General features: G+C 33.1%; 1 protein-coding gene across 1 annotated transcript; it reads right to left on the bottom strand.

The window, feature by feature from the left end:
• Nucleotides 1–354: 354 nt before the first annotated feature.
• Nucleotides 355–42,496, bottom strand: LOC132749358 (uncharacterized). The gene is made up of 13 exons (XM_060739089.1): nt 42,426–42,496; nt 39,021–39,329; nt 34,486–34,539; nt 33,953–34,003; nt 32,384–32,557; nt 24,168–24,253; nt 23,886–23,965; nt 16,826–16,999; nt 9,368–9,573; nt 6,474–6,583; nt 2,730–2,861; nt 2,416–2,517; nt 355–417 (listed from the first exon to the last, which is right to left on the bottom strand). The coding sequence occupies exons 1-13, from the start codon at nt 42,445–42,447 to the stop codon at nt 355–357; spliced, it is 1,563 nt and encodes a 520-aa protein (XP_060595072.1). The 5' UTR covers nt 42,448–42,496.
• Between the last annotated feature and the right edge of the window lie 8,212 nt (nt 42,497–50,708).

Here is a 50,708-nt window from a genome sequence, read left to right as displayed (position 1 = left end):
TAAACTTGGATAAATTGATAAGACTTATAGGAAATTGTCTGTAATTAGTTATCTGTTTTACAGGCATTAGGTAAGCTAGAGTCCTTTATGAGATACCATATTTTCAGTGAGGATGCGTTAGTTTTTGTAGGTCTTGGTAGAGATATAATCTAGCTTCAATTTTGTGGTTTTTGAATTCTCTTTTCTCATCATTTATGGTTTTTTCTTTGCGCATTTTATTTACTTTTATCGGTTAAGGTAATATTATTTGTCTAGTGCATATATCTAAGTATAGAGAGTTAACTAAGAGGAATAAGAGGATTGTTCTAATAATTATAAAGTGCTTATATTCTCTTCAAACAAATAGTGTTAATCTCATACCGCTCTTATACTCTCTTGCACAAATAGCGCTTTATCAAATTTGATGTCATACAACTTCTGAAGTAAAACATGAAATAAGTAATATGTAAATGTTGTTTGTTTCTAATTATATAATCTATACATTAAGTTTACATAACTTATTAATAAATCACATGCTGTTTCGCTACAATATTTTGAGGACATAGATATCTCTATTATCTCTCCAGTTCATAGCTTAAGAATTATACATCTAAACTAAATAGTAATACCATCTAAGCTAAAAAGAAGCTGGTCGATACAATGTTATAGTTAGTTTCTACATATAACGCATCTCTATTCGCGTTAGACATTGTAATATGATTGGGCGTTCATGAATTAGTGTAAGTTTGGTTTAAAGTAGTGTATATATGTTTAGTTTAATTGGGTATGACAGATCTTACTACGACATTAGAGATGCTAAGTTCAAAGAGTCGACACGGATTACAAGCTTTATCTGTCGGTTAGGGAAGGAAGCTACATGTGCCTCATTACTGTAGGACATAATTTCATGCACAACGGGCAACCGGATAGTTAAGGCTAAAAATATGCAATTTTTCAAGTAAAATTAAACTAAGATCCAAAGGACCATAATGTGGGCTAACCTTTGCATATTTGACACAAAAGTAACTCACAAATAATGCTCTCGTTTAGTTAGAGCAAAGGTGCTACCAGTGTGGACTCACTGGTCAACTGCCTCCCCTGTGGAAATGGTCATAGTCAAATCATGTTCAAACCATATTTTTTAAAATGGCTGAACATGTCAAAAAGAACATGTTCTACCTATGTTTTGGGAATGTTATAACCACAAGTGTCTCTAAAAGGAATTCTTATACAGTGAAATTCTTGCACAATGCAGCTTTTGAATATGGACAAATGAAATTTTTGTACAAGTAGGAAGTAAAAAGGCATTTGCCTTAGTACAGTCATTTGAATAAATGGGAAGCATCTATAATCAACACAAAGAATTGCATATCAAAAAAAGTTCATCACACAGACCATACAATTGCAGTTTATCTGAAATCACTTAATTGCAAAATGTGTGTACATTGTAATTGGAAATGAGCTTTATATTACTGCCAAATTATTTTGAGTGTGATTAATTATATGAGTCTGCCTTTTCCTATATTGCACCATATGAATGAAAGAACAAGAATTGAATGAAATTGATAACTTTGTGGCAAAATAAGCAATTTCTCCTACAAAGACATCGAAAAGGATAAATAAGTATGAAAGAATTAATTTTTCAAAGTCTACGTTAAGCCATTCAGTACTTTACAATGTTGTTTTGATATAATGCAGATTTAAATAAAAGAGTTGTGAGTAAACAAATTGTACATTAATTTTTGACAACTATTTATACATGTTTTTAATTAAAATTGTGTTACAACAGCTTCATAATGATCATTTTCAAATATGATATGACATAAATGGACCACTTAAGAAATTTGGATAAAATGAACAAACATAAAATTCAAGATATCTGGAGTTGGCAAAACAGTGTCAAAATATTCCAGAATAAGTGGACACTTATGGTTATGATTTGAGTTTCAGGACCATGATATGGTTGTATTTTTGCTGTTAACTGTCAACATGATTTTCAACAACTGCTTTGATTATGAAACAGCAATGTTACTGACATAGTCAAAGTAACTTTTAGTTAAAACAAAACCATTTCAATGTCATCAATTTTAAGTTGGCAAATCATGGCCAAATCATTTTTGACAATGTTCAAAACATGGTCGACTTAGTTATGTCCGTGATTATTTTGACAGGGTTACAAGTTACAAGTATGTTTATAACAAAAGATAACAAAATTAGGAATTTCAGTGAAAAAATAGGGCATTTTTAGGAATTCCCTTTGAATTTTTCACTTTTTTAAGAATTTTAGCCAAACTGAAAAAATTAGGATTTTTTAGGAATTCTAGGGACACTGGACATCATGCATTAGTTTTGAACCACAGCATCAGCATCCCGCCAGAAAGTTACAGAAATGCATGACCATCATCTGAATGGTCACCTGAAATAAAGTTGACATACTGATGCACTGCTTTTCATGGTGACCATGCAGATTGCTATGTGGAGCACAGCAGCCTTGAGCATAGTAATGTGATGCTGATTCAGGCATACACATTCTCTTACCTGTAAAATACAAAAGGCCAAAAGCAGTACCAAAATATAAATCTCTTTGAATTCCTCGGCAATATATTTTTTAAAAAATATAGGAAAAATATTCAAAATATAGAATATAGGAAAAATAGGAGGTTTTTTTAAAATATAGGATTCCAACCCAAAATATAGGAGTTTGTAGGAATATAGGAATTGGTTGACAGCCTGTAATTATTATATATTACATGTAACTCCTCGAGGACATTTTTTGTGAAATCTTGAGCCTTCCAATCAGTCTGTGTGAGCAGTTGTGTTGCAATATCTTTCAGTTTTCCATATGCTGCATTATCGATATATTCATAGTTCCATACCTTTTCCTGTAAAGTATTAATAATACATAAATAAATCCCAAAATATTAAATTATGTTTTTATTGGCCATGGCTTAACAAAGTTATTGTTATACTGTTATATTTCACTGTTAAGTCTTATGTTGGACAGTTAATACCAGTATATAATACCAGATAATAAAAATAAGATTGCAATTGTGAAAAAAATGCTATGTCACCTCATTAATACAACACTAAATAGTAGGAACAGAAGTAGATTACTTTTCGTTTGTACAATTGAACATTGCCATATCGCAGGAATCTAGTAAATTTGGGGGTATTGGTCATATTTTAGCATTTATATGAAAGACAACAGCACATATGTTTTTATTGTCAGATACAAATGCATAAGTGTTATGATTGCTTCAAAATGAAATTATTCTTACTACATAAAGGTTTAGGTATAATATTAACCTTTTTCGCTGCTAGAGGGTTATTTATTTATTGATCACCTATTTGCCAGAAGATTTTCTAAGAAATTACTATTTTATTAATTAATATTAAAATGGTTATTTGTTATTAATATTATAATAATTATATATGTTTCCAAATCTGCTAGTATAATTATAATTATTGTCGATGGTATAATTATATATTTATTATGATAATTATTTTTATTATAATTATCATTATAATAGAAACGGCAAAAGCCGTGCGCATGGCAAATACGCCGAAAATAATATATGTTGTCCCTATGTCTGTGAAGGGGTAAATTGTATTACATAGCTGTATGAACTTTGAAATATAGTTTCAATTATTTTTCTTTAAATACTGTCTTTTGAATTAAAACGTAATAATTCATGATTTAAAATCGTCAAGGTTCAGAACTGTTCACAGTTAAAGGGAAATAGAGTGTAAGCAGCCTGATTGCTCAGGCATTTGAACTCAGTACTGTTTTTCGATGGTCCCGGTCCTGATTCATATTTTGTCGCCATGTAATATTTGGCAGCCAACGGGATACCGTGAATCAATAAAGCTCAGGGTTTAATTCAGATTGCTCTGTAACCCTGAGACATTCGCAAACGATTGCGGGAGAGTATGTCACGGTTCAGAACTATTAACAATTTAGGGGAGATGACGTGTAAGCAGTCGGATAGCTCAGTTAGTCGGGCTTTGATACGATATTCTGAGAGTCCCGGTTAGAGTCCCAGTCAGGCTGCAAATTTTTCACACCTGTTTAATCAATAATTATATACCGATCATTTCATAAATATACCTGCAAAGCCGACATCACTCTTATGCTAGAGGTCACAACCTCAAACTCATTTCATAAGATTCTCTGAAAGCAAACAATGACTCTCCTTTGCTACAGGAGATTACATTTAGACAAACTTCAAATAATTTTATTTAAAAAAACGCATAACATGTACATATGTACAAGAGGGCCATGATGGTTCTCATATCGCTCACCTGAATATTAATACTCTTAATGACAAGGGACAAGTGATATCGCAAACTATAAAAAAAACTAGATCTTAATCTTAAACAGATCTCCCACATGTCATATTTGTACTAAAAATAGAGCGCTTAGAGAACATTACTGGCTGCTTTTGCTAAGGGAAACAATATATACTTAAGAAGTTACTGGCTGCTTTAAAAATAATAAGTGGTTTCCCTGGAAGTGCTATAAAATTTAATGACGGATTCACTTGTTGCTACGAAAGTTTATATTTGCTATGGAAGTCACTAACTGCTATGTAAAAAATCAATGTTCGACTGGTTGCTTTGAAATTTACGGTTTGCTATGAAAAATCAATGTCTACTTGCTATGGAAAGCTAACAATTGCTTTGTGAGTTATTGCTAGCTAGGGAGATTAATTTGTTTTTACAAAAATTAGTGGTTGCTATTAGAGTCAAAAGTTGCTATTTGAAGTCACTTTTGCTATGGAAGTCATTGGTTGCTGGAGAATGTCATCGGTTGCTATGGAAGTCTATGATTGTTGTGGATATTCAGTGGTTGCTACGGAAAAGCAATGATTGATACTGAAAATCAATGGACAAAATTTGTCACTGGTTGCTTTGGAATGTCAATAATTGCTATTGAAAGTCATAACTGCAAATCAAGTCACTGGGAAGTCATTCGGTGCTTTAAATGTATATGCTAGCTATAGAAAGACAATGAATGCTATGGACAGTCACTGTGAGCTATAGAATCCACTGGTTGTTCTGAAAATATAGTGATTAATATGGAAAGATAATTGATGAAATATTAGTCACTGGTTGTTATCGAAAGTCAATGATTGCCATGGAAAAACACTAGTTGATATGGCAAGTCAATGGTTCTTACGGAACATAAATTGTTGCTCTTGAAAGTCATTGGGTGCTACCTCATTTTATGGTTACTATGGAAAGTAAACGGATGCTATTGAAGTGATTGGTGGCTATGGAAAGAAGATGTTTGCTATGGAAGTATGTGGTTGCTATGGTAGTTAAATGGTTGCCATGGAAATTAAATATTTTCAATTTTGGTCACTGGTTGCTGTGTAAAGTCAAGGGCTGTCATGGAAGTCACTTTTCTTATAAAAAACCATAGGTTGCTCAACAGTTGTTTCGTTCTTATAGAAAGACAATAGTTGTTATTTAAGTCACTGGCTGCTATGGAAGCCACTAATTGCTATTGAAAGTCACTGGCTGTTTAGAAGATGTATGGTTGCATTGGAATGTCAATGGCTGCTATTAGTCACTAGTTGTAATGTAACAACTGCTTACTATGGAAAGTCACTGGTTGCTTTGGAAGTCAGGGATTTCTATGGAAATGCATTAGTTGCTTTGGAAATGTATGGTTGTTTTAACCCATTACTTCATGAGCATTTTGTGAAAAATGGCTGTTTTCATTGAAAAGTCTCCCGTTTCAAGTTCAAATTGTTATACTACTATAAAAACTGCTTCAACACTAATCAAACTTGGCACAAATGTTGACTGGACCATTGCCCTTGCAACAACATGCTCAGGCTTAAATTTTCTGTTACCATGGCAACGAGGGGACATCTCAAAATTGCCAAAAATCACTATTTTGCGTTGATTTTTTCCATCAAAATTTATTTCAAAGTGCTGCAACTTCTCAATGGATTGAGATAGAGTCAAATGCTTTTCAGCGTTGGTTGCACGTTACCTTATGATCAATCTGGGGTCATTTACAGCCTCTCACAAGTCCAAAATTTTCTTGGCGATGAGGGGGACCCCGCCCCCGTTCAATCCCCCCCAAACAGAAGGGGGCACGTCCCCCTTCTGGCAACCCCCTGATGTATCTTTTGGTTAGGGGGCCGCGCCGAAAAAGAGGTCACTTTTTTTAACAACAACAAGTGTTTGGGGTCTAAATAAGGCATTTTTTCATCATTTGAGACAACAAAAAAGGGGGGAGGTGAAAAGGCGTTAAAAGGCGTGTATATGAAGTAATGGGTTAAAAGGTCAATGTTTTTTAGATATTTACTGTTAAATTTAAAGTTATTATTGCTATATTCTATTAAAATAAACCATTGCACATTATTTTAAAATAAAACTACAAACAAACAAAAACAAGAAAAAACTTTTTGAGTCTTTTATAATCATATAAAAATAATCTTAACAAACGACATTTCTACAAGGTATGACATGTTTCTTACATATATGTTATTTGTGACACCCTCAGCTTCGAAATCCTCAGCTGTCATGTTCTTCAAGAATTTCGTTTTGTTGCCTTCTGGTCCAAAATCGGTAATCATTTCTCTTACAACTGTTTGTTAAGAAGTAAATGAGACATTATTTCAAATTACTTACATTTCTTTTCACAAGTTGTTACATTGTTAAAAGGTTTCTGTAGTTTTTGTTCATTTTTAACAAAAACTGAAATGGTCATATGAGAACAATAAACTATAAATATACCTCAACTCATATGGTTGAGTTTTACATCATACCAACAAAGTATAGGTCACATGACGACTTACCAGCTTTACTGGCGGAGGAAGACCTCCATGGCCTCTCATTTACTATTTCAGGCTTGAACGGGTGCCCGAATTGAACCATTGATTTTTAGTAAGACATTTAGCAGAATAAATTACTCATTTAAAAGAATCGAAAGCCCTCATCGGGATTCAACCAACAGTAGGTGTTGGGCAAGTGGTTCAAAGTCAACCACCATGGACCACGAAAACCCTCAATGAAGTTTCATGTTAGAAAATTATATTGACTCATATTGTCAGTGTAAAAAATTATGGAGAGACTTGCATTTTGTATCACTGTACATCAGCATAGTTGAACATTTGATAATATTTTAAACAAGTTCACAAGTTAAATATGAATTATGAGGTACTACAGTACTACACTGTTTATTTCGGGAAATTATTAAACTAATCTATGAATTTATAATAGCACAAGGCAGTCTGAAGGACAGCTAAATCCCCTTCTGCAGTGAACATGAATGTGTATTACCAACCATGACCTTGATGTCGTGCCATGCATATGATAAGCACATAGTCTAACGATGGTGATTATTTTTGCCAAAAAATATGAAAAACAAGATCAACAAGTAACGGCGGCGTTCAATGAACGCAACCCCCATATGACCCAGCAACAAGAACCAATGGGAAGGAGCCCAGGCGGACCCCAAACAAAAACAGGACAGGGCAAAGACAGAGCACGACCAGGTTAATCATTACATAATAAATGATAAGTTATTTAAAATCTTCCATAAATTATAAAGTTATGGAGAACATATAACCTTGACCCAGGGGGTATTTAAAAGTTATGGAGGGGACATGAAATGTAGAATTTTATACATTTGACCTTAAGTGTGACCTCGACCTCGGGGGCAGCAACTCAATCATTGCGCTCTGCACATGTTCTGATGATGGTGATCAAGTGTGCCAAGTTATTTATTAAAACATTCGGTGGTTAAAAAGTTATGGAGCGGACACGTAATGTAGACTTTTATACATTTAACCTTGACCTTTTAAATAGCAACAAGATTATTGCGCTCTGCTCGTTGTCTCATTATGGTGATCACTTGTGCCAAGTTATTTAAAAAAACTTTTGAGCGGTTAAAAAGTTATGGAGCAGACACGAAATGTAGATTATACTTGTTGTTATATTTTTTCTGGTCCTTCGGGATCATTGATACCAGCACTATTAAGTGTTAGGAATTGAGAACCGCTCAAGCCAGTGCCAGGGGACGTGAGGGATCGTGCACTTATTCATTATCCCTCATGTACAGACTCAATCAAGCCGAGTCTGCAATTCGCTTGTTATTTTGTTGTGATTAATGCTTCCGAGTGATCACTTTGTTTCCGGATTTTTATTATTTAATTAAGACTTTAACGTTTGATCTTAAGTGTGACCATGACCTTCGGGGTAGCAACCCAACATCTTGCGCTGTGCACATCGTCTCATGACGGTGATAACTTGGCACAAGTTATTTCAAAAACTTTTCAGCTGTTTAAAAGTTATAGAGCGGACACATAATGTAGACTTTTTAACGTTTGACTTTTAAGTGTGAGCTTGACTTTCGGGGTAGCAACCCAACATTTTGCGCTGTGTTCATCGTCTCATGACGGTGATAACTTGGCACAAGTTATTTCAAAAACTTTTTAGCTGTTTAAAAGTTATGGAGCGGACACATAATGTAGACTTTTTAAAGTTTGACTTTTAAGTGTGAGCTTGACCTTGGGGGTAGTAACCCAATTATTTTGCTCTGCAAATTGTCTCATTATGGTGATCACTTGTCCTAAGTTATTCTAAAAAAAATTCAGCGGTTTAAAAGTTATGAAGCAGACACGAAAGTGTTACGAACGGACAGACAAAGGGACGAACTGACAGACGGAGGCCACTCCTATAATCCCCTTTTCGCTACGCGGAAAGTGATTGAAAGTCTCACTTTCAAGAGCAGATAATTAAACAAAGGGCCTAGAGGGCCCTGGATCGCTCACCTGAGAAATAGGTTAAACAGTTAATGTTAAGCCTTTTTTCACCCCAGAAGAAAAAGCGGAAATTAAAACATGGTGAAAAACACCGGATTTACAGTACATAAGAATAAAAAAATCAATGACCCCCGGGACAGGGCCAATTTTGACCCTTAGGGTAGATGATAGATTTTCATTAGAACATTTTCATGCCGAATATCTACGCTCTTACTCTTTTGGATTTTCAAAAGAAGTTTCTACTTTATATATATTTATTTAAGGACAAGAGGGCCATGAAGTCACTCACCTGTATAGAGACCCAGGGGCGGGCCAATTCAAACCAAGGCCAGGGTAAGTACATTACCTCTCCCTATTTATCATTAAACCTTATCCCCAAAAATGGTTTATTGTAGCAAAAATGTCAGAGGATCATTTAATTGATACTCGGCAAATATTAAAAACTTTTCGCTTTTTCGTTTGCCACAAGAATATTTTTTTTACAAAAAGGTTATAATACAGGAGAGCATGGGAGGTGGCTTTATACTAAGAAATAAACAGGCAAGGGACTATATGCAAACACTTAAGCTTACTATGTTTTACTAATTGCAGTTTCATACACTTACTGACACCAAAACTATAATAGTCCCAGCTCTCGTTTGCACCTTCTTTTCCTATATTAGGATGTGAATAATACAATCTTCCACCAGGTACAGTTGATACTAGTATATCATCCTCTTCTCTTGCCAAACCAAAACCAATAAGGCGGGCATTAAACATTCCATCCAACACAATATTTTTTGAGGCTATATCTTTGTGAAGAATTACAGCTCTGAAACACAACACTGACAAATCACAAGACAGGACAGTTTTTACTATAACATTATATAACTTGCAGAAGTAAACTTTAACAAATAATAAAACACATTGAAACACAATACCACTTGAGATGCATCAATGGGATCGCTGATATCTTGTACAAAATATTTCTATGCTTACATAATTTCTGGATATTTTCTTTATAAAATAAACATGACACAATAATAACTTATTCCATGTTTATGTATCAATAACATCATTGGAAATATTATCTTGATAAAATCAACAGGACACAAGAATAGCTTTCCTTCACAACAAATTCCATGTTTACATAATTTTTTAGTGTATTACAACCGTCCGTAAAATATTAGCTTCATTAAAACAAAAAGATACAATTTGCTTTCCTTATCTTTTTAACTATATTATAATAATGTAATTTCAATTTAAAACCTGCTAAATAAAACAAAAAGGGCATGACCGCTCTTATATCGCTCACCTTGTAATATAGGCTCTGAATTCATATTGTTTTTGTTTGTTTGTTTGTTTTGGGTTTTACGTCATATCGACATAGTATAGGTAATATCGCGACGTTCCAGCTTTACTGGTGGAGGAAAACTTCAGGTGCCCTTCCGTACATATTTTAGGCACGAACTGCAGCTGAGTAGAACCACCGAAGTTCCATAAGCTAGCTGGATAGCTTCCTCACATGAAAGAATCCAAAGTCCCTGTCGGGACTCGAACCCACAGCGGTGAGAGGCAAGTGATTTGAATTCATATTGTTAGCAATGTGAGAATTAAAAGCAGATGTAAGGTTTTACAATTAAAAACTGGTATCATAACATTCGTATCGGCGACTCAAATAATGCAAACGTTTATAAAATTTTCCATATATGCCTTTTGTCACATAGTCTTTGACCCAAGCCAAGATGACCCATATTCAAAGTAAAGCTATACTCATCAAAAAGATCAAGTATCATTTCAAGTACTTTGGGTTACAATAGCTACAGTGTTGACAAAGGTTTCCCATATTTGGCCTGTGTGGCCTAGTTGTTGATTCCCAGATGATCAATATTCACACTAGAGCTACAAAGCATCTAAATGTCATTTCTGACGAATTTCTATGATATTTAGATCAAAACAGTCGCCTCATAGAAGTAATACATGTATTACAAGTTTTGTTTCCATATTTGTATGTAGGCAACTCTCAACATTTTACTTATTCCAAAAGCAAACAAATATAAAGAAAAACAAACCTTTAAAAAAGAAAATTAAAGAAAAAAGAACAGGCGTTTAATAATCTAGTTCAGCTGATATCAAAGTTCAATTTTACTTCTTAAACTACACAAATAGTCCAAATGTCTTCACTATATTAAGCTATAGGAAAAAATGAGATATTGGCATTTATTCAACCTTAATGGTCATGGTCAATTAAAGCTCAAGGTCACATATTAATTATTCAATATGTTTGTGTTGCTACAAAACTTGTTTTGTCCAAATATAAATAAAAAATCTATACAAAAATAACATCATTATGACAATTTAACAAAAATTCAATAATATAATCTTAACGGATTAGGTCATTTATGGTTCAAGGTCAAGGTCAGTTCAATTGTTTCGAAGGACTTGTCAAAAGGTTGTTTTGTCCAAGTATGAAGATTATCCATTGATCACTTACCAAGTTACACCCAATTATAACAATAATGAGTGAAAATTCAATAACTTGATCTTCAAGATCAAGGTCATACATGAGCAAAGTCAATTTGAGTTTAATATACAACAAGGTTTTGACCTAAAAGATGTTGCTTCTAAATATGAAGGTACTCCATTAGTAAATAACGAAGAAATAGAAAGTAAAGAAAACAAGAGGGACCAGAGGGCCCTGGATCGCTCACCTAAGAAATAGGTTAAACGGTCAAAGTGGAGCCTCTTTTCACCCCAAAAGAAAAAGCGAAAAAACATGGCGAAAAACACCGGATTTACAGTACATAGAAGAGAAACCAATGACCCCCGGGGCGTGGCAAATTTTGACCATGAAGTTTAATTTCAACAAACATGGTAGATAGTCACCAGAACATGTTTCATGTCAAATATCTAAGCTCTTAATATTTTGGATTTTCAAAAGAATATTTTTCAAGTTTCTACTATATACATGTATATATAAGGAAAATCAATGGCCCCAAGGGCTTGGCCAATTTTGACCATAGAGCTTTTATTCAACAAACTTGGTGGACATTCATCAGAAAATTTTACATGATAACTATCTAAGCTCTAGCTCTTTTTGTTTATCACAAGAAGATTTCTTTTAGCTTTTACTATATACATTTAAGAGAAACCAATGACCCCCTGGGGCGGGGCCAATTTTGACCCTATGGCATTAATTTGAACAACTTGGTAGACATCAACTAGAAGATGTTTTATGCCAAATATCTAATCTATAGCACTTTTGGATTGTCACAAAAAAATTTTTTTTTATTAGTTTATATAGGGAAAATCAATGACCATGGCAACCAGAGTTCTTTATGGCATTTAATTTTTTGAACAACTTTAGTAAAGCTTCATGCAAGGAACATCTCTGCAAAGTTTCAACAAATTTGGCCAAGTGGCGTACGAAATGGTACTTTTGTGACTTTTCCATTTAATCTTTTTAGCCATTTTTAGGCACACAAGGCTTAACAAAAGACACAAAAGTAAAAACGGAATGAATAGGATCAAAGAGAAACAAGAATTTGTAACAGAGTTACCAACATCCCCCGCCTCGGGGAAATTTTAAAGACCCTTTCATTTAAGCGATAACAGTTTTACCGGATGTGACGTAAATTGGGGATAAAACTATGCAGGCCGCATAGAATGTAAGCTTATTGAAAAGTTAAATGCGTAAATACTGATCGTTCAATTATGATCATAATATGTAAAAAAATACGCATGCATACATAAATTCAATATCAAGACAATAGAAAAACATACAAAAACAAAGATTGAGATTAATTCTCGCTACATAGTGAAACAGCGAAATGTCAAAGTGAATATATTTATTAGATCTAGATTTTCTCTAATGCCAGGATACAAAGCTAGTAACTACATCAAATTTTAATATTTGATAAACACCCATACACACTGAAATTGCCTATTATAAATTTAAATGGTCATTTTTCTAGTTTTCTGTGTTATTTTACTGTCATTTAGAAAATTCTGGCGTATTTGTGACAAACATGCAATTAAGATTGCCAATAACTTTTAATGATTGTTTAACAAGCTTTAATAGAACAATAGCAGAATGCTTTCTGTCAATAGTGACATATTATACTTACTGATTCTTTTCCATTATGCCGTATAAAAAATATTTCAAAGAACCAGTGAATGATATAATTTTCAAAATATTCCGGAAAAAACATGTGGCAATGATTTTTATAATAGACGATAATAAGATAATTTTGATATAAAAAATCTATTCTTATGATTATAAAGATAAAGACATTTTCCCAGTAACTTATTTCATAGATAAATAGATGTGTATATATAAGTGCCACTGGGCCGTTTCAAATTAATTAACAAAATATGTTTTAAATACAAGCGGCACTTGGCTTTGATATCATAAATCACCAGAATGCATTTTTAGAGTTATAATAAAACACCAGATTATGTTACTTTTTTTAGTTGTCAAAATATTTATGATCCGAATTTTGTTATGGATCACCCTAGGGACTTTATTGGTCATGCCCTACTGAATTGATACTCGATCCAGAGTCCTACCAACTGGCACAGTCAAAAATACGTAAAATTATAATTCAGTTAATAACAAATTCCTGTGAACGTGTTTCACAACTTGTTTTTTTTGTGATTTTTTTTTAATATTTGATAAGCAGAGTACGAATTAGAAAGTATCAAGTTGAAAATATTACTTTACCAGCTTAAATATATTGGTGTGATGTACGATTTTTGAGAGTGCATTTTTTGCCGACACAAATAGTATACAGTCATGTACATTCAAGAATTTTTACTTTTAAAGCCTTTACTTTTTTTGAAATTACATAGATTCATATTGTTTAAAATGTTTTTAATAAACCACTATCTTGCAATTAATTATTACGCAGCCGTTTTTCGAAACTACAGAATCCTTACATTTTTGAAACTATACATAAATTTTGGTATTGTATATTAGCAGAGACATAGATACATTATCTATATCTCTGGTATTAGAAAGTTGGTATGATTAAACTGGCTGGTAAAATTTTCATTTTTAAGAAATTTACGAAAATGGTAATAATGATCAGTTACCCATCAATATGGTCTACCATTAAAACAAATCGTTAACATTATTAAGTAAACATGTGCATTCATTTCACCATCCTTTTTATGTAATATTTTATTCAATTACACAAACATTTGCAATTTCAATCTTACAAGAGAAAGGATTAAGATCTTTATATCCCTCTATTATTGTACGTAACCGTATCCCCCAATGACGTCATCTTAAATACGGTCTTAAATAAAAGGATCTAGATATGAAGCATACAATTGTGCTATTTCAAAAGATTGAGGTATGGATCTCAGGACTTTCAGTAAAAAATAATTATCAATGCTAGATCTGCAAATGCAACAATAAACTTCTGAAGAAAACAAAATGAAACATGGAATTCAAAAATCTATCATGTTTAGCTTTGACCTCTAAGTGTGACCTTGACCTTGGAGGTAGGGGTGCAGATGTTGTGCGTGACATATCGTCTTATTATTGCTACTTTTTGTGCCAAGTATTTTCAAATCCCTTGAACTATGAAGAAGTTATAGATCGGACACAAAATATACCATATAACAGACTATGTTAATATTTGACCTCTTAGTGTGACCTTGGAGGTAGGGACCCATGCTTTGCGCCTGACACATCGTCTTATTATTGTTATTATTTGTGCACAGTATTTTTAAAATCCCTTGATCTATGAAAAGGTAATGGACTGGACACAAAATATACCCTATAACAGACTATGTAAATCTTTGACCTCAAAAAGTGACCTTCACCTTGGAGGTAGGGATGCATGTGTTGTACTTAACATATCTTCTCATCATTGTGACTTTTTGTGCCTAGTTATTTCCAAATCCCAAAGAAATTCTAAATCGGACACAAAATATACCCTAAAACAGACTATGTTAACTTTTTACCTTTTAAGTGTGACCTTGACCTTAGAGGAAGGGATGCAGGTGTTGCGCATGACGCATCCTCTTATTATAGTGACTATTTGTGGCAAGTATTTACAAAATCTTTTGATCTATGAGCAACTTATGGACCGGACACAAAATATACCCTGTGACAGACTACATAAATCTTTGACCTCTGTGTGTGATCATGACCTTAGACGTAGGGACACATGTGCTACGCATGACATATCATCTTATCATTGTGACTATTTGTGCCATGTATTTTCAAATTATCTTGATCTATGAAGAAGTTATGGACGGAAAACAAAATATACCATAAAGCAGACTCTGTTAACCATTGACCTCTAAGTGTGACATTGACCTTGGAGGTAGAGGTCTTATTATTGTAATTTCTTGTGCCTAAGTTTTCAAAATTCCAAAGAAGTTCTAGGTCGGACACAAAATATACCCTAACACAGACTTTGTTAACTTTTGAACTCTAAGTCCTTGAACTTGGAGGTAGGGATACAGGTGTTGCGCATGACACATCGTGTTATTATTGAGACTATTTGTGGCAAGTATTTACAAAATCCATTGATCTATGAAACAGTTATGGACAGGACACAAAATATACTCTGTGACAGATTATGTCAATCTTTGACCTTGGATCTAGGTGACAAGTTACAGCAACAAAAGAAAATTTCAATAATTTGACCATTACGGTCAAAGTCATTTGTGCGTGTATGTCGTACGTTGTAATCAATTTAATATATCCGGTTGCTTTTATTAATCAGTAAATCATTGCCCGACCAGTATTCTGTACTTTGTTCCGATACTTTCAACATCTAATCTACCTTCAAACAAATTTTTGATCTGTTTATACAAGTGATATTTCTTGGTCAATCGTAATCCACTTTTAAATTAATATTTTTCAAACATTATATGGTTTTTCCTTATGCGTACTTTAACACCCTGGATGTATTTAATATAAATTCAGGTTTATTATACTTTTGTTATTTCTATTCATATTTCTTATTATACGAATCCATTTTATGTATTGTTAGCAGTCAGTTACGCGCCATTACACCTTCATATATATTGTTTTGTTGTTTACATTTTTAATATTTATATTTGCAACGTTTGAACATTGTTTTTTTTTTGTTGTTTAACTTGATAGATATCTATCTATATCTATATATCTGTGTGTGTGTTCACTTTATTTGATAACAACAATTGACTTAAACCCTATTTTATGACTATAAATTATTTTATCATCTCTCGAAACCCACATTTACTACAATTCATCAACTAATACAGGAGTTGAAAGGCCGGTGACATGGATGTCAATGTCTGTCAGTAAAAAGCTCTTGTGTACAATCCATTCAAAAAAAAACAAAAACAGGGCAGTTTGAAGGACATAAATGTGTACTTTTTCTTGACAATTTATCAACCACGACCTTGATGTTCTGTCATGCATATCATAAGCACATAGTCTCATGATGGGTGATTATTTGTGCCAAATTAAAATAAATCTTCCATAAAGTCAAAAAGTTATCGAGAAAATATAAACTTGACCTTGGGTGTAGCAACCTGGATGTTGAGGTCTGCAGATTGTGTCATGGTTGGAATCATTTGTGCCAAGGAATTTTAAAACCTTTGAACCTTTGACTTGTCAATAGGTTTTAGAGCGGACGTGACAAATAGATGTTTTTACATTGAACCTTTGAGTGTGACTTCAGATTTGTGACTTGATTGTTGTGCTCTGCCAATAGTGTCATAATGGTGATAATTTCTGCCAAGTTATCTTAAAAACATTGCAGCGTTAAAAGGTTATGGACACACATGAAACTTAAACTTTTTATCATTTTACCTGTTCGTGTGACCATGACCTTGGGGTACCAATTCAATTATTGCGCTATGCACATCGTCTTATAATGGTGATCACTTTTTTTCAAGCTATTCAAAAATATTTCAGAGGCTAAAAAATTATCAAGAGCACAATAACTATAGACTTTTATACATTTGACCTTTAAAGGTGAGCCAATATCCTGGTCAATACCCTGATGTTAAGCTCACTGGTTTTACACTTTTATTGTTAAAGAACGAAATACTTCAAGGACAGGCTAACTTGTTACCTGACATCAGGCACTGCAGTGTGGATGTACTGGATAGCTAATGCAACTTGGAGGAGAATTTTCACTCTTTTCTGCGCATTCAGTTTCAGGATTGACTTTTTCCTGTCATGTTTGAGGACTTCATCAAGACCACCGTTTTCACAAAGTGGAGAGACGAACCAAACCTCTCTTTTTCTGAAATATCAAAGTGTCATTTAAAGGGTTTTTTTAAAGTATTTAAGTGTATATTTACTTTGTAATATTAATGACTTAAAGTTTTAAACTAGGATTGTGTCAATAGGAGAACATTTCCCCATAAACAGCTTGGTAGCTGGATAACTTGAAAGTAAACCAGTTTAAAAACAATAGGGCGTAGATGGCCATATATTGCTCAACTGACCCATCGAACTCATCCGAGCAATTACATAGATAAGCATTCTGACAAAGTTTCATGACAGGTGAGTCAAAAATGTGTACACCAGAGTGTAAACAAGGATTTTCCTAGTTTTTGACACCAGGTGACCCATATTCAAACTTGACCTAGAAATCATCAGACCAATTTCCAGGATATTTGGAACAAAACAGTAGCCACTAGACTGTAAACAAAAATTTCTATTTTAAGCTCCTTGGACCAAGTTTTTCATCCGAGATTACCCATGTTAAAAGCATACCAAGCAAACCTAGACAAGCATCCTGACCAAGTTTGATGACAATTGAGTCAAAAATGTGACCACAAGAGTGTTACCAAGGTTTTTCAATACTTGGGCGGTGTGAGCTAGTTTTTGACCCCAGGTAACCCATATTTGAACTTGACCTAGAAATCATCAATACAAACTTTCAGACAAATTTCCAGCATATTTGGATCAAAACAGTAGCAACTAGAGTGTTAACAAGATTTTCCTATTTTTAGCTCTTGTGGCCTAGTTTTTCACCCGAGATGACCTATTTTGAAACTCATCCGAGCAATTACCTAGACAAGCATCCTGACTAAGTTTGATGACAATTGAGTCAAAAAATGTGACCACCAGTGTTTACAAGGTTTTTCCATATTTGGGCAGTGTGACCTGACTTTTGACCCCAGGTGACCCATATTTTAACTTGACCTAGAAATCATAAAAAAACTTTCAGACCAATTTCCATTATATTTGGATCAAAACAGTAGCCCACTAGAATGTTAACATAATTTTCTATCTTTAGCTCCTGTGACCTAGTTTTTTATCAAAGATGACCCAGGTTCAAACTAATCCGAGCAATTACCAACATAAGCATCCTGACTAAGTTTGATGACAATTGAGTAAAAAAATGTGACCACTAGAGTGTTAACAAGGTTTTTCTGCTTTTAGCTTCTGTGACCTAGTTTTTCATCCGAGATGACCCATGTTCAAATCCATCTAATCAATTACCTGGACAAGCATCCTGATTATGTTCGATGACAATCTGGTGAAAAATGTGACCACTAGAGTGTTAACAAGATTTTTCTATTTTTAGCTCTTGTGACCTAGTTTTTCATCCGGAAGACTCATGTTCGACCTCATTCTAGCTATTACCTAGACAAGCATCCTGACAAAGTTTGATGATGATTGAAGCAAAAATGTGACCGCTAGAGTTTTAACAAACATGTGTGGACAGACAACGGACATTCAACGATCCTAAAAGCTCAACCTGAACTACCTCAGGTTAGCTAAAAATCAAGAATGTCTTTGGTAAACACAAATGCCCCCAGCCTGGAATCTTCTCCGACAAAGTTTTTTTCTAAAAAGCTATCACTCACCTGATCTCTATTAATGACAAGAATCAATTAATATTGTTAACTATAATTGAAAAACAGATATGATTTTATCCTTACACTAATAACATAACAATTATATATGTGCAAATGTAAACAAGCTTTGCCATATTAGGGCTGTGTGACCTAGGTTTGACCCCAGATAACCAATATTCAAACTTTAGCTACCAGTATAATTTGACTTATAGTATCAACTCCTTGTTTTTTATTCTTTATTTTTTTTTGCATACTTAGACTCTGAATTTAGATTTTAACCCCAGATGACCAATAATTAAAGTTGAGATAGAAATCAACATTACAGCCTTTCTGAAATATTTCTAGGATATTTTTGGGCTGAAAATATTGCTTCTTATATAGGGATGTTTAATCATGTTTTTCACCCTTGATGAACCATGTCTGAAACTGAATTACAAAGCAGAGATGACTTTCATTATATTTTAAAATAAAATATAACCTTCAGAATGTAAAGTACTTTTCCAAATGTTTGGGATAAACCAAGTTCTTGATCCCAGATAACCGATACCTAATATTGAGCAAGGAAACCTCCACACAACCTTTCTGTCAAATTTTAAGGAAATTTATAGGCTGGAAGTGTACCCTTTAGAGTATTAACTAGAACTATCACTTAAGGTGATTAAGACCCCCACCAGCACAGCAACCTTGACTTTTTGAAGAAATAATAAAAGTTTTCAATTCAGCATTAACTATATTTAACAAGAGCCCGGTTTAAACCGGATGATGCTCCCAGAATATGTTTTTGATACAGAAAAGTAGACCTCTTGTACTTTAAAGTGTTATGTCCCTGGACAAAGTTCAACGTGCAATAATTCCAGAATAAGGCAAGGCAGAGTAACTGTTCTTTACCCTGGTCCTCTTATAAACAAGATCTATCTACCTACAAAGTTTTTTGTTGCTACCTGTTATGGTTTCAGAGTTATGTCCCTGACAAAGTTTAAAATGTAACAAGAATGCATTTGTGAAAAAAATGCTATGCCACCACATTAATATTACAGAAGTAGATTTTTTGTTACTATAAAATTGAACTGTGCCATACTGCAGTAGTGTTTAGGGGTCAAGGTAATATTTCAGCGTTTCTTTTTCTCTACTTTGGGAACAGCGCCGGTACGAGACTGATTGGGAAAAATGCGTTATTTTGACTCAAATTGGAATTTTTATTAAGCATCTTTTCTGCTACCATCATGAATAAAGACAGCTAACAGCTTCCACTGTCCAGGTAGAACTATTGAGTTGTAATTTATATAAACCTGTTAGAGAAATCTAATGGCCTTGTGGGAATTTTGAACAGTCATTTTCTGATTTTTCACATTAGTAATTGGGAATTCCATGTCTTTTTTCCATTGGGAACAGTACCTTTTTCGGGAAGTTGTTATATAAAGAAAAAGAAACACTGTATTTCAGCATGTAAAATCATTAGACACATGTGCAGATGTGTTTTAAGTTAAGATCATAGGCCATAGTGCAATAATTGATTCAAAAATAAAAGAATTTTATTGACAAAAAATAGGTATTTAGAGTATAACATAGCTGTATTAAACTTTGAAATGCAGGTACAGTATCTTTTTCTTAAAAATCATCTTTTCAAATAAACATTACCAATTTCTAAAAACATAATCATGTCCTTATACTATGCTCAAATTGTTTCATTTGATATCTCTACAAAGCTTACAACTATCTTGCTAGAGTTCATGATCTAAATCATTTCATAAATATCTCTGAAAATCATGACCTTTAGACTTTCTCCCAGCTATTGAATTACATAAAAGATGCATAATATGTATTAAAAATTCCAATGTAAGTTGTTACCTTTCACACAAAAATATGAACCCAGGGTTATAATTTAAACAATCTTAGTAGAGGTTTACTACACAATGTTTGATGACAAATATCTAAGCTCTAGCCTTTGTAAATTCCGAGAAGAAATTTTTTTCATTATATACACATAAGGAAAACTATGACCTGCGGGGCGGGGCCAATTATAACACTTGGGGCAAAATTTGGTAGAAGACTTATAGATGATATCATATACCAAATATCAAAGCTCTAAGCCTTGTTCCTTCAAACGGGAAGATTTATTTTCAATTTTTTACTATATATGTACATAATGAAAATCAATGACCCCAAGGTCAGGGCAAATTTTGACCCAAGGGCTATAATTTGAACAATTTCGGTAGAGGTCCACTACACTATGCTTCAAGTAATGTTTTACCTCTAGCCTTTGTTAATTCAGAGAAGAAGTTTTTTTAAGATTTTACAATATACATATATGGAAAACCTATGACATCCCCCCAGGTTGGGGCCAATTTTGACAGTAGAGGCAGAATTTGAACAACTCTGGTTGAGTACCTTATAGTTGGTATCATATATCACAGCTGTAAGCCTTGTAACTTCACACAAGTAGATTTTTTAAAGTTTTTTCTATATGTGCATAGTGAAAATCAATGACTCCCTAGGGTGGGGCCAATCTTGACCCAAGGCCTATAATTTGAAAAATCTTGGTAAAGGTCTACTACTTAATGTTTCATGCCACATATCTAACCTGTAGCCTTTGTAAATTCAGAGAAGAAGATCTTTAAGATATAGCTATATACATATATATGGAAAATCTATGGCCCTTGGGGCGGGGCCAATTTTGACACTAAAAGCAAAATTTGAACAACTTTAGTAGAGGACCTATATATGATAACATATACTAAATATCAAAGCACTAAGCCTTGTACCTTCAGAAATGAAGATTTCTTCTATATGTATATAGTGAAAATCAATTACCCCCGGGATGGGGCAAATTTTGACCCAAGAGCATTAATTTGAACAATCTTTGTAGAAGTCTACCAGGCAGTGTCTTATGCAAAATATCTAAGCTCTAGGCCATGTGGGTCTTTACAAGAAGATTTTTTTTTAATTTACTCTCATCATTCCTTTTGGTTGCCATGGCAACCAAATTTCTAAAATAATGATCTTTTCATTAACCATGTAGTTTCAAGTCCATTATGCCAATGCGGCGCCGACATCGAAAATGCGGAACACTATTTTTTCCGATGTAAATTATATACTATGCAAAGACGTATACTTTTTTGAATACCAGGTCATTTCATCCTCTCAGTAGTAAGAAATTATTACACGGTATTGATGGACTTGCAGAAGCCGAAAACAGACTATTTCAAGAAGTGCACAATTTCATCAAAAATAGTAGAAGATTTACCTAACTTTGTTTACACATGTACTATATTTATTTCCATATTTAGTTTATTAAAATACTGCTGCAAATCAAGGTTTTGTGCGTTTATTCTAGTGGCAAATTGTTAATGGCATATTTTTTTCCATTTTATCTCAGTCATTTTGTAATTTTCTTTGTATATTTTGGTTAAGCGATTTCTTTTTTTAAGTTAAAATACCGAAACTAATATCGCTTATTATATAGATATCTCAGACTTTCTAAAATCCATAGTTACTACCTATGTTACCATTAAGCCAACAAGATAGACCTTTAGGGGATGACCCTAAATAATGTTGGTATAACTTTAGGTCCAACCCTTTTGTATGTACATTATATTTATGCATCAGATAATGATGTTAGATTGTGTAAATTTATCAAGTGCAAAATATAAAATAAAATATTATTAAACTAAACCAGATTTCTGCATGGAATCAAATTCTTTGAATGACTTTGAAGCCCTTCTCCTAGGCAGGTATTAATCCTGCCAAGTTTGGTTTAAATTGGACTAGTGGTTTTTCACAAGAAGATTTTTTAAGTTCGTAATATTATCTATATAACACACACACACACACACGCACGCACGCACGTACACACATACACAGGTGAATCGCTAAAAATGAACAAAGGGCAATAAGGCTGAGTTATGTTTCTTGTGCACTGCACATCTACTATTTGAGATTTATGTACCTACAAAGTTTCATGTTGAAATCTCTTATAATTATAGATATGTCTCCGACAAGATTTTTCTAAAAGGAGAGATAATTCAGTTACAGGGCTAACTATAGCTATGGTTCTTTTGTAATGCACTTCTACTCAACAAGATCTCTTAACCTACACAGTTTCATGTTGATATCCCTGATAATTTTAGATAAATATCACGGACAAAGTTCAAAGTGTAAAAATAATTAAAGGGCAATAAATTTAACAAAGCACTGCACTGCATTTACTCATTGAGATCTATCTACCTACAAAGTTTCATGTTGATATCTCTTATAATTTTAGAGTTATATTCTGGACAATTTCAAAGTGTAAAAATAATTAAAGGGCAATAACTCCAAAATTAGGCATGGCAGAGTAACAGTTCTTATTCACTGCACAGCTACCCTTTGAGATCTATCTACCTACACAGTTTCATGCTGATATCTCTTATAGTTTTAGAGTAATGTCCCTGTCAAGATTTTGCTAAAAGGGGTGATAATTAAAAAAACAGGGCTGAGCAGAGTTATGGTTCTTTTGCACTGCACATCCACCCAATGAGATCTATCTACCTACAAAGTTTCAGAGTTACGGTTCTTATACACTGCAAAGCTACCCATTTAGATATATCTACCTACAAAGTTTCATGTTGATATCTCTTATAGTTTAAGAGTTATGTCCCGGACAATTTTTTTCTTAAAAGGGAGATTATTCAAAAACGAGGCAAAATATAGTTATTCTTCGACACTCTCTCTGCCTCAATGTCCCCTACTACTTGTGAAGTTTAAACAAATCATCTCCAAGTGTTTTCAAGTTATGTTCTGGACAAGACAATGGCTGGACGGACGGACGGACGTACTTACGAAATGGTACTTATGTAACTTTTAGGCATTTTAGTCACACAAGGCTTAAAAAAGACACACTAGTAAAAACGGAATGAATAGGATCAAAGAGAATTTACTGTTACCTCTGAGTTTGTACGATAAAATGACAGACGGACGGACATGCAAATTAAATGGACTAAGGGGTCAATCCCTTTGTTATTTTCTTTTGTTTAATAGAGTGCCATGGTCCCTTATTCTATTGTTACGGATTTAAGTTTATTGTTCTCCTATGTTCTGTTTACAGCTACATGGCCCCCTACATCTCTTACATAGCACGGACAGACAGACAAGGCAGCAACTTTATGCTCTCCTTTCGGGGAGCATAAAAATGTAAAAATCTGGATACAAAACTGGACGAACAGTATATTAGATGTGAGGACAGATATTATAGAGATACTCCTATCGCAATACTGGCAGGCGATGAAAGAGCAGAGCCTTGTCAAACATTAAACAAATACTAAACATTAATTTTCAGCTTACTCATTTGTCTCATTTGACTTCTCAACAACAGCTAGGAGTGGGAGTATAAATGGGTTCATCAGTCTACACGCAATTTTCTCCTAAAATAAAAGAATTTCTTTAATCAGTTTCAATCTTCTTAAGTAAACCTGTTTTGTCAACAATATATTTCAATATATATTTTTAAACAAGTTTCGTCATTTTAGCCACATTAAAGATATCGGTTCAAAATGTTGTTTACGTTAAATACATAAACTGTACGTATAAATTATTAGTTATGCTAAAGAAAAATAATGAAATTACCCTTCTGACTTGGCTTTCAATTTTCGAATCACCCTTTGTATTTATCTTCTTCACGGCCACAGGGATGCCAAATATGTCCGGATTGTCTGTACAAATACAGAAAGAACGTATCAACAAGAGCCACCACCAGGCAGGTGGCAATGCTTGACTATTTTTACTTGTACTAAAAGCAAACATATAAACAGTTTAAACAAAGTTATTATGTGTTTTTTTTAATTTCAATATGTCTGTCTAGTAACGCTTCTTGTTTTGTCTTAGTATGAATAATATTTCATAAATTAATGACAATGGTCTGAAAACATTATTAAGTAGAATTCAACAATTTGACAGTTAACGCCATTGAAAGGTCAATGTCATATCTAAATCATTCAACATGTTTGTAATGGCACAAGTGTTTTTATGTCATTTATGTATAAATATGATCATTAAATAAGCAACAAAATTATGAAAACTTAACAGAAATTCAATAATGTTTGTATGGTTCACCTAAAATATTATTTTGTTAAAGTTTGCAAATCAACCAATTAAAGAAATAACCAGGTTAAAGCATCTAATAGCAAAGATCAGCAAAAATGAAGTGTCACATTGAAGGTTCCATGATAACCGCCTTATGAACACATCTGCGGATGTTCTTAAATTCAAAATTTTACTTTTTCATGTTTAAATGTTGAATTCTGCTTAAGCCGGTGCTAGGGGGCGTGGACGGTAACTTGCACTTTCCATTACCGTCCAAGAACAGACTCAATCAAACCGAGCCTGCAACATTTTCAATTTTGCCGTGTTGGGCTTTCTTTAGGGATTCTGTATTTATCTATTAAAGTCATGGTCATTTTTGAACGAAGGGCAAGCTTAGTCTGGTGTGCTTGAAGGTCATGTCCCAAATGTTGTTGTCGCCAAACATGAAGAAAATACACTAAGAATTTAAAAAGCTATGACCAAGGTTAAAGCTTGTGGACGGCAACAGCAACAGGAACATCTGGTTCACAATGATTAAAACGATACCCTTTTTTAAATAGTGCTAAATATCAATACAGCAACTAATCTGAACTTTTGCCTGAATGATATGTTTTAAGGCTTTAAACAAACAAACTTTCCAAAAAAAGTTGAAAAAACACACAAGCCGTTTGAAGCACAGCTTAATGCTTTCCGAATCGGAAATGAATGTGTACTTCGTTGTATTTTAGTTCTATCTATTCGGCATCTTTTTTGTTGGATGGTTGGGTGGTTCCAGAATTCCACTCTTGAATACTGTTGAATCACCCGAAGGATATGATGCCTACTTTTTAAGTTTGTCTTTTGACGTAATATCTGTGATATGCAGGCTTCATAACCTCAGATCCCCTTTCAAAATTCCATTTTATTTAGTTCCGCCCATTGTTTTCTCGTTTAGGGCACACGCATTTTTTTACTTGGGGACCATATGCCGCTTTTCATAGAATGACACTAAAGTATCACATTGAAGGTTCCATGATAACCGCCATATGAACACATCTGTGGATGTTTCTCACTTTTACCAGTTCATGTAAAATGTTGAATTCTGCTTAAGCCGGTGCTAGGGGGTATGGACGGTAGTTTGCACTTGACAGTACCGTTCATGAACAGGCTCAATCAAACCGAGCCTGCAACATTTTCAATTTTGCCGCGTTGGGCTTTCTTTGGGGATTCTAATTTCACTCTATTTTTTTGCACAATAACTTTAAACCGATGAAACTTTTTTATAAATTGGCACAAGTGATCACCATTATGAGATGTTGAGCAGAGCACAATAATTTGGTTGCTACCCAAAAAGTCAAGGTCGAACATAAAGGTCAAGTGTTAAAAGGTCTACATTTCGTGTCTGCTCCATAAATTTTAAACTGCTGAAAATGTTTTTAAATGAACTTGGCACAAGCGACTACCATGATGAGTTGAGATGTTCAGAGTGCAACAAGAGCCATGTCAACATGGCCATCCCCCGCCGAATGTGTTTGCTCATTGGAAGAATGTATATGTAATGCAGAATAATTCAATTTTAAGAGGTCTTTTTGTAATGAAAACTAATGACTGAAGTGATAACAGATTTGAAACCAATGTGAATTCTGATGGCTGAAAATAACAAAGGGCAATAACTGAAAAATAATGCAGGGTAGGTTATCATTCTTGGGTGCTGCACCCCTCCTCAATAAAATCTATCCACCTATGAATTTTCAAGTTGATACCTCAAAAACATTTTGAGATAAGCTCTGGACAAAATAGTATAAAAATAACAAAGGGCAATAACTCAAAAATTATATAGGGAAGAGTTATCATTCTTGCGCACAATATTCCTCCCCAATAAGATCTATCCACCTATGGCATTTCATGTTGACATCTCAAACACTTTTGAGTTATGCTCAAAATTAAGTATGAAAAAAAAACAAAGGGCAATAACTTAAAAATTATGAAAGGTAGAGTTATCATTCTTTTGCACTGCACATCTCCTGAGTGTGATCTATGCACCTATGAAGTTTCATGTTGATATCTCAAAGGCTTTTTGAGTTATGCTCTGGATGGACAAAAATTAAATTTGAAAAAATAACATAGGGCAATAACTCAAACATTACGCGAGGCAGAGTTATCATTCTTGTGCACTGCACTCCTCCTCAATGAGATCCATCCACCTATGAAGTTTCAAATTGATACCTCAAATACTTTTTGAGGTAAGCTCCGGACAAAATTGTATGAAAAAGAACAAAGGGCAATAACTCAAAAAATGTATAGGGAACAGTTACCATTTTTGTGCACAGCATTCCTCCTCAATATGATCTATCCACCTATGACATTTCATGTTTACATCTCAAACACTTTTGAGTTATGCTCCACTCAGGTGAAAAATAAAGTATGAAAAATAACAAAGGGCAATAACTCAAAAATTATGAAAGGTAGAGTTATCATTCTTATGCACTGCACACCTCCTGAGTGGGATCTATGCACCTATGAAGTTTCATGATGATATCTCAAAGGCTTTTTGAGTTATGCTCTGGACAAAAATTAATCTTAAAAATAACAATGGGCAACAACTCAAAAATTATGCAGGGTAGAGGTATCATTCTTGTGCACTGCACTCCTCCTCAATGTGATCCATCTACCTATGAAGTTTCAAGTTGATACCTCAAATACTTTTTGAGATATGCTGCGGACAAAAATGTTGGACGGAAGGACGGACGGACGAACTGAAGGACGGACGGACGGATACTTTTTCTATACCTTTTCGGCGGGGGATAATAATTGGTTTGCTACCCCCCTAGGTCAAGGTCATATTTAATGGTCAAGTGTTAAAAAAGTCTACATTATGTGTCCGCTCCATAACATTTAAACCTCTGCAACGTTCTTAAGATTACTTGACTTGGCAGAAATTATCACATTATGACATCATGTGCAGAGCAGAACAATAAAGTTACTACCCTCAAGGTCAGGGTCAAACACAAAATCCAATGTTTAGACATCTATTTTTCAAGTCTGCTTTTTCACTTATTGACAATTCAAAGGTCTTAAAATTACTTGGCACAAATGATCCCAACCATGAATAATCTGCAGAGCACAACAGCCAGATTGCTATCTCAAAGTGACATCCATGTTGCTACTCCCGAGGTCAAGGTTATATGTTTTCTATAACCTTTTGATTTTATGGAAGATTTTAAATAACTTGGCAAAAATAATCCCCATCATGAGGCTACATGTTTCCTCATGATGGTGATTATGGTAGCAAGTCTTGTTTTGTCCACATGTAAATAAAATCATTAAATAAAAAACAATATTATGCCAATTTAACAAAAATTCAATAAATTTACCTTGACGGGCAAGGTTATTTAAAGTTAAAGGTCAAGGTCAGTTAAACCTTTCAGAAGGTCTTGTCCGAAAGGTTGTTTTGTCAAAGTATGAAAATGATCCATTTTTTAACTATATATCAAGCAGGGTCGTTCAAATAGAATGGCCTGAAGTCGGATCAATTTTACGAAAAAAGATGCCTCGGTTGAATCACGTGAATAGGTTATTTACCAACGGCGATCTCGCAAAGTACATGACCATTAAAAATCAAATTATAAGATAATGTTTTGTTTAATCTATCAATCAAAAAAGTACTGAGATGTAATCCTGGTTACATGACATTGTTAGTTTTAACTTTAGAAAGTAACCAATTTTATAGATTTGCAATGAAATGATAATTTTTTTTTATTTCTGGTGTCAAGGTAAAATTTTCTGCTCATATTTGAAAATAGGTCCGAGTTTTATAAGCTTTTTTAAATTTATGCATTGATGGAAAAATAAAGATTGATTTGATAGAGAGAATATTTTATTAAATCGTTTCATGTAAAAAGTTTAAAATATTTTACGACATTAATTACAAATATTTGATGTTTTATTTGGTGAATTTTCAAAATAGCACCGTTAATAAGCAAATTTCTGAACAAGCAATCTTTGTTTTTTCAACAGATATGGCTTTAAAAACATTATATTTTGAAATATTATTTTTTTTTTACAAATTTAAAGATCCTGTAACACATTTTTTTCATGGTTTTATTTCATAAATATGACGCTCAAAGTAAGATTTGTCAGTCTTGTAAGTTCAAATAAGCATTATCTTTAAAGATATTAACCAATTTAACATTTTGCGTAAATAAAGGGAGGTAATTAGAAATTTATTTTCTATAAATTCCAAGTCAAATTTTCCAATAAGAAATGAATGCATGTAAATTATTGATTAAATATAATGTGCACAAATATTTGCAGTACACATTTTACATATTCTTGTATGTTTGAAAATTGTTTTATTTGCATAATTATATACATATATAACATTTTGCAAGTGTATGATGCATACAGTAACAATATCAATCACAAAACATACAGGATCTTTAAAGATTTTTTAACATCATCATTACATTAGAATTATCTTTTTTGTATCTAATTTTTGCCATTTTCTTAAACATTTACCTAATTTGCGTATAGGAAACTATGCCAGGTTCTGCCGACACATGTTTAATTGTATCGAGAAGGGTTTACATAGCTCGTTTCCGAATTATTCTATTTGAAAGACCCTGTATCAAGATACAATCATGCTAACAAATATCAGAGAAAATTCATTAATTTAACCTTCAAGGTCAATGACATAAAAGAGCTAATTTCAATTTAAGTTTAATATACATCAAGGTCTTATCCTAATTTATCCTAAGAATGTTGTGTTATAATATGAAATAAATTACTAAATTAATAACAAAGTTATTGCCAGTTACAGCAAATATGAAAATTTCAATAATTTGATCTTCAATGTCAATGATGAGTGAAGGTCAAGGTCTGTCCGATAAGCCTTAACGTCTATACTAAAAATTATTATGTTCAAGTTTGAAAACAATACATTAAAATAAAAGTAAAAGCCACTTATAGCAAAAGTCAGCAAAAGATAGGCAAAAATTTAGATATTTAACCATGAAGGTCAAGGTAATTTATTAATGAAGGTCATGGTAAGCTTGGTCTTCTTAGGGTTGTTGTGGCCAAGTATTAATACAATACATCAAAAACTTAAAAAGATATGATCAAGTTAAAGTTTTGACGGCAACGGCAATGTTTTTCAAATGCTGTCATGACTGTAATAATACCTCTATTTTCTTATTTAAAAAAGTCGACCTAGAAACAACTAAAACTTACTCAGTATTCTTGAATGTTGATATATAAAGCCAAGATCATCAAAAAATAAATCTGAGGGGTGTGCAAGTTTCGTCCAGTAACAGATTGTTTTAAATTTCTGCATGAAATTCTCATGAAATTTTACTTATCGTACGCTTCAATGCATAAGCTATACATACATACCCGGTTTATATCATTCCAAATTGTTTAAGTTGATATACATTTAAAATATTGAGGACATACCCACTAATGTAACAAATGGTTGGGAAACGATCTTTGCATTCCTCTGAAATTCGGAGTTATATCAAAGTGTGTCATCATCTTGGAATTGAACCGAAAACAATTTACAATGAAATTTGTCAAGTTTATGGAGATAGTGAAGTTTCCTATAGACTTGTTATAAAACTGGATTGCTAAGTTTCAAACTGGTGTTGAGTCTATCAAAGAGGCGGTAAGATCTGGAAGAAAACCAACTGCGGTGACCCCTAAAACACTTAAAATGTCAGTAAAATTTTAGAACCGGATACTAGACAGACTTCTCCTGACATAGCTAAGATGGTTGGGATATCACAAAAGTCACTGCAAACAATTCTGAAACAAGAGCTGTCGGTAGGACAGCACGCTCGACTATTCTAAGTGCTTGATAGTAAAAGAGCCTTGATAATGTTAAATTTTCTTAGTTCACAAAAGGGCTAATTTTTTTTTATAAATTCATGTTATAGGCCTTAGAGAGAGTCTAATTATACAGTATTGGCTTGACTATTTGGAAGGTAATGTCACAAGGGTGTTTAATTGAGTATAATAATACTAAATACCTATGAATACATAAAATTGACAGAAAACGTACAAAGGCTTGTTATTAAGATGTTTTATCAAGTAAATCACTGCTTTATTATAATGAATGCATAAAATTGTCCCAAAAAAGGCATAAACCCTTCAGTAGTTATGGAGATAACAGCTTACAAGCAAAACTTTACCATGAATTTCTAAGTTGAAAAAGGGAAGAAAAATCAGCCTAAATGCAAGATAGAATTACGGATCTTTGTCAGTGACCTACAATTCTGACCCTTAATGCATATGTGAAGTTTTAAATAAATATCTTTAATAGTTATTGAGATATGTAAAACTTGCATGTAAACATTAACCAAGAGACTAAGTAGAAAAGGGGATATGAATCAGCCTTAATGCAAGATAGAGTTATGGAACATGGTCAGTGACATATAATTATGACCCTCAAATTATGACCCTTAGTACATGTGTAAAGTTTCAAGTAAATATCTTTGAAGACCTTTAACCTTTAACCAAAATTTCTAAGTTTCAAAGGGGCAAATAATTCTGCAAATATTGCAGACAGAGTTATGCAATTTTGCAAAATGATGTACATTGTTACTATAAAAAAGTATTTTTAATTTCAATTGAATATCTCAAGCAATAATTGAGATATTTGACTGTACAAAAAAAACTTTAACCAAAATTTCTAAGTTTCAAAGGGGCATAATTCTGTCAATATTGTAGGCAGAGTTATCCAACTTGTCAATCTGATGTACCTTGTTACTATAAATAAGTATTGTAAATTTCAATTGAATATCTCAAGCAATAATTGAGATATTCGACTTTACAAAAAACTTTTACCAAAATTTGTAAGTTAAAAAGGGGCATAATTCTGTCAATATTGTAGGTAGAGTTATCCAACTTGTCAATCTGATGTACCTTGTTACTATAAATAAGTATTGTAAGTTTCAATTGAATATCTCAAGCAATAATTGAGATATTTGACTTTACAAAAAACTTTAACCAACGCAGATGCCGACGCGGACGCTGACGCCGACGCCGACGCCGGGGCGACTACAATAGCTCTCATATTCTTCGAATAATCGAGCTAATTAAAACTAGGAATGAGCCACATCACTGCAAGATGATCACCAATAAAAAAAACAGGAACGTATGAGATGTGTTTAGAATTTGTTAAAACTGTTCCCGTCAGCGTTTAAATATTGTTATAAAGGTAATGAAACATGGGTACATTTTTTTAAAGCCATACAAAAAGATAGACAATAAAATTTAGGCCACCAGAAACGCTCGAAGGCCAAGTTGGGCGGTCTGTGAAAGGAAGGTTGTACAAACAAAACGTTTTGAAAATGTTGCGAAAATACTTCCGTAAACGTCGCCCAGCTACTGGACTCAGGGGTAATTGTTTACTTCATGACAAGACACCAGCACATACCTCAACGATTGTGAAAGTTTTTTTTGGCAAAAGAGTATCCTTCCTCATCCCCCCCCTGTATTCTCCTTTCCATGCTCCTGCTGACTTTTTTCTCTTTCCAAGACTTAAAAGGAGGCTTTCAGGTCAGTAGTGCCGTAGGATACGCTATTTTTCCCTAAAAAGGACTTTGAAAATGCATTTCAAATGTGGCTGAAAAGGCTGAAGCTGTGTGTTTCTCACAAAGGAGAGTATTTTGAAGGAAATAACAAAAATAAAGTTTCCTGGTACAGTATTTGCTTTTTTTTACATATTGCGCACCCCTCGTATTAATGTAGCAAAGGCTCTAAAATAAAAATATGCATATACTTACTACTACGATACACAAAACCAAGTCTACCTCGTCCTATAGGCCCTTTATCTAATGAAGCTTCCAAATCATTGACCTGGTTGCTATCAAGTAGGATCAATCGACCATCAAATATACAGGAATCCTTTAGAGACTTTTTGGAATCAACAAATGAAGAAGTTGAACGTCTGTTTAAGTCTGTTTTAAAGTAATACATTATGATCAAATCAGTGAAAACGTTTCATTAATATCAAACATAATAAATACAAAAGAGAGGACAGGTGGTAAAATAGACTAGTAAAGATACCAGGAGACTTTTCTATTATATTATTATAAGGGGTAAAGGAAAATTTAAAAGGCCTCTGTTCCATCTTTACAAAAGAACACTATCAGTTGCGACACTTTTCAGCCTTGCTATATGTTCTGTCAGTTGCCTTTCACAATCAAGTGTATTTTCCTTGAATTATTACATTTTCTCAAGAGTCTTTCGATGAATTATTGTACTTTAATCATTACGTGAAAAGTACCAAAATATGCAAAACAACAGCAAAAGGAACGGCGGTGTTCGAAAAACACAACCCTCACATGACCCATCAACACAGGACCGCAGGCAAGGAATTCAGCAGGTCGTCAAATACAAATATGAGCCGGCAATAGCAAAGCACGGACAGGTGATAACTTTAAACAAGTATGTTGCCCCCCCCCCCCACACACACACACACATTTGCAATTAAGTGCTGAGCAATTAGTTGGAAACAATTTTGGCATACCAAGTCAACATGTCCTGACCTTTAAGCCCTCCACTAAACAATCAGAGGGGGCCATGAGGCGCCAAAGACCAATGCATCTATGACGTTTGAGGGTCAAGGGTCCATTGGAAGTTAATTTTGTTGTTCGGAAATCATTTATATACAGGGTCAGTATGACCTTGACCTTTGACGCAGAGACCAACCGATATGTGCAAAGCATTATACCCTAACTTCTTTTAATGGGGGAATAATAATTGACTGATTTGACAATTTCAAAATAGAAAGGTAAGGTCATGCACATGTACCAATTAAGACAACTCTGTCTTCGCAAATCATTTTTGGTTATGTACACAATACAAAATCAATGTGCTGACTACGCATATATGCAATGTGTCCCAAAATAGCCAAGAATCAATTGGTGAAGACAGGTAATATATTTTGATTTGACATGATATTCATTCTGACATATTTTGCCAGGTTTCATTAAATGCAAAATTCTGTTTTGAATGTTTTGTTATGAAAACCATTAGTAGCTTCGAAGTCAACATGATACATTCTAACACTGACAATGTTATAGTGTTGTCTCCTGTTCACATGAACATCATTCTTGATCAATAGTTTTAATACATTTGAATTTCATTTCAAGGCGTTAAGAACACGAATTTACATGTTTAGTTATTAAAGTGTTTATGGAATAATGTCACTAAGCTTGAATTAAACATGTCATTTATGCACAGGTTTTATAAGATTAAGACAAAAAGGCAGCATCATAAATACATTAATTGATTATCATTCAGTGAATAAGTTTTAATGTATAAAGCTTGAACAAAGTATATTTTATTACCTGAATCTTGCTGCTGCTTTGTTTCTTGTGCATGTACTTGGCTTTGGTATTCTTGACATAAAGAATTACCATGCTTATTATCATGTTAATGTTTTCTGTCGGTACATTAAATTTCTTTTTACATGCATTCAATAAGCATCATCTTATTTCAAATTTGTTTACTTTTCAATCAGAGTACTATTAAAAAACATTTATTTCATGCAAACACCTTATTTTTTTCGTTTTTTTTTTTTTAAGGTTTTTGTCCTTTTCTGTATGTATAAGTTGGTCTATCATTTCATGAGTACTAGTATGTCATGATCTAGTTGGCTTGAAAAAAGAAACTTCCTTTTTACACTTTTACATAAATATAGACCTATACAAAAAAAATATGTTTTAATCACATATGAACAAGTACTTCATGGTCCGATCTCTAATTTACATTTATTTAAGTTATCTGCATTTTTTCTTTAATATATAATTTTATAATATCTACAAAAATTCAATCAAAATAAAGCTTGTAAAATATTTAACAAAGTATTTTATTGTATTACCCAAATCATGCTGCTGCGTTCTCTCTTGTACTGGATATTGGTATCCCTCTTTACCTAAAGAAAATAAATAAACCATCTAAAATAAGGAATTAAAGTACACAACACAGCTATGTTATGTGACAAAGGTCAAAAGGTCAAAGTGTAGCCACTTTTGCCCATAGAATCACAATTTGAAAACAAAGGACAGCTAAATCTGAAAAAAAAATTGTCACCGTAAAATTATTTCCATACTGAACCAGTATTTAAGATGTTGTTTAGATGTTCTTGTTTTCTAATTTTAACTCTGGCGGTCATTTTATTAAAGAGTTCAGCCTGTCCCTAAGTGAGAACTGAGCTAATAAAAAGATGATAGAAAAAGAGTGAATAAACAAACACTTGACCTGGCTGGGGATATAATTGTCGACCTCGATCCCCTAGGGCGGGAGGAATGTTTTACCCAAGGGGTTTCATTTCAACACACATGGTATACATACAAAGGCAAATGATTCATGCCAAAAATCTAAGCTTTAGGTCTTTAGGATTTTCACAAGAAGATTGTTTAAATTTTTTCTATACACATGAATATATAAGGAAAATCAATAATCCCTGGGACGGAGTCAATTTTGACCCTAGGACTTTTATCTGAAAAAACAATTTTTTGTTTGTTTTACTATATGTATAAAGAAAATCAAACACTTCTGGCGCGAGGCCAATTTTGATCTTCGGGCATTTATTTGAAGTAACTTGGTAGACATACACTAGAAGATGTTCCATGCCTAATATCTAATCTATAGCGTTTTTGGATTTCACGAGAAGATTTTTTTTAGTTTTTAATATATACGTTTAAGGAATATCAAAGACCCCTTGGGTGGGGTCAATTTTGAGCCTAGGGCATTAATTTTAACAAATTTGGTAGACATCCACTAGGAAATGTTTCATGATAAATATCTAAGCTCTACATCTATTGAATTATCACAATATGTTTTTTAAAGTCTTAAAAATATACATATAAGGAAAATCAATGGCCTCTGCGGTGGGGTCAGTTTTGACCCTATGGCTTTTATTTTGATTTTTGTAAAATTATCTTTCAGTTGCCATGGCAACCAGAGTTCTTCATGGAATTTAATTCTTTGAACAACTTTGGTAGAGCTTTATGCAAAAAACATCCCTGCTAAGTTTCAACAAAGTTGGCCATGTTGTTTAGGAGGAGAAGTTGTTTAAAGAAATTGTTTACTTACGCCTGGACGGTTGGACAATGGACGGCAGACAATGGGCCATCACAAAGGCTCACCTTGAGGCAATTGTCCTCAGGTGAACTAAAAATCAATGACCCCCGGGGCAAGCCACTTTTTACCCTAGCGATTTGATTTCAACAAAGATTGTAAAAATACACTAGAACATGTATCATGTCAAATAGCTAAGCTCTTACTATTTTGGATGTTTACAAGAGAATGTTTTAAGTTTCTTCTATTTACATGTATATATAAGAGAAATCAATGACCCCCTGTGGCGGGGTCAATTTTGACCCTGGGGCTTTTATTTGAACAAACTTGGTAGATATCCACTAGAGGATGTTTCATGCCAAATATCTAAGCTCTACCTCTTTTGAATTTTCACAAAAAAGATTTTATTTAGTTTTTATGATATACATATAAGGAAAATCAATGATCCGCAGGGGCGGGGTCAATTTTGATCCTAGGGATTTTGTTTGAACAAACTAGGTAGACATCCGCCAGAACATGTCGCAAGCAAAATATCTAAGCTCTACCACTTTTAGATTTTTACAAGAAGATTTTTACGTTTTCACTATTTACATATAATATTTAATTATAAGGAAAATCAATGACCTCCTGATGTGGGGCCAATTTTGACCCTAGGGTATTTATTTAAACAAACTTGGTATGCATCCACTAGAAGATGTTTCATGCTTAATATCTTAGTATCTCTTTTGATTTTTACAAGATGATTTTTTATAAGTTTTTACAATATACATATAAGGAAAATCAATGGCCTCTGGGGCGTAGCCACTTTTAACCCTAGGGCTTTTATTTGAACAAACTTATTAGACATCTACTAGAAAATGTAACATGCCAAATATCTAAGCTCTAGCTCTTTCGGATTATTACAAGAAGATTATTTTAAGGCTATTGTAAAATAATATTTCAGTTGTCATCACAACCAAAGTTCTTCATGGAATTAAATTCTTTGAACAACTTTGGTAGAACTTCATGCAAGAAACATCCCTGCAAAGTTTCAACAAATTAAGCCATGTGGTTGAGGAGGAGAAGTTATATGAATGAAAGCCAGTTTGAAAAATTGAACAACTGTAACACTAGCTGAATACCACCAAAAATATGCTCAAACGTCATCTACTACCCAAGACAAATGCCCTTATGAAATTAAGACAATTGGTTGTTAAGTGATCTTGACCTTTGACCCTTCTAACCAAAACAATGACGGTAATAATTTTGCAAAGACAGATGCTCCTATGAAGATTGAAAGTCATGGTCCATTGGTTGTCAACGTATTTGTCAAAACCCGTGTATATATACAATGTCAATATGAAGGTCAATGTGACTTTGATTCTGTAACCCAAATACCAATAGGAACTATGTTATAACCAAGATCAATGTACCTGTGATATTAAAGGGCCATTTTGGCCATTAACTGTTGAGTTTCTGGTCGGAAACTCAAACAGATTTTGTATACATGGTCAAAGTGTCTTGGCCCTTGAACCCTTGACCCCTAAGATTAATAAGGAGCATCTACTAACTAAGACTAAAGCAACAATAAAGTTCTAGGATAATGAGCCCATTTCGTATTCAAGTATTTGAATTTGAAAGGAAACAATGTTGAATTGACAAACCGAACAGCACAATATTATTGCTACGAGAGCTCCAATGGTCTAGTGGATGTTTCTTTTATTAATGCATTTATTTAAGATCGCCGCCGGAAAGCCCATATGGGCGACCGCACACTCAAGTCGAGCCATCCTAGAGCGTCCCGCCGAGATTTTTCATCGATTTTTTCCAGCTTTACTGGTGGAGGAAGACCCCAGGTGCCCCTCCGGGCATTATTTCAGGCACGGGCGGGCACCTGGGTAGAACCACCGACCTTCCGTAAGCCAGCTGGATGGCTTCCTCACATGAAAGAATTCGACCCGAGGGAGGATCGAACCAACAGCGGTGAGGGACCTGTGATCTCAAGTCAGCGACCTTAACCACTCGGCGGATGAAGACCTTAGGAGCCTGTTTATTAATTATTTTAGGCACCCATAGGCACCTGAAGTAGAACTACCAACATTCAATAAGGTAGCTGGATAGCTTCCTTACATGAACAAGAGGGCCCATGGGACTCTGTATTGCTCACCTGCGAAATAGCTCAAAAGGTCAAAATGTAACCCCTAATCACCCCAGAAGCACAATTTGAAAACAAGGACAGTTAAATCTTAAATAAATTTGTACACTGTCACCAAGGAAATGTGTGTGTAAAATTATTTCAAAACTGAACAGGTGGTTAAACTGTTGTTTAGAAGTTGTTGTTTTTTAATTTTAACTCTTGCAGCCATTTTATTTAACAGTTCAGCCTGTCACCAAGTGAGAGGTGAGCTAATAAAAAGATGAAAGGAAAAGAGAGGGAAAACAAACATTTGACCTGGCTGGGGATTGAACTGCTGACCTGGATCCCCTTGGGTGGAACAATTTTATATATATATATATTTTAATATATTGATAAAGGAAATCAATGACCAAGGGCGCCAGGCCAATTTTGATCCCAGGGCATTGATTGTAACAAACTTGGTAGGCATCCACTACAGGATGTTTTATGCCAAATTTCTAATCGAAAATGGTTTGGTTTTGTCACAAGAAGATTTTTTAACTATTAAATCGAAATCTAAAACTGGTATCATGTTTTTTATCTATCATTTCTATCATATATTAGTGCACCTGTAAAAGATAACTGGTTGCTATTGCTAAGAGAAAAACAAAAATTACTTAAGAAATCTCTGGCTGCTATACAAAATTAGTGGTTTTGTTGGAAATCAGTGAAAGCTATAAAATTCAATGTCACATTCATTCGTTGCTATGGAAAGTAAATGTTTGTCAAGCCAGTGGTTGCTATGGAAAATTAAATTTACTATGAAAAGTCAATGATTGCTATAAAGTCAGTGGTTGCTGTGGAAGACAATGGTTGCTATGATAGTCACTATTTGTCATTTGAAGTCACAGTTTGCTATGGAAGTCTTTGGTTGCTATAGATAGTCATCAGTTACTATGGAAGTCTATGGTTGTTAGAGAAGTTCAATGGTTGCTTTGGAAGCCAATGGTTGTTATGGAAAGGCAATGGTTGCAATAGATGTCACTGGTGCTATAAAAAGTCACTGGTTGCTATTAAAATAAGATATTTTTAATTTACGATGAAAACTGTGTAACACACTGGTATACAGATGAATCGCTATAAGCCACCGCATCGCAAATGCTGCAGTGGCATAAAAAAGTAAATGTAAGTAAAACATTGACATCGGGAAATATTATGGAAAACAACATCAAACTTACATGCTTGAATATCCCTTTTTTTAATCTTGAGATTTTCTGCAATTACATTCCAATCAATAGTGACAGATGTACCCGCTTTATACATTAAATGAAACAAATGAGCCAGTGACTGGTCATCAGTCTCTTGACGCCACATTAGAAGTAAGTTATACACACGTTGCTGACATGAAGTGTGATTATGCCTTATATGTTCTATTGTAACCGTTGATGTCTTGAGAAGAAATGGTCCTAGTATTTCCCAGTTGGAACCAATACACTGTGAAATGTAATTTAAATCCTCGTTTGTCGCGGCTCTTCTCCCTAGAGCAGCTGAAAAAGAACCTGGTCCATTTTAATTGATTTTTGTCATACAAAAATGTTTGAAGTAATTTTTAACAAATAAACTTGAAATCAGATAAAGTCATTTTTAAGTGAGCAAGATTGTTTTGGTAAATTACCTGTCAGCTATATGGAATACGCCATGTTTGATTCGAAATCGTGTAAATTACCAACTCAGAATTCTTTTTCCAAGGGTTAAAATTAAACCGCATCGCTTTCAATATAATGATTACTGGCCAATGATTGGTTATTTGAAAGACCACAAGAAGGTGACTATCTATTGGTGGATGTCAGATCCTAATGCATAACGTTATTGAGGAGCTGATTTTAATCAGACTTGGAGAAATTGCTACATTTAAAAATAAGCTCCAGTTCAAATGCACATGCACAATAATTAAAGCTCTATTCAGTGTCTATAAGTAATTTCCAAAGATGCATATTACCCAGATGTCGGAAAATTATATTTCTTTTAAAATCATCTTACAATTGCTAACTGGTACTTAAATTTATAGTCAAAATGTAAATGGTCTGGAAAACTGCTATGAAATTATTTATAAAAGCGAATGAAGGTGTTAGATTTCTGGCCCATTCCAATAAGACAAGTAAACAAGAGGGCCTGAATCGCTTACCAGACACAACTGTTTTTCAGTGTTAGAACTAATTTTTCAAATGAACTGGCCAAAAGGCAAGTGAAGGTCAACTTCGACTTGCCCCTCTATTTATATAGTTTCACAACACTGACTGATTTTTGTTGTTGTTTTTTTTCTTTATAATAAAGAAGAGGGCCAAGATTGCCCTAGATCACTCACCTGACCCATCATTTCATTATTCACTATATAAATTGAAATATATTGTCTTAAAATTTTGGAAAGGCTTTCTTAAAAATATTTATGCTGCAAGTGTGTTCCTGTAAGACTTTCTAGAATAATAGTAGAAAAAATGACTACTAGCACAGGGTTAATCTTTTATAACTTTTGTGAATAAAAACACGTTGATGTCACATGCAAAATATGTTAGGTATAGACGTTTAAAGTTTACAGTTTCGAACAACAAATTGTTTAAAAAGTTTTTTTATACATTCTATATGTTAACATAACAGTACGTCGAGAAATAAATGAAAATGGCTCACAAAATATCAAAAGTATGCCAGCTAATATCAAAACTCAAATCACCATCACATAAATTATACCCTTGTCAAAATTTTAAGTATTTATGTCAAAAAAGAATGTAGGTCAAATGATATCAAAAATATCAAAAGAAAGTCAGAAAATATCAAAAAATAAATTCGGCATCAGAAATCATACCCTTGGTTCAAATTCCATGTCTGTGTGTCAAAAGGCAAGAAAGTAGGTCACGCAATATCAAAAATATCAGCATGAGGTAAGCTGTTTTCAAATTCAATTCGATATCAAAATTACAACCCTTGTCCAAAAAGTCTGTATGTCTAAAAATAAGAAAGAAGATCAAATGGTGTCATTAATATTCATGGTAGGTCAGCTGATATCACAATTCAATTATGCATTACAAATTACACTCCTAGTCCAAATATCAAGTCTGTATGTCAATAAACAAGAAAGTAGCTCAGTAGATATCAAAAATATCAAAAGAAAGTAAAATTATATGAAAGTTCAATTCAGCATGAAGTATTACACTCTTGGTCTAAATTGCATGTCTGTGAATCAAAAAGCAAGAAAGTAGGTCACGTGATATCAAAAATATCAGCATGAGGTAAGCTGATGTCAAATTCAATTTGGCATCAAAAATTACCAATCAAATTAATATGAGCAAATTTGATAAAAGACTACCTAAGAATGTTGCAGACAAAATTTGGTGACATGCATCAATAAGTTCAGTAGAAGATATTTAAAAGTTTTTCTATTTCTTGCTTAAGTGGCTCCTACAAGGGGACAATCAAATTAATATAGGCAAATTTGGTAAGACAACATAAGAATGCTATAAAGCTTGATGATCATCCATCACTTAGTTCAGTAAATGCTGATGTTAAAAGGTTTTTCTCTTATTTCATATTAGGGGCCAATAAAATTACTGTGAACAAATATGATAAATGACTACCCATGAATGCTACAGACAAAGATTGAAAATTAAAGACAAAAATTAGTTCAGTAGAAGAGGTATAAATTTTTTTAAACTCTGTTGACCCTTAAAAGGGGCCAGTTAAAATTATAATTATATATTATTAACAATGTTAGTGTGACTGTAACAATGTGCTACAGTAAATCTGCCCAGCGGTATCAGAGAAGACGATTGTTGACGCATGACGCCGGACGCTGGAGCATATCTCCCTTTTATACTAATAGCTCACCCTGAACACCCGGTTCTGGTGAGCTTAAACGCAACATGAAAAACAACCCAATGCTTGACAGGCACCTATATGTGTTCAGTCACAAGTTTGTACTCGTCTGTTTACAGATTCTTGGTTTATTTGTAAAAAAGTAACAAAATTCTACTTTGAAAAGTATTTGAAAAGAAATGATTTTTCCTGTGCTTTTAAAATGCATTTTCAATTTTGATAGTAAACTGAAAAGAGAAGATTTAAGATACCTCTGAGAAAAGAACCTAATTTGAAAATGTTAGCCATGGTAAAAATATTTAATAATAGGGGAAATACTAATCAAATTAAAAATACAAGCCTCAATCATTACTTCCATTTCCGCACTAAATATGCGCATGCGCACTAGTACTGAAGGTTTCCATGGCGCAAGCAAGACTTCATTGTGAGTTAATAAATATTTTCTAAAAGCGCATCTTTATTTTTTTAACATAAATTCTAAGTTCAAAAAGGGATTTTTTTTTAAATGTGTGCTACCGAGATATGAATCTTGTCAAATATTATGTGGGTAATCATAAGGAACATATATTTCTAGTTTGAAAGTTTGTATTTAGATACCTTAAGAAATAAAAATGTTATAGTAAAAGAATTTACTGCAGTCACAAAACTTTTAATCTGAAATCTGATAAGACAGCGTGAAAACGTAAGACAGATCTCCATATAAGTCATATAGTTAAGTTGAAAAAGATAAGTCAAAGTTATTTAGTCTTTTTTAGTCATTTAAAATGTTTTTAAACCTTTTGTTACTGATGTAGCCATATTTGCTGTCTTTCAGAAGTCGGCAGCATGTCAATTGTCAATTAAGCCTGAAAATATACAAAAGTAATGCTAAGTAATTTAATTATGAAGAATGGTATGATATTAATGAATGCAGATGATATATTGTATATATTACTTGCAAGAAACGCAGATACTATAGATATATACTCTTCTTTTATTTTATTAACAGTAAAGAACATATAGTAAAATGCAGACAATATACTGTAGAGTATATGGTACTTGCAAGAAACCAGATAATATAGATATATACTCTTCCTTTCATTTATCAACTGTATAGAACATATAGTAAAATGCAGACAATATACTGTGGAGTATATGGTACTTGCAAGAAACACATAGAATATAGATGTAAGGTGAAAATGAAGGTGTCTAATTTACACCTTTTTGTTCTACTTTGCCTGGGTTTTGTGAAAACACTCTATATCTATATTGTCTGCGTTTTACTGTATATCCTATATTGCCTGCATAAGCGTAAACGGAAATAACTTATAACTTATTTATTTATGGACCAAATTTTTCAAGTTGTTTATGTAATAACATGTTATTTTTATAAAATATCGTATTAAGAAAACAAAACAGAAATTTTATAAACTATAAGTCATATTCTGTATATTCTGTCCTTCACGGGAAACTTTTATAGAAGACGCCTCAATCAAATTCAACTTATAAACATTTTTATTTATTATTGGGGACCAATAATTATACGAATTTCTTTCATAGTATATTACATATTATTCAATTTAAAAATATATATATGGACATGTTTACATCAGAGCGAAAAAACCTAACAAAAAATCAAATACTTTTATAAAAGTATAAGTCCAATAAGTTAGTGTCATACTTCGCACATCCCTTCTGAGTCCTTCGCACGGGATAATACAAAATTATAATTTATATCTTTTATAGAATAACGCAAGGTATAATATTAATTTAACAAACGTTTTTATCATGGACTAAATTTAACGAATTTTTGCATGATATTTCATTCTTTGTAATTAAATATCACATCCAGACAAAAAACAAAAACAAACAAAAACAATTACTTTATAAAATATGCGTCATATTCGGTATCTTCTGTTTTTCACGGATATGATCTTATTAAAAAAAACGCAACAAATATTACCTATAACTTTTTTATTTATGGACCAAACTTAACGATTTTTTGCATGTAATGTCATTTTATTATTATTATAAAAATTCGATCAAAAAAAGTTATTTAAAAAAAAATAAAATTTAAAAGGGGTTAAAAAGCCCATATTGGTTTTTCTTTTCCTTTTCCGCAAACGGATAGGAAAATTTGAATAAAGTTAAAAAATTTTTTTATTTAGGGAAAACCAAATTTAAAAAACGTTTTTTTGCATGAAAAAATCATTTTTTTTATTTTTTAAAAAACGGTTTTTTAAAGAAAAGGTTAAAAAAAAAATAATTAATTTATAAAAAAAAATTATCTTTTCGGAAATTCTTCTTTTCCGCCTACGGAATTAAATTTTTAAGAATTAATTCGAAATATAACTTTAAGCCCTTTTCGGTAAAAATTTGTCATAATTTTAAAACTTTTTATTTTATGGGAACCAAATTTAACAAAATATTTTGAAATTGTAAAATCTTTTAAATTATTCAATAAAACTCGTAATGAAAAAAAATTAAAAAAATAAATTAATTTGAAAAATAATAACCCAAAAATCCGGAAATTAAAAGTCATAAACCCCCCCCCCGCAGTAAACATCGAAAACGAAAGTAAAAGGTCGTTTTTCACAAATCTTGCAATAAGTAGACTGGATCATGGATGATCACTCTACATACATTAGATGAATGCCTATATTTAATATCAAATACGGGATTTGATACAACCAAATGCGTTTTGGGACTTAGTTTATTTGTAAATATCATCATCGTTCGCAAAATTTCTGAAATACATACGTCATATATATCGTCAATTTACCAAAGAAGTAATCAATTGCAGAAAATAAGCTAATGCTACTTTAAAACAAGAAATATTTAGCTTAACAAAGTGGTTAAGTTTGGAAAAATCGGTTAAGTAACTGTGGAAAAATAAGTTAAAACATTACCTAAGCCGAACTCGACGTTTACATTTTTTGCACTTTTCGTTTTCGGCGATTCGTTCTAAAACTTTAAAACGGTTGAGAGAGGTAAGCGACCAGAGAGGTGTCACTGCTGGCCGGCCTCTGCTTTAAAAAAGTACGGCGTCCCGCCTTTTTTACTTGCCGCCAAAATTTTTAATAATGATCAACTTAATGCTAGATTTAGTTATTCGGGAAAATTATATTGGTTTTTGGGGTTCCAACAATGGGCAATTTGTTTACAGTTGCGAAGCTGCCTTTATACGCCAAAATACCACGTGCGTTAGAGGGTGAACCAATTTAAGACAATCAAATCTTCAAATCGCGAAAAAATCCTTAAAAAAACTAAGAAACTTCTTTCGATTTCTATTATGTTAGCCAGTATATATTATACTATCGGTTGATTTCGCGAATGTTTTTTAATTAAATTAAGAAATACAGAGAATATAAATCCGTGATGAATAAGAACGGGAACAAAAGACAAATGATCGAAACTACTAAAATATTAATATGAACTTAAAAGTATGGAAATAACTTTACTTAATTTTCCCTACATATTTTGATTTGATCAAAATAAGCTTCACAAAAATGATAATATTAAACGAGTATGTGAATGAACTCTACATATTGTATATACATAAGTTATAACTTTGGGTAGCTTGTAAAAATCGATGCATGTAAATGCATTATGTATATATGTATAAATGTATGTACGCACATGTCTTATTGAATTATACAGCCGACATAACATAAAATAGTATGCGTATTTACGGAATTGTATAGAAATAAATAATAAACATATATGAAATTAGGCTAAAACTGGCTACGTTGTATGTACCAAAAAAGTACTCCTAAGTTTGGAACTAAGTCCATATATGTTTATTTTGTATATGAACATGTGTATATAGACAATGACTTCCATTATCTTTTTTTCCTGTTTAATGATGTAATACGAAATAACATGTACAATCCTTTTGTGTCTTTTAAGATAAAATAATCTAGAATTGTGAATTGATTTTATTCTTGGTAATTTTCTAATACGTATTTATGATTAGTAATTGTGATGATTAATATAAAACAATTTTTATCGTATTTCGAAAATGTACATTATCTATCCAGTAAAAGTAGCACTTTTGTAAAACTTTGATCGAAACTACAAAAATTATTAATATAATCTTAAAAGTATGGAAATAACTCTACTTATTTTTTCCCTACATGTTTTGATATGATCAAAATAAACTTCACAAAAATGATAATATTATACGAGTATGTGTATGTACTCGACATAATTAATGTATATACAAAAGTTATAATTATAGGTAGCTTGTAAAAATGGATGCATGTAAATACATTATGCATATATGTATAAATGTGTGTACATGTTTATGTGAACTTAATTGTGTATATGTGCATGCTTGCGTGTGAGTATTTGTGTATATGTAAACTGTATATATACTTCATATAACTGAACGCCTGATTTTTTTTACTGATCTATGTTGCTTTTGATGGAGTGTTTTTTTGTTTGTTTTTTTTTAATTACGTGATTCTGTGTACTATTGCAAAATGATTCCTTCTTGATTTCATCACCCATCTGTTTTTTTATTATTGCATATTGATGTTTCCTGTATCATTACGTATCTCTTCTTACCATTATCAAAGTGATGTCCGTATCAAGGTAATTTTTGAATAAGTGTAGTGCTCAATTTAGAAACCATTAGATTTTTACAAATAATTTATTCGTCAAATTCAAGTTATCTGAAAATGTATCCTGCCAAAGCAAATACAACATCTATTTTTATAGTAACAAAAGTCCATGTAAAATTTGACAATATTAGTGATTTGATATGAAAACAGTCCGATGCTTTTATGCATTTATATTTTCTATTTACTAAAACAATTGCTTGCTCTAAGCTTTCTAAACAAATCCATATTGACCGAAATGTATTCTTTAATATTTCTTGCATACTATTCTCTCATCTCCTTTAAAATGAGCGTACGAAAGCCACGAAAACATTCTACACTGTCAAATAACTTTATAGCGGCGGCCCACTTCACTTACGTCTTCGAATATCCACCATGATATCAGCCACTGATCCACTACCACGCTGCCGTCTTGCTTGTACTACCTTCGACTCTTTTGCAACCGTTCACTATATCTACTATCACAAACAAAGCATACAATATAAAGACCTGCTTACATTCTTATTTCTAAATCTGTTGCTTACATTGTCTGGTGATATACATCAAAATCCTGGTCCAGTTCCTTCTGACGACTCCTCTCTGTCATCACTATCTGACTCCTCTTCCCAACAAATCACAAGTTGTGGTCTTAGCCTTATGCATTTAAATGTTCAAAGTCTTAAGCCAAAGTTAGATATTATTGAGATCGAGGCCCAACAATATGATATTCTTGTATTTACGGAAACCTGGCTTTCTCTTAATACTCCCGACGAAGACCTCAGTATTGCGAACTTTAGCCTCCCATATCATTGTGATAGAACTGCAAGAGTGGGTGGGAGCGTCGCAATATATGTTCGAGATGGGATAAACGTTGACTTTCGACAGAATCTCCATATTAACAGGCTTGAGGCAGTTTGGGTTGAAATTATTATTCACTCCAAAAAACTTCTTGTCGGCGGTATTTATCGACCACCTGACTCAAACAATAAATACTGGCAACTCCTGGAAGAAAGTGTCGACCGCGCTTTCTCTGTACAGACATATGACACAATAGTTTCAGGTGATTTCAATATCAATACTAAGACATCATCCTCAAATAAGATGACTAGACTTATTGAATCCTATAATGCAGAACAACTCATAACCTCTCAAACGCACTTCACTGAACATTCTTCTTCCTTGATAGACCTCATATTTATAAAGTACCACCAAAATGTTATCACTAGCTTTGTAGCCGAGCCCTTTATTCCTGATCTCACACGTTTTCATTGTCCTGTTGTAGCAGTCCTAAAATTAAGTAAACCAAAGCAGAATAATTTTAAGAGACGTATTTGGCTATACGATAAAGGGGATTACGACACTCTCAGAGATAAACTAAGGTCATCAGACTTGCATTCTCTTTTATCTAATGACAACGTAGATGAGTCAGCGCACATTTTATCTAAAACAATTATCCAAGTAGCATCCGAAACTATTCCTAACAAAGAAGTAACAATAAGACCTGGTGACATCCCTTGGATGAATAACGATATCCGTAAATTAATCAGAAAACGAGCCAAACTTCACAAAAAAAAAAAAAAAAAAACAATACCGATTTTCATTGGTCAAAATTTAGAAAAATTAGAAACGATGTCACTACACTAATACGAAAATCTAAATCTATGTATCAAAATAAACTAATTGAAAAAATCAACTCAAATAATGTAAACCCTAAAGAATGGTACAAATGTAGTAAAAAATTAACAAAGAAGCAATCCTCAAGTTCAATACCTTCACTAAATTACAACAATATCATTGCATCATCCGATCAAGAGAAGGTAGAAGTTCTAAACGATTTCTTTAGTTCGCAATCAAAGGTAGATGATAAGGATTCAATACTTCCACCCCTTACTGAAACAAACATTCCTAGCATTAACATAACGCAGCAGGATGTGCTCGACTCATTATCCTTAATAGATCCCTCAAAAGCATGTGGCCCAGACCTTGTAAGCCCTAAATTACTACGAGAAGCCGCGCCTGTTTTAGCCAGTCCACTCGCAGCCTTTTTTAACAAGCTTATTCGTTCTTCTTCCTTTCCTACACCCTGGAAACTTGCTAATGTAACTCCTATTTTTAAAAAATCTGATCCAACACGTCCCGAAAATTACCGCCCTATCTCATTGTTAAGCTGTATCGGAAAATTGATGGAAAGATGTGTTCATAAGTATCTGTTTAATCATCTTGTCACTAATAATTTGCTTACTCCTCACCAATCAGGTTTTATAAGAGGTGACTCAACAGTTAATCAATTAGTTTATCTATACAATGATATTTGTCAAGCTCTCGATCAGGGTAAAGAGGTAAGGGCTGTATCTTGTGACATCTCTAAGGCCTTTGATCGAGTATGGCATCAAGGTCTTCTCTGCAAACTATCTTCATTGGGTTTAAATGGATCGCTTCTCCAATGGTTTTCCTCCTATTTGTCTTGCAGGCGACAAAGAGTCCAGTACAGAAATGTATCCTCAGCATGGGTTTCTATCTCCGCAGGTGTCCCTCAAGGTTCAATTCTTGGTCCCCTTTTGTTTCTTGTTTACATCAATGATATCGTAAATGACATATCTTCTAACGGAAAACTTTTTGCGGATGACACGAGTTTGTATATAGTCGTAGATAACCTACTTACTGCACCAACCAGTCTTAGATCGGATACATTCTTGGGCTTGTTTCTTTTAATCCTGAAAAAACAAAATGATGCCCGTTGGAAAACCCATATTCATCCATTACTTGATAAGGCCTGGAAAAGAATCGGACTACTCAGAAGTTTTAAATTTCTTTTATAAAGAATAAGTTTAGAACGCATGTATTATTCATTCGTCCGCCCACTTCTTGAATATGCTGATGTAGTCTGGGATAACTTAACTGACGAACTGAAGAAATAAACACAAATTAATCTTATTGTATAAAATGAAAAACCATATATCACCTTCTTATCTTTCAAATCTTCTATCTCCCACCCAACAAAGTACATATAACCTTAGACATATTGACGATTTAACTCCAGTTCCAATCAGAACACTTTTATACTCAAAATCATTTCTACCTTCTACTATTCGCACCTGGAAAACTCTTCAATCTAGTCCAATTTTAAACATATCCAAGTCCAAAATAACCCCGAATATCAAAAGACCACCGTCTTACTATAATACAGGCACACGTTAAGATCAAATCCTTCACACAAGATTAAGATTAGGATGTAGTTCATTGAATGAGGATCTGTTCAGAAGGTCTATTTTGGAAAGTCCAACATGCACATGTGGAATGAGAGAAACTGTATCTCACTTCTTATTGCAATGTACCAAATACAGAAATATACGCGAAAGATTTCTTACTAATTTAAATTGTCCGGCTACAGTAAATAATCTTCTTTACGGCAACGAACATCTCTCTTCTGATGAAAACAAAACCCTCTTTCAGAATGTCCAAAAATTTATTACACAATCGAAGCGCTTTTTGTAAGAATTACTATCAGTGTGAATAAACTTGGTCTTTCCGTACGCTCATATTTTCTTACATGTTAATCTTAATTATTAAACTCCGATATATATATTCAATCATACCTTTCCTAACATTCTTCCTTTCTTTTAGCATTTCACCATAATTTACTTTAGATTTTCTATAGTGATAATTCAACAATCTATTATTCTCTTATTCTTTGTTGTACATTTAAAGAGCTTACATCTAACCGCAACATTTTTGTATCTTAATCTTGAAAATAACTTTTACTGGAGAGGAATTGATATAACTATTGTTTTACTTGTTTTCCAATCCAGTCTGAATTACATTGTTGTGCAATGTTTGTAAATGTCATTTATGTACAATTTATTGAATAAATAAAGTTTAAACTAAAATAAAAGACAAAACAAAAAAATGAATTTAAATTATGTGATATAATTATTTTTCTACATAAAATTGCTTATTGTTTTATAGTGATATGTATATTAGTGCTGTACATGATTTCAAAAGCTTTAAATAGCTAGATGACCTTAACATTGTGAAAGACCGATAATATATTTATAGAAGTAATTTTAGTCTAAAGGAGACGGTCGTTTATGTCGCGCCATGACAATAAATAACAAACTGGAGAATTTTGCAGGAAATGAAATGCAAAACATATTCAACAATAAATTGCACTCTTTACGAATTAATCAGGTCATTTTTCACGAATTGTTATATCATAGTATTTTTATTTTGAAATTGTCTTTTCCGTAGGAATTTTTCGGTATGTAGCTCCTTTTTTTTATGGCCCTGATTGCACTTTTGACATTTAATTTCGTGAATATTTAAATTGATCCTGATTTCTCGAAAAAAAATTCTATTTCGTTAGGCAATCGGTTTTATGGTGGTTTGAGTGGACTGACTTGCCGAATACTGAGACATTTTAACAACAGAAACTTTCGTCTGCAGTTTGAACCACAGGCACTTGGGGTTTGGAGCTCAAAA

Source organism: Ruditapes philippinarum, unplaced genomic scaffold (assembly GCF_026571515.1).
Source record: "Ruditapes philippinarum isolate M1 unplaced genomic scaffold, ASM2657151v2 ctg526_1_1_1_1, whole genome shotgun sequence".
NCBI classification, from domain to species: Eukaryota; Metazoa; Mollusca; class Bivalvia; order Venerida; family Veneridae; genus Ruditapes; species Ruditapes philippinarum.
The sequence above is the reverse complement of the archived record's forward strand: the minus strand, read 5'-3'. Positions and strand labels throughout refer to the sequence as shown.

What these genes read in the sequence shown, in the direction of transcription:
- LOC132749358 (XM_060739089.1), bottom strand. Translation starts at nt 42,447, where the DNA reads ATGGCTACATCAGTAACAAAAG. An exon ending in GGCTACATCAGTAACAAAAG is followed by an intron (nt 39,330 to 42,425) that starts GTTTAAAAACAT and finishes GTTCTTTTTCAG; the next exon opens with CTGCTCTAGGGAGAAGAGCC. An exon ending in TGGTTTTGTGTATCGTAGTA is followed by an intron (nt 24,254 to 32,383) that starts GTAAGTATATGC and finishes GTATTTGTACAG; the next exon opens with ACAATCCGGACATATTTGGC.